Source organism: Talpa occidentalis, unplaced genomic scaffold (assembly GCF_014898055.3).
Source record: "Talpa occidentalis isolate TD23 unplaced genomic scaffold, MPIMG_talOcc4v2.1 talOcc4.3, whole genome shotgun sequence".
Taxonomy (NCBI): domain Eukaryota; kingdom Metazoa; phylum Chordata; class Mammalia; order Eulipotyphla; family Talpidae; genus Talpa; species Talpa occidentalis.
In genome coordinates, this window is record NW_023603184.1 from 35189836 (window position 1) to 35261924 (window position 72089).

The window sequence follows — 72089 nt, forward strand, 5'->3', positions numbered from 1 at the left end:
TAATAATGCGATGATGATGATGTTGAGGATGATGGTGATAAAAGTCATGGCAGCTATTGCTGACACTTCCAAAGAGTGTTTAAATGCCTTGGTCCTGTTCTCAGTACATCATATACATGAACTCCACACCATATTCCTATTCAAATTAGGGTTGGATGTATTCTTAAGAAGAAAATGTCTAACTAAAAAAGCATTTTAATAAGATTCTGACGTTTTTGTTGAAACTCCCTGGATTAAATTTATGTTTCCATTTATATGAAAATTTCTCATATTAAATGCATTTAGAGGTTAGTTCGAAGATGTACATTTGTGCTCTTTTTAAAAAATTATGTGTTACGTTGGGCAACACCACACTGATAAAGACATGGGAGTCGTGGAGCAGGCTGCACAAGGCAGGATGCTGCTGAGGGCAAGATCCTGGCTGTTTTTATTTATAGAATAATCATAGAGCATCAGCTACGTGCACTAGGAGGACAAGGAGAAAAGGATGGTTGACACTCAGGAATGTTATCTAGGGCTTGGAGCAAGCCTGCTGACCATGTTATCAGTGTGATGACCAGGTGTTGTAATCGAAACTAGACCCCAGACCCGCCCTGGCCGGCAGTCCTAATCTTATCAACAAGGCTTTCCACTGATGAGCTTCTGGGGTCCCTTGTCATACATAGGTCCTCGGCCCCCTGGGCTTTTCCGGGCATACTCCTTGATGCATACCCTTCCCGGAGTGATCAAGCTTTCTGCTCTTGTTTGATATGAAAGGCACCTTGTAAGGTTTGGCTCATATGACTGTGACTGGACAGTTCTGACCTTTGTACGGGAATGGAGACTGCAGATAACCATAATGGTGGCTGAACAGTCTAGCGGACCCACAATTATGTAAGAATACAGAAGGGAATACAAAATAATATGTGAAATTTTTTATTTTATATTGGTAGATTCTAATATTGTATCTTCTCTTGACTTTCTTAATATTCAATTGGATAATATTTGGAATATTTGCCATTATTGTAATAACAAGATCTTTGCTTGTCAGAAGCATAAATATTACATTTTTTTCAAAAGATTGCCTTTAAAAAGGATAAAGTATTTCAGAAAATGAAAAGAACACTAACTGTTGGTGATTTATATGAGAAGCCTAAAGCAAAACTAAAAGAAAATTAAAATCATATACAAGGTCGAAACACCCAAGTGAGAGATAATCATGTACTAGGTTGTAAAATAATTACTTTAATAATTAACTGAATAAATTAAATTGATCATGACATTAAATTAATACATCAATTTTCAAAAAAGAAACTTCCTGTTAGCAAACAGAATTGACTGTATTTGCTAAATAAAAATAAATTGTCCAAAATAAAGGAATGAGTAACACCATACATGGAAATTCACTCAAAATGGATTGAAGACTTGGACATAAGGCCAGAAACACCAAGTACTTAAGTGAAAATTTAGGGGCTGCATGACAAAAGCCCTACTACAAAGATATATTTGGAACTACAACCCCAGCATCAAGGGAAACAAAAAGCAAAAATAAACATGTGAGATGAAACTAAAAGCATTCATACCACAAAAGACCATCATGCAAACAAAAAGGCAACCTACAGAATGGGAAAAAGTGTTTGCATACCATAGCTCTGACAAGAGTTAATCTCCAAAACTGACAAAGCAATTCAAGTACAAAGAAACAAATGACTGGAAGAAAACAATGTGCAGAGGACCTCAATAGACACTTGTTGAAGAAGACATTCAGATGGCCTGCAGACATATGAAAAAAAGATTCAAAATCAGTAGCAAGGTAAATGAAAATGAACCACATTGAGATACCATCTGACTGCTGTGAGACAGGCTCAGTAAATGGCAAGGAGCAGGCCAGACTCAACTCCCCACAGCTGGATGTGCTAACAGGTGGGGCCTCACGGAGACACCAAGAGCCCAATGCAATGAATTTTTACTGCAACTTAAGGATTAATATGGGCTGTTCAAAAGAATTGAGAGACAGATCTCCACATAAGCAGTTGAGATGCTGTGTAATTTTTTTTTTTTAAAGATTTTTTATTTATACAAGAGCTGGGGGAGAGGCCAGAAGCGCAAGAGAGTGAGAGGAGTCACCAGAACAGGCAGACAGACCAAAAGCATTGCTGAGGGGAGCAGCGGGCACGACAGGAAAGGTCTGCTTCGCCATGTAGGAATCTCCCTGGCTGGCCAGGACCCGTGCTGCAGAGGCTGCTGACAGTTTCACAGCACTGCGCTCAACCCAGTGCGCTACTGGTGAGGCCCGAGATGCTCTGTAAAATTTGTACTCCCCAGTACCCCCCTCCCTTTAGGTGTAAATTGGGATATTGCAGCTGATTCACGGGGTTACTGTGAGGATTGAATCAGATCTGATACATACTTATCTTACAGTTTCTGGCTAATAAGAAGTACTTAGGACTCATTTGCTACTAATTTGTTAATTACTATAATTGAGATTTCAAGCTGACTATAGACATGAGGCAAACAGCAATGGAGTTGGCGGGGAGGGGTCAAAACAGGGGAGAGAAGAGCACAAGGGACTGTGGTGATGGATCCTGGCAGCCAGGGTGGTGGGAGAACTAAGGGGGCTTCACCTGAAGGGCGAACAGTGATGTAAGAAAATATAAAATAAATTAAAAAAAAATTGGCTGTCCCTTTTAATTAAGTACTTGTTCCTTCCTTTCTTTTTTATGTAACTTAAATATGATTATATTTTTGTCATATTTATTTTTTTTTAAAGATTTATTTATTGATTGATTGATTTATTGATTTATACATACATACATACAAGCATTGGGTACAGTCAGAAGCGCGGGAGGGTGAGCGAATTCACCAGAGCCAGAGCGGGGAGCAGAGCAGGCAGAAGGACCGAAGTACACTGCTGAGGGGAGCAGCGGGCGGCAGGAGGGGTCTGCGCGCCATGTGGGACCCTCCTCCGGTGGCCGGGGAGCAGCCGGGGATCGAACCGGCGCCGCAGAGGCCGCAGGCAGCTTCACAACCCAGCGCTCAACCGCTGCGCCACCGGGGAGGCCCTATTTTTGTCATATTTAAAGTAAATTCATGTAAATATCTTTAAAGTCTTCATTTTCTACTAGTGGTGATTTTACAATGAATTTTTTATGAATACAGTTTCACTTACATTTCGACAATTTTTTTGGATATTTTTCCAACTTAGATTTACTGGTAAAATAATTAGAGTACTAATGAACATTTTGATAAATGTTGTCAAATTGCTTTTTGGTGTATTTTGGCCAATTTATATTCCTACCAGCTGTTATGAGTATCAATCTCAGGATGGCATCAATGGTCAAAAGCATTTGATTTTTTATTTTAACTTACTTTTTAGTAATAGGAAATTCAATTATTACTTTAGCACCTGTTTTGATTAGTGAGATTGACAGTTATCATCCTTCTATTAGCCATTTTTCCCTAGTAGGAGAAAAAACATTATAATCCAGGTCTATAGAGAGATACAATTTCTATTATTTTCCAGCAACTTCATATCTTCCTAGAGCTAAAATTACTTGGTGGACATGTGGTTAATCAGCCCAAGAAGTCTCTGGAAGCCCAGTCTGAGCTCATGTGTCCTGAGTGCATAGACCATGGGGTTGAGTGCAGGGGGAATGACGTTGTGCAACACATTGAAGAGTACGGGGACAAGAGGGACACTTTTCTCTACTAGGTGTGACACAGACAGCACAATGACACTTGTATAGAAGAAGAGGATAAGTATGAGGTGGGAGCTACAGGTGCTTAATGCCTTGGCCATTGCTTTTACTGAGTTCAGTCGCAGCACAGAGCGAAGGATTAGCCCGTAGGAAGAAAAAACCAGAGTGACATCAAAGCCAATTACAATCCATGCTAAGATCAGTTGGTAAAATTTGTTCATAGTGATGTCATCACAAGCCAGGCTGATAACCCCTAAGTTAGAACACAGGCAGTGGTTAATTTTATTGTTGGAGCAGTAGTGTCGCTGGGCAGCCAGTACAGGCACTGGGATGACCAAAACGCCATTTCTGAGTAACATGAGTACTGTGGATTTGATCACAAAACTTCCAGTGACTATGGAAGGGTAACGAAGGGGGTGACATATGGCTATGTATCTGTCAATCGCCATGCAGAGGAAGATACCAGACTCCATGCCAAAGAAGCAGTGGATGGCATACATCTGAGCAAAGCACTCAGGGAGGCTGATGATCTTAGCATCAAACCAGAAGATAGCTAGGATCTTGGGCATGATGGTGGTGGCCAGACCCATGTCTACTACTGCCAATATGCCCAGCAAATGGTACATAGGTTCATGCAGTGTGGACTCTTGTTGGATGGTGATCATGATGAGGAGATTTGCAACAAGAGCTAAGAGGTAGAGCAGAGCCAGGGGCAGAGAGAGCCAGTGCTGCCACTCATGAATGCCTGGAAATCCCATGAAGATAAAATGGGAAATCTGGAAAGAGGAACTATTGGTAATACTGATGGAGATATCCATGGCCCAGGTTTCCTATTCTCAGTGTCTGTCCATAAAACCGAAATAGGAAGAAGGTTGTATTTGAAAGTTCAGTTGAGGTTCTAGATCAGACATTCCAGTTCCTGACCCAGTTCCTTCTATTCATGAATTGTCTTCAACTTTCTTTTGGTTCCTGGAGATATTCCACAAAGCAGGAGCAGCAACAACAAAACAAATTAGTTCAAATAGAAGGTTAGAAAAACTTTGTCCAAATATATCAGCAATAATCTTATTACTACCAGATAAATATTATTTGGTTCATGTTCTTCTATTTTTTGTTTTATATTTAAATGCTTTACATATTATTCAGAGACAATTTTGCATTTTATCTTTGCTTTTAGCAGTGTATTGTAAGGCATAAAATAGGCACTCAGCAAAAATAAATGTAACAAACTTCAGTATCATAAGAACAATGTAGAGTCTTAATTGTAATTACTGTTTTATATTTCTGTATTTTGCTGTTAGAGAGCTTACTGAACAATATTTTGCTTTTCAATTTTATTTTTTTGAGTAGAATTTCAAACGACACAAAAGTGATACATAAAAAGTGCATAGCCCTCTTAAAAATTTATTTTTGACAACATTTTGGTTTTTATTAAGTATTATACATGCACATGATAAAAATTCCCAATCTTTTTCTACCAGAGGTAGTCAGTAATACCAGTTCCAGGGAATTCTTTCAGAGACAGTTTTTCTGTGAATAAGAATATATGTATATATTTTCACACAAAAGCAAATGTTAGCAGGTTAATCAAACCCCTTATTATTTCCATTCCTTTCTTTTAAAAACTTTTTTTGGAGACTGATATCACCATGTGTATGTTAAGTTGCAAGATTTTCTACCACATGGATATCCCATAATTTAATGAGAATTTTCAAGGACTTTCAATTTGTTTCCAATATTTTGTTGCTGGAAAAAAGTATTTAACAGTGTGCTTGTTCATATGTCTCTAAGCTTATTTATGAGTTTATCCACAGATTATTGCCAAGAAATGAATTTCTGGGTGAAATAGAAAAAAAAAAAGAGATTCTGATAGCTATTACCAAATTGTCTTCAAAGAGTTTTTTCTTAATCTGTATGAAGGGTTGGACATTTTAAATCCTCTTGATATACACTGAAAATTTTCTTCATAGACACATTGTAGAACTTTACGCACTAGAATGAATTCATGAATGTGTCTATTTCATCACAACCACATCAAAATTGGGAATTTTCATTTTTATGTTTAAATTCTTTACTGATAGAATAAATGAAAATTGATATTTTAATCTTAGTTCACCTTTCACTTCATTGTTTAGTGAACTTTAACGCTTTCAAAAGTTTTTGTCATTTTCATGCTTAGCCAGGTTTCTCTTTTGCTTGATGTCCAACGTATCTTGCAGCATTAAATGAAATACTGTTTCTCTGGTGCTTAGTATGGAGTGTGGTGGCACAAGCTTTGCATTTGTATCTGTTTCTTTATTAAGGATAGTCCCTCTAACTGTTGATCTTTTTGAAAACAATTCCTCCAATTTCCTTTTCATTACATTCTATGTATCTTTTAAATGTACACCCTGCAAATGCTTAACCTTTCATGTATTTATGACAGTTGAACTTTCATGTTGTTTCATGACGCTTAAGGATTTACAATGTAAAATACAGAAATTCAATGTTTACTTTCTTTATAAAATGATTTAAAAATTAAATTTGTAACTGATTTGAAATCTGACACAGAATGACAAAATATCTAAATTCATTTCACCCACATTGAGACAAATCATTATTCCAGCACCATTCAGTAAATAAGTCTTCTCATTAATTTGTAGTAATCATGTTTTAAATCAAATATTAAACTCAAACATATCTCTGCACATTACTGCTGGACTGGACAGTTCATCATTTAAGTTCATCTCAGTGGCAGTACAATGATTGTATTTAACATATGTTAAGGAAGAATCTTCCTGATGATTTCAAATAATTTTTTTAACTAAAAAAAGACTTGTAACTGAAAAAGTGGTGGCTATTTGCCACCACTGCTTTCCAAAATTAATAGCTTTTTAGTAAATTCTCAGATTTTCTTTTTGGCAGAAAGCTATGTTTCCTACCATTAGGGCAACTGTGATATTGCAAACTTTTATTTTTATTTTTTAATTAATTTTTTTTCTGAAAGATTTATTTATTTATTTATAAAAGAACTGGGGTACAGGCCAGATGCATGGGAGGGCGAGAGGAGCCACCAGAGACAGAGCGGGGAATAGAACAGGCAGAAGGACAGAAATACACTGCTGAGGGGAGTAGTGGAACGAGACAGGAGAGGTGTGCACGCCACGTGTGACCCTCGCCAGCCGGCTGGGATCGAACTGGCGCTGCAGAGACTGCGGACAGCTTCACAGTGCTGCGCTCAACCACCTACGCCACCAGTGGAGGCCCTGCAAACTTTTATTTTTATATTTCATCTTGTTTATAATTTTCTAAACAGCATAAAAAAATATTGGCAGGCACTCTCACTTTCTAGGTCTGGACTTTGAACATAAAGCCTCTCGAGCTGTCTCCTGGGGGTGCCAGCCCATGCTGTTCTGATAGATGGTCTTTTTCACTTTCGATGGGTTGATGTCTATTTCTAGTTTTGTTTGAATCAGAAGTGGGTGAATTCAGTGGGTAGCTCTATCTGGGATTTTGAGTCTAATTTCAATGGGAGGATTTGCTGCCTCCTCGTTGGCAGCGCACCTCCTGGAGTGCCCTCTGCGAGGCAACCATTTGGTTGCTCTTTCCTCTGGCAGGGATTTCTACTTTCTCTAGCATGTCAGGAGGAGAGACAGAAAGACAAAACAATGGAAGCAAGTGAGAAAACCAAGGAGGGAAGAGAAAAGTGTGGCAGGAAAACAGAACAGAGACCTCAGGACACAGCAGGAAAACAGCCTCTTGCCCTCACCTCAGCCCCTGGTTCCTCCTGGCTGGGAGGTTCTGAAAGGATCTCCAAATGGAACCACCTTCTATAACTGCCCCTTCTGGCTACACCTTTCTTTTATGCATTTGTTGCTGTGAGCACATTGGTTCTTGTCCTCTGAGGCCTGGGCTGTTGCACAAATTACAGTCCTGAGATACCCGGGACATTCTCTGCCACTCCCTAGGTCCTCCATGAGACTCTCGCTAATCTTTTTTCCTCTGTGATTCAAGGGTCGGTATTTTTTTCATCACAGTCCCAAATGGCCTCAAAGATCTTAGAGACGCATTAAGTTCATCTCAGGGCACAGGAGGACTGAGCCCCCAGTCTTATGTGAGCACTATTAGATGAGCATCTCTGTCTTTATTTTTTTTAAGATTGATTTATTTATGCATACAAGAATTGGGGTACAGGCCAGAGGTGTGGGGGTGAGAGGACTCATGAGAGACAGAGTGGGGAACAGAACAGGCAGATTGACTGAAATACACAGCTGAGGAGAGTGGCGGGCGAGACAGGAGAGGTCTGCTGCGCCATGTGGTTATCTCCTGGGCAGGGGATCGAACTCATGCTGCAGTGGCTGCAGATAGCTTCATAGTGCTGCATCTTAACACCTTGTGCCACTAGGGAGGCCCCAATCATCTCTGTCTTGATGCAAGTTTAGGAAGTGGTGTCCCTCCCCCCTGCACATATGCTGCCCTTCAGTCTCTTCCGAGACAATTTTCCAGCAGATACATCTATGCTTTATCTTTAACCATTTTCTTTTTCATGAGTTCCTGCCCCCCCTCCCATATATATAAAATGCAGATGCCTCCTCTGCCGGATATCTGTTTGCCCTTGCAGATCTGTTTTGCACACTGCTCTGTAGCCACAGAGGTGGAAGTCTATGGCTAATAGCTTGTGGTTAGATTTGGCTAATGGGAGGAACTGGTAGGAGATAGAAGGCAGCAAGAGACAAGTTGAGAGATTTATTTTCCTGACTTATTCCTTACTAATCCACTGTTCTTCAATTCCTCTGTCCTTTCCTGAAAACCTCTGCTCCTGTCAGGTTGTTTCCCCAGTGGCTTTTGTCAATACTGCTGTTTCCTCCCATTGCCCCTCAGCCAGTGGCTTTTGAGGTTGCCAGCCCTAGTGTATGCACCATCCTTGTTTGTTTGTTCATTTGTTCTTTGCATGTCTTTTTAATATTCTCTTTATTATGAAGTTGTCTCAACATCCATGGGAGATTGGATCCATTTCACCTGTGGATTCCAGGGTCCGTGGATGGTCAAGTTCCTTGCATAAAATGACATAGTATTTGCATACTATCCCTATATCTGCCTATATTTTTTTATCATCTCTAGATTATGATCAATAACTAATACAGTGTAAATGCTATGTAAATAGTTGTACTGATTGTTGGGGGAATAATGATGAGAATAAAAAGTTTGCACATGCTCAATATGGAGCAATCACCATAGACCTAACAACATAGCATGTAGTTTTGATTCAAGGATGGTTGGGACATTAATCCCTTATCAGTTACATATTGTATAAATATTTTTTCCCTTTCAGTAGGATGTCAGTTTGTTCCTGGAATGCCAGCCTCGGTTCCCTTGGCCAATAAAAGGAAAAAGAGTTTGAGGAGAAGGAAAATAGTTTAATTTGTTGACAAATTGAGGCGGGCAGCAGACCACCATGTGCTCTTTGGCAGAGGGCAGGGGCATTTATCCAGAGTTAGAGGGGGTAGAAGAGGAAGAGGGCAAGAGTTAGCATCCTTACACATGAGCGTCTGGGAGTTTTGGTTGATGCCACCTTCCTTTCGCTATCACCTGGTGGTCAGCAATTTCAATGTGATCTTCCTAGCATTGTTCTTTCCCCTCAGAGTGTAAAAAAAGCAGTTTGCTAAACCTAGAGTGTAAATAAAGAAAGGAAATGGGAAAGTTTCTCTGGTGGGACAGAGGGAGACATATACTTTGTACCTGCATCATACTTAATCATCTTGTATTTTTGTTTGCTGTATAGAAACTTTTTAACTTGAGGTAATCTCAAGGGTGGCAGAGGACGTGCAGTGGAAAGTGGCAAAGAGTGGCAGACAGGGTGGAGAGATCAAGAGAGAACATCAGAGCAAGACCAGGGAAGAGTGAAGATTGACCTGAGGCTAGGAAGCCTGCCAGCCTCCTGGGCAGCACCTGCCCTGTACCTGGTTGCCTCACTACAAATGGTGTAGAAAGATCATTAAAAGCCTGAAAAAGCCACTGAGGGCTCCAGGACTCCTCCTGTACCCGTCTCCTGCTGCCTGCCTATACTACACGCTTCTCTTGATATTGTCCCAGAGAACTCTTACACTGTTTTCATGTATTAAAATTCTGTTTTTCTCTACCTTGTTCTTTTCTTGTGTTCTCTAGTATCAGGTTTTGAGGTTCATTATTTCTCTTCGTGCCTTCTGTTTGTCTGCTATTTAAAGCCCAACAATTGCATTTTAAAAATCAGCTATAGTGCTTCTTAACGCCATTATTTCTGAACGAAGCTGTCTCATATTTTCATTATCTTTATTCTGTTATCTTAAGTTCCACCAACATTGCCAGGACTGTTGCCTTGAATTCCTCTTCAGTCATGATCCACACCTCCACTATGTCTGGCTCCGTGCAGGGTTTTTGTTCTGGCATTTGCATTGCATGCTTCTTTCTGTCCCCTCATTTATGATTTTGTATGTGTTTAGTTAGGGTGAATTTTCAACTGCAATTTTTGTAGTTGGAGTCGTTAGGGGACTGGCAGTGGTAAAGGGTAGTAGGTTTGAAAAAGGAGCAAGGCAATTGACATCAAAGGATCGCCTCCAGTGGACACAGGAATTTGAAATTCTTATGGTAAAGTGTTCTTTGTGGAGGCAGCAAGTGTTTATAGATATCTCAGGCAGGGACAGGGATGGCAGGTATTTCTGATGTCTCAGCCTGAACTTTAGTAGTAGCAGTGTTATCTGTATGGCAGTCCAGGTGCTCTGGCTCAACTCAAGCTACAGCTGTTCTGTCTTATGAGGCTCAGCTTCAAGCCAGTAGTGCTCCTTCTGTGCCCTCACCTCTGTAACACTCCTAACCCGCACCCTCTGCCCTGGGTGCCTACTTGTCTGCCCGTCTCCAGTGCAGCTCTGGGTCTGAGGACCCATCCCCCCCCAACCCCTCATTGCTGTGTGCAGGTGTCAACCTCTGTAGGGGCTCAGCGCAGCAGCCGCTCCTTCCTTTTGTGAGTTGTACTGCACCATTATTACTTTAAACTATGCTTACTTAGAGTTTTTCCTACCCCTTTTTGTCAGCCTGATGCTCTTATTGTATACACTGGTGGTTCTTCCTCAGCAACTTCTGGCTTTGGGTTGCGTCCTTTTAGTGCGCATCTGCAAGAGGCAAGTATGGCATCTTCTCTGCGCCGCCTCTTGTGGACTCCTTCCTAGGTTCTTCTGAGTTTCATTTGAACGAGGCTAATCACACCCCAGGTCAGATTTTTTAGCAAGTTGCATTTGATTATGCCATTTAGAGAATCTTTCGGTCAGAAATTAAAAAATCTAATTCAGTCACATGGATATTTTCATTGAAGATATTTCTTTGTTAAATATTTTCTTTAATGTTAGCATTAAGCTTTTTTGTACTTGATTCCTTTTGGCAGGGCATTCATTCTTAGTCTTATTTATTAAGTAGAAAATTTTTCCAGGAAGATTTTTTTTAATGTATTATTTTTTATTTAATTATTTTTTAAAAAAGATTTATTTATTTATTTATTTATTTATACAAGCACTGGGTACAGTCAGAAGCACGCGAGGGTGAGAGAATTCACCAGAGCCAGAGTGGGGAGCAGAGCCGGCAGAAGGAGCGAGGTACACTGCTGAGGGGAGCAGCGGGCGGCAGGAGAGGTCTGCGCGCCATGTGGGACCCTCCTCCGGTGGCCTGGGAGCAGCCGGGGATCGAACTGGCGCTGCAGAGGCTGCGGGCAGCTTCGCAACCCAGCACTCAACCGCTGCACCACCGGGGAGGCCCTATTTTTTATTTATTATAGGTGATCCATTGCTCAAGAAGAACAGACATTCTTATGCTATCTTTTATTCAGAGAATAAATTTTCATTCTGAAAATTTAGGGCACAGGGTTTCTACTTTCTAGTAAAAATAATAAAGAAAGAAAGAAAAGGAAAAAAAAGCAGACATAGAGCTCAATGGAATAGAATAGAAATCCCAGAGATAAATAAACTCAGGCATTTACGGTCAATTAATTTATGAAAGAAGAGTTAATAGCACACATCGGAAAAATAAAACCTCTTCAACAGGTGGTGTTGGAAAACTGGACATCTGTAAGCAAAAGAACAACATGGGATCCACAGTATACACAAAAAACAACTTAAAACTGTTTAAAGACTTAAAAGTTAAGACATGAAACCACACGCTCTAGAAGAAAACACAAAGTGTAAGCTATTTGACATTGGTCTTGGGTAATGATTTTTTTTTTTTTTATTTGACACCCAAACAGCTAAGGCCAAAATAAACAAGTGGCTAAAGACTTGAATAGAAATTTTCCCTCCAACCAGAATGGCCTGCTGCCCTGACTGGGACTGCCTTTGCCTCTTCCCTCTGTCTCCACTGCTGAGCACCCATCCCAGGGCAAAACCCCCCCAGTAAAGTCTCCATCTCTGTCATGGAAACTGAATCTTCCTCTGAGCAAATTGTATTCTGTTTTTCTTTTCCTTTTAGTTGTGCTTATGGGAGAGGTTAATCCAAACCTCCCTACTGTCCCACGTCATGGGTGGAGTTTGTCATTTGCATCACTAGGTATCACTTTTTTAAAAAAGCCCTTTCGGATTTCCCAAGTCTTGTTTAGATGTCAGTTCCTGTGCGCAGCCCCAACACTACACACCTCTTTTCATCATCTTTCTTTTACCCATTACTTACGTTCTGAAAATTTAGAGTTTCTGCTTTTCTAGTAGATGGCTCTGTATGACAGGGAGAGCTAATCTGTATCTGCTTCTTCAGTGACTAGAGGATCCCTGGGGTGGGGAGTTCTGTCGCTCCTAGGGGTGCCTTTCGCTGGTGCTGGCTTGGCTGGTGCCTGTATCTGCACTGCTGGCCATTTTCTCTGAGACTCAGAGCTGCATCTCTGTTGTTTAAAGACTGGACACCTTGTGCAACTCATTGTGCTCCAACTCAGGCTCAATATCTCTGCTCAGTCCTGTATCCACCTACATCTGCCAGCCCCTGGGGGGACTGGGTGGATTAGGCCACACCTTTCTGAGCTTCCCCCCATCTCTCTGGGCCACTCCCTTCTGCTTGGTTCTCTGCAGCACTCACACCCATCTTCTCCGTGCTAGATCCTCAACACTCAGCTTTGCCTTCTCTGGGTACAGATATGAAGTGGGGTTTCCACCCTGACTGACAGTCTCCTCTCCCTCCACACACCCTTTGTTCTCTTAAGATAAACTTTCTTTGTGTCCTTTGGGTCAATGCACTCAGTGTTTGCTGCTGGGGATTGTGAGGTGCTCTGGATTTGCCGCCCTTTGTGGGGTCCGCTGGATTCAGTGCCTATCTGGACTTCTTGGTTTATTCTCTAGAGCTAAGCAGAGACTTGACTCTGACACTATTTTCCCTGGGGAAAAAAAAAAAAAAGGAGACTCCCTATTTTGTAAAAGTTTGGTTAGAATTATAATTCTTTCTTTCTTAAATGTTTGATAGTATTTGCCAGTAAAGATCTTTCTCCAATTTTCTCTTTTTTTATGTCATTAATACTGCTTTTTTCTAGAATTTCATTCTTTCCCACTTTAATAGCACACCTTTCTTAGAATACTAATGTCCTATTAATGTCAATACCCTGCTCAAACAACCTCTTTGTCTAGAGAGCTGTCTTCCTTGACCTCTTTATTATCATGTTGTGCTGTTACAGTTTGGGTTCAACCTTCTTCTAAACCATCTTCCCTCTCCTGCTTCTTCAACATTTATCTCTTGAAGTTCATCAATAATTTCATGCTTTGTGAGTTTGGGAGTCCAACGCTAGTGAGTTACTCTGCAATATTCTACTCTCACTTTTCAACTTTTCTCTCTAATGTTGCCTCATTTGTGAAGCCTGCTCTGAGCCCCACAGGCATAATTAGATGCTCGCTCTCCAAGGTGTTCCCATCTCTCAGAGGTGTGGTTGCAGAATTCTGCTTGTATCGCTGCTGTGCATGTATGATGCTTTACTTTAGTTTGATGTGTATCTTCCATCTGACCTGTTTATTTTTTTAAAATAAATTTTATTTTTATATTCCCCATACAATTCCCCATACAATCCCCTTATTTTGACCCCAATCCCTCCCCTCCCCGCCCCCTACCACCCATGGAGTGTCTCAGGTTCATAGTTGTTTGTTGATTTTGATTTTCACTTTCTTATAGTTATTCATTTTCCTGGTCACTTATTTAAATTTTCTAGATTCCTGCTATGAGTGAGACCATCCGGTATTTTTCTTTTTCTTTCTGACTTATTTCACTGAGCATAATCCCTTCCAGCGCTATCCATGTTGCTGCAAATTGCATGTGTTTATCTTTTTTGAATGCTGAGTAATATTCCATGGTGTATATGTACCACATCTTCTTCATCCAGTCATCTATTTTTGGGCATTTGGGTTGTTTCCAAAGCTTAGCTATTATAAACAGTGCTGCTATAAACATGGGGGTGCAGGTGCTCTTTGGAATGGATGTTTCTGTGTCCTTTGGGCAAATATCTAGGAGTGGAATTGCTGGATCATATGGAAGCTCTATGTTCAGTAGGTCCAGAAATCTCCACACAGCTCTTCATAGTGGTTGGACCAGTTTGCACTCCCACCAACAGTGCAGAAGAGTTCCTTTTTCTCCACATCCTCGCCAACATTTCTTGTTGCTAGTTTTTTTAATATGTGCCATTCTCACTGGTGTAAGATGGTATCTCATGGTAGTTTTGATTTGCATTTCCCTGATTACAAGTGATGTTGAACATTTTTTCATATGCCTGTTGGCCATTTGCATTTCCTCTTCAGAGAAGTTTCTTTTTAGCTCTTCTGCCCATTTTTTGACTGGATTATTTTCTTTGTTGTTGAGTCTCATCAGCTCTTTGCAGATTTTTGTGATCAATCCTTTATCATTAGTGTTGTGTGCAAAAATGTTCTCCCAGTCGGTGGAGTTTCTCTTTGTTTTTGTTATTGTCTCTTTTGCTGTGCAGAAGCTCTTTAATTTGATGTAGTCCCAGCTGTTGATCTTTGCCTTCACTATCACTACTTTGGGTGATGTGTCTGTAAAGATGTCTTTGATGTGCATATCACGTAGTGTTTAGCCTATATTTCCTTCTATGTATTTTATGGTTTCAGGTCTTATGTCTAGTTCTTTAATCCATTTTGACTTGGTTTTTGTGTATGGTGTGAGGTAGTGGTCAAGCTTCATTCTTTTGCATGTAGCAACCCAGTTTTCCCAGCACCATTTATTGAACAAACTTTCTTTGCTCCAATGCATAGTCTTTGCTCCTTTGTCAAAGATTAGTTGACCATAAATCTGTGGGTTTATTTCTGGATTTTCTATTCAATTCCATTGGTCTGTGTGTCTGTTCTTGTTCCAATACCATGCTGTTTTGATGATTATGGCTTTGTAGTATAGTTTGAAGTCTGGGAGTGTGATGCCTCCATTCCCTTCTTTTTTTTTCAGGAGAGCTTTGGCTATTTGGGGTTTTTGGTGATTCCATATGAATTTCATCAATAATTGTTCTATTTCTTTGAAGAATGACATTGAAATTTTGATTGGAATAACACTGAATCTGTATATTGCTTTTGGTAGTATGGCCATTTTGATAATGTTTATTCTTCCAATCCATGAGCAGGGGATGTCTTTCCATTTCTTTGTGTCTTCTTCTATTTCTTTTAACAGTGTTTTTATATTTTCTTGTATAGGTCCTTTACCTCTTTTGTTAGATTTATTCCCAAGTATTTGATTTTTTTGTTTCAATAATAAAAGGGATGTTTTTTTTTATTTCTTCTTCAGATTTATTGTTTGTGTATAGGAAGGCTACTGACTTTTGCATGTTGATTTTGTATCCTGCCACTTTACTGAACTGATTGAAGAGTTGAATTAGTTTTTCTGTGGAGTTTTTAGGGTTCTCTATGTATATTATCATATCATCTGCAAATAGTGATAGTTTGACTTCTTCTTTTCCTATTTGGATTCCTTGTATGTCTTTCTCTTGTCTTTTGCTCTGGCTAGGACTTCCAGTATTATATTGAAAAGCAGGGGTGACAGTGAACATCCTTGTCTTGTTCCAGATCTTAATGGAAATGCTTTCAACTTTTCACCATTGAGAATGATACTGGCTGTTGGCTTGTCATAGATGGCCTTTATGATGTTGAGGTATGTTCCTTGTATCCCAAGAATTTCAACGGCTTTTATCATGAATGGGTGTTGCACTTTGTCGAAAGCTTTCTCAGCATCTATTGATATTATCATATGGTTTTTATATTTCTTTTTGTTGATGTGTTGGATAACATTGATTGATTTTCGCATGTTGAACCATCTTTGTGTCCCTGGCACGAATCCTACTTGGTCGTGGTGAATTATCTTATGGATACATTGTTGGATTCTGATAGCTAAAATTTTATTGAGGATTTTTGCGTCAGTGTTCATTAGGGAGATTGGCCTGTAGTTTTCCTTTTTTGCGTTGTCCTTGTTCGGTTTTGGTATTAGTGTAATGTTGGCTTCATAGAACGTGTTTGGTACTGTCCCTTCCTTCTCAATTTTTTGGAAGAGTTTGTGAAGGATAGGCACTAATTCGTCTGAATGTTTGGTAGAATTCATTTGTAAATCCATCAGGTCCTGGGATTTTGTTTTTGGGGAGGTTTTTGATTATCATTTCAATTTCACTGCTTGTAATTGGTCTGTTTAGGTGTTCTATTTCTTCTTTATCTAGCTTTGGGTGATTGTAAAGTTGTAGGAATTTGCCCATCTCCTCTAGATTGTTGAACTTGTTTCCATATAACTGTTCATAGTAGTTACTGATTATTCTTTTGATTTCTGCTGTGTCCGTTGTGATTTCTCCTCTTTCATTGATGATCCTGTTTATTTGTGCTTTCTCCCCTTTTTCCTTTGTGAGCCTGGCTAGGGGTTTGTTTATTTTATTGATTTTTTCGAAGAACCAGCTCTGGGTTTCATTGATCTTTTGGATTGTTTTTTTTGTTTCAATTTCATTTATTTCTGCCTTGGTTTTTATTATTTCTTTTCTTCTACTGGTTTTGGGGTTTTTTGTTGTTCTATTTCTAGATCTTTGAGCTTCGAGATTAGGTTGTTTCTTTGAGTTCTTTCTTGTTTCTTAGTGTGAGCCTCTATTGCTATATATGTTCCTCTTATTGCTGCTTTTGCTGCATCCCATACATTTAGGAAATTGGTGTCCTCCTTGTCATTCAATTCAAAGAATTTTTTAATTTCTTCTTTGATCTCCTCATTAGTCCAGTGGTCTTCCAGTAGTGTGGTTTTCAATCTCCATGAGGTAGGAGAGTTCCTTACCTTCTTTTTATGGTTTATTTCTAGTTTGATGCCTTCATGGTCAGAAAAGATGGTTGGTATGATTTCAATCTTGGTGTATCTGTTGATGTTTGTCTTGTGTCCCAGTATGTGATCGATCCTGGAGAATGATCCATGTGCGCTTGAGAAAAATGTGTACTCCGTTTTTTTTGGGTTTAGTGTTCAATAGATGTCTGTTAAGCGCAAGCGCTCTAGGTCCTTATTTAGAACTTTCATGTCTTTACTTATTTTTTGTCTCATTGATCTATCCATTGTTATTAGTGGTGTGTTGAAGTCTCCCACTACGTATGTGTTTTCTCTGATGTCTGTTTTCAGAGATGTCAATAGTTGTCTGATATATTTTGGTGCTCCTTCGTTTGGTGAATATATGTTAATGAGTGTTATTTCTTCTTGAAGTGTTGTCCCCTTGATCATAATGTAGTGACCATTGGGGTCTCTTTTTACCTTTTTGAGTTTGAAATCTGTTTTATCTGATATAAGTATAGCTGTTCCTGCTTTCTTTTTTGGTTCATTTGCTTGTAGGATTGTTTTCCATCCTTTAACTTTGAGTCTATTTTTATCTTTTGTAGCTAAATGTGTTTCCTGGAGATAGCAAAAGGTTGGGTTTTGTTTCTTAATCCAGCCTGCGACTCTGTGTCTTTTTATTGAAGAGTTTAGTCCATTTACATTTAGGATTAATAGTGATATGTTAGCATTTGTATTTGCCATTGTGTTTGTCTTTCCTTTGATTTTATTTATTTATTCTTTTAATAACTTTTTTTTTTGGCCTTCTTTCATTGTTATTCGTCCCTCTGAGGTTCTGGCTTTAGGACTTCTTGTAGTATTTTTTGGAGTGGGGGTTTATTTGTAATGAAATTCCAGAGTTTCTGTTTGTCTGGGAAGGTCCTTATTCTTTCTTCATAGAGGAAGGAGAGCTTTGTGGGATAGAGTATTCTTGGTTGGCATCTGTTTTCTTGGAGTCTGTTGACTATGTCCCTCCACTCTCTCCTTGCCCGTAGTGTTTCTTCGGAGAAGTCTGATGTCAGCCTGATTGGTTTTCCTTTGAATGTTATCTGTTTCTTCCCTCTTATCAGCTTCATTATTTTTTCCTTGTCCTGGATTCTTGGGAGCTTTACTATTATGTGTCTTGCTGTATTTTTCCTTTCGTCAGGGAAGTTTGGTGTTCTTCTTGCTTCTTGTATATCAATTTTCATTTCCTTCTTCACGTTTGGGAAGTTCTCTTCAATTATCTCCTTGAATATTTTCTCTGTTCATACATCTCTCTCCTCTCCTTCTGGTATTCCTATAACTCTTATATTTCCTTTCCTCATGGAGTCAGATAATTCCTGAAGTCTTTCTTTGGTCTTTTTCCTTTGTACTTCTCTTTCCTTTTCTGTTTTGGTTCTTTCTATTTCTGTGTCTTCAAGAGTGCTTATTCTTTCTTCCATTTCATCTATTCTGCTTTCATTGCTTTTCCCAGAGTTCTTTAGTGCCTCCATTAATTCTTTGATCTCCTGCATTTCCTTTACTTCCCTCTTTAGGGACTCAATTTCATTCTTCTGATCGTTGATTATTTTTGTTATCATTGTTTTCCTTTATGAGTTCTGTCATTTTTTTAATCATGACAATTTGAAGTTCTCTTTCTGGAAGGCTCAGAAGTTCTTCCAAGTTATTGTCTTTGCACTCTGGGGGATGGTTTTCTTTTTGTGATGTACTTTTTTCCTGAGGAGTTTCTAGGATGCGTGTGGTTCTTCTACTCCTACTGTCTGTTTTCTAATTTGCCATATGCATTTGGACACTGTGTTGCTTGGACTGGCCGGCATCTTGGGTGAACTTCTCTGCTCCCCTCTAGGTCCTCTGAGAGCCATCTGTCGGTTTCAAGCAGTCTTTACTGAAGAAAGGTCCCTGTTCTAAAATGGCGATGTGGGGACACACTCCCTGCGTGCCTGGTCTGCCCCGGCGGTGGGTTCCCGCTCCCCCTCTGGGCTCGGACTGCAGGCCAGAAAGGGCCTGGTGTGGGCGAAATTCCTGGCTCCTCTGGGAGCCTTCTGCTGGTTTCAGGCAGTTTTTACTGGAGAAATGTCCCTGTTCTAAAATGGCGATACGGGACGCACTCCCCACACGCCCGGTCTTGGGCACACTCTTCTGCGTGCCTGGTTTGCCCCGTCCTTGGGTGCCCGCTCCTCCTCTGGGCTTGGACTGCTGGTCAGAAGGGGCCTGGCGTGGGCGAACTTTCCAACTCACTACTGGCTCCTCCGGGAGCCTTCTGCCAGTTTCAAGCAGTCTTTTCTGAAGAAAGGTCCCTGTTCTATGGGGTGTTGGCGATTTTTGTTCTGGTCACTAGGTTGCGCCAGAGATCTCTCCTAATGTCCTTGGGGAGCTGTTTTTTTCACCCCGTGGGACAGGGAACAGAGTGGGAGTGGTGGGAAAAGCCTCAACGGCTTTGGGGTGCTGTGTCTGCCTTGTGCCCCACCGTTGTGGGGAGCCCACGCCCTGAATTTCATGCCCCGGGTCTCAGTTCCAAAGCCCTCAGGTCCAGGACGCGGGCTGTAGCCCAGTTCAGTGTCCGCAGAAATGGCTCCTTTTGCGCCCCGCTCCCATGTCCGGGCGCATGGTTTCTGATTACTCAGTGAGGGCCCCCGCGTGTCTCCCTGCAAGCCTAGGTCACAGGCGCAGGGACCTGGACAGCCGCGATCCGCGTTTGCTTTTCCAGCACACCGCTTCTCTGCGCAAGCTTACCGGCTGGCCCGGGGCTGTGTGCAGGTCTCCAGAGTCTTTGTTGTTCTCTAATGGTGCCCGGAGCCGTTCGCTCACCTCCGCGGCGAATCCTGCAGGGTTCTCCACAGCTCCAGTTCATGGGGTGTGGTGGCTGAAATAGTTCCTTTCCACTCACAGTCCCGCTTGATGCGTCGTTTGTTCTTGTTGGTTGTTTTAGTTTGTTTTTTCCCCCTTTCTGTTGGTCGGAGCATGCCGACATTGTGGGTGGGGGAGGGTAGCAGGGTTCTGAGCTTTTCTCCCTTCTAGTCCTCTTTTATTGCAACTTTCTTCTTCGGGTAGTTTGCTGGAGTCGTCCGTTTATCTTCCGTGTCCCAGTTCTCACTGGGACCTGCCGCTTTTCCTCCCTTTTAACTTTTTTTTTTTAATGGGAGATCTTACTCGCAGCGTTTCCTCGCCGCCATGTTGATCCCACAAAATAGTTTTTCACCTGACCTGTTTAAATCTGTATTTCTTCCTACAATCTTTAGAGGTATGCAGGAAATATTTATTTATTTGTTTGTTTGTTTATTTATTTATTTGTTTGTACATACAAGCACTGGGTACAGTCAGAAGCCCAGGAGGGTGAGAGAATTCACCAGCGCCAGAGTGGGGAGCAGAGCAGGCAGAAGGACCGAAGCATACTGCTGGGGGGAGCAGCGGGCGGCAGGAGAGGTTTGCGCGCCATGTGGGACCCTCCTCAGGTGGCCGGGGAGCAGCCGGGGATCGAACCAGCCCTGCAGAGGCTACGTGCAGCTTCACAACCCAGCGCTCAACCGCTGCACCACTGGGGAGGCCCAGGAAATATTTTTTGAGCTAAATTATTGATCCAAAGCTTATTAATTATGTTTGGAGCTTCAGTTTTATTCCAATATCTTTATATTTTACACAATTTCTAATTTTAAGTGAGGATTTGGGAGTTATGGCCAGGTGGCCCTTATTCATACTATTCTAATATTCTAAAACATTCTTTTCTGGGTTCAAGTTTCTTTTTTGGTTATCTGTAAGTCCTCTTAGTTCCTCTTGGATTGCCCTCTATGTTGCTCTCATGACTAAGTCCCGCCTACTCCTTCCTTCTCTAATGGTGTTCTAGGCTGGTATTTTATTTTTAAAGTTTTATTTTTAAGGTAACAATGGCTTATAGCACTATATGTGATTCAGGGGAATAAATTCACACGTCCTCAGATGTCCCTCTCTGAACCACACCCACCATCAAGACATTCAGATTCCTTTACGGTATACCACTGGGCTTCCTCTCCCCTCCATTCCTACCCCTCCATCCTGTAGTAGCCTCAGTTATGCAGCTGTATTTCTAGTCTTTGCTTTGGCTCAGTTTAGTCAGCTCTTTTGTTTGTTTCTCTGTATGAGTGAAATCAATAAGTATTTGTCTTCCTCTCTCTGGCTTATTTCACTTAACATAATCTCTTCCAGCTTCATCCATGTTGCAAATGGCAAGAATTCGTCTTTTTTATAGCTTAATAGTATTCCAACATGTATATGCACTGCTTCTCCCTAATCTTGTCTTCTGTCATTTGACATTTAGGTTGTCTCTATAGCTTGATTATTGTAAATAGCACCACAATGAACATGGACTCCACATGTCACTTAAAATTAGTGCTTTTGCACTCTTTGTATAAATACCAAGGAGTGGAATTGCTGGATAGTTTATTTTCTGTTTTATAATAAGTATCTCCTGCTGTTTTAGATATCATCAGTCCTAAATTCACTGTGTCCAAACTTGGTTTCTTTGTCAGAAAACTGAGTGCTTCATCTTGGGGTTGTTAATCGTTTCTCTACCTGAAATGATATCTGTTAAATCTTCTTCTTCCCTCTGGAATTGGGTCAGTATGCTTAGGAAATGTCTCTCCTAAATGGATAACCAACCATTTGCAGTAAATCTTGTGCTATTCCCTTGCAATATAGCCCATTTAAACTTCTGCCTTTGTGATATGGGATTATCATTTTGAAGCCACAAAAGTCTGCCTGAGTGTTGAGCTATAAATTTGCATGTGTTTGGTCTTACTTTTTTCATAAAATAAGATTTTTTAATATTGTTTCATTATAAAACAATTTTTTTTTCTCATGGGGAGTTTATTTTTGGATTTGAAAAATTCATGAAGAATCATGCATGCCGCTACAAGTGTTCTCTGTAAACTGTACACAGTTTCTCCAATCCCTTTCAATCCAAGGTAATGTTCATATCCTTCATATAGTTGAATATCCTCTGACATATTCACCTGGCATCATCTTCAGGAATGATTCTGGTGACTGAAATAAGAGTCAAATGTAAATAAAATAAAAAGGACAAAGTTATAAATTTTTAAAAAAAATTATTTATTTATGCATACAAGAGCTGGGGTACAGGCCAGAGGTGTGGGGAGTGAGAGGATTCACCAGAGACAGAGCAGGGAACAGAGCAGGCAGACTGACTGAAATACACTGCTGAGGGGAGCAGCGGGTGAGTCAGGAGAGGTTTGCTGTGCCATGTGGGTTTCTCCCTGGCTGGCCAGGGATCGAACTCATGCTGCAGAGGCTGTGGATTGCTTCATAGTGCGGTGTTTAACCCCTGCACCACCAGGGAGGCCCCAAAGTTATAAATTATTTAACGAAGGTGAGATTTCATATGGATGGTGGTACCTATAAAACTTGGCTTACCCTTGAACTTGCCATTTTGAGTTTGGACACAGGAAGACATTTGACATTTTCTCCAGCTTTATCACTGGGCATGTTTTGCCTTTTTATAAAGACTCCCACTTATTAATCTATTTCCTTTCATAGTTCCACTTAAGTTGCAGAAGGTCATCTAGGTAATGGATGTTGGTCTGGTGTTACCCTTCCCATCTTGTTTGGTCATCAAATAGCTAGTTCCATTTTCCATGGTTCTCCTTGTTTCTAGCTTTAGGGGCCTGGCCCCATCTTGACAAGGCACCCTGGAGTTTACCGTTCAAAATATTCCCTGCTGGGCCTGTTCCCTGAGGCCCCAATAAGAGGAAGAAATCTTGTTAGACCTTTGTTTGAAGAAGAAGCAAAAGTGCTAATTGGTGTCTGGGTGGTGGGACTTTCATTTTGGATCCCTACAGGCAATATCTGAAAAGGTGTCCATTAAATACTCTGTTCATGGGGCCTGACTGGTAGCTTAACTTCTCATCCCCAATAGATTGACCAAATGCATCTTTTCTGGTGAGTAATGGCTAAGACTCAAGGAATAGAGATATGTATAGGTTCCATACACAAATTAATTTTCCCCCAACCTTTCCATATCTGGATAATCTGATGGGGTCTTGTGGCAGAAATGCATGGATTTGATCTAACTAGAAAAATTGGAACTACTGACAATCCTGTTTATGCCGTGGGAGATCTATGTGGACCTTTTTGCCATATGGACATAAGCAAAGGATAAATTTGGTATGTGGGAGCGCCTTCCCACATATGCATCCATATCTCTAGATTGGGTTCAACAGTAAGTTATTTGTAAATCTGTTCTTCTTTGAAACCCTCAGAGTGCGTCACAAGGAAACATTTATGGAAGCCCCTAAAATTGTGTCCTAGATTCCTTACCTCCTTCACCTCCTCCCCTGATGGAGGGAGAGGGACTGAACTTACTTCTTTGTAGACCTCAGTTTTCTAATGCACATAATGATGGTATTGGGCATAGTAACTGCTGTGAATCTTAAGTTTTCTACACATTTTGTGATTGCATGAAAAATGGAACTGGAGGGATAATCTACTCATTTTCTCTCATGTTCTAAATAATGTGTCTGTAAAATAATTTTTTTTTTTTACTTTCACATGTTGTTATTACCAAAAGCTTCTGTTTATTCTAGGTCACCTAGAAGGAAAGAGACAGACAGGAGGTGGTAAAATCAGATTATCTATTGAGATACTGGGAACAGATCTACGTTTGCGTATGTATATTCACAAAGGTATTCATTTGTGAATAAATTGGGAGAATAGTCCAAGGAAGATCTGACCAATATTGAAATCATCAGGGAATTTGTTCTGCAACCAAGTAATGAAAAAAAGCCTGAAAGAGAGGGATATCTCCAAATTAAAAGATTTTCCAGATGTTAAAATTCTGGGTAGTTTCAGATGAAGGTTGTTGGTATGAGATGAAGGACCACGTAAGGCCAATTGTCACTACATCACCAGCATTTAGAACTTGGAAACATGAGCATGATGGGAAGGATTATACTTAACAAGAGTTCCTGGGCAACTACTTAAATGTGGTTATCTAAATTGCCTCAGGTCGCATGTATACCAGGATATCTAACTCTGGGATCTGGTTTCTGAAATTCTCATCCAAAACATCTCCCCCTGAACCAAACTGACTTACCTCTTCTGTGCTTGGAGATCTTGCAGAAATATTGATTAAAGTGAAATTGTTTTGGGCTGTTTTCTGAGACTATGGGGGAATAGTGATAGTAATGTCGTATTAGATTTCAATCCCCACATCATTGCATTTACCCTGCGTGCCTTTCTTTGCAGTGGCCCTTTGCTCTTGCCAATGAGATGAGCACGATGATTCTTTCCAATAATTCTCATCTCTTCCCACATACTTTCTTCTTGGCTGGCATTCCAGGACTGACTGCAGCCCACATTTGGATCTCAGTTCCTTTTTGCTTCATGTTCTTCCTGGCAGTGACTGGGAACAGTGTCCTGATTTTCCTCATCCAGACAGAACGCAGCCTTCACCAGCCTATGTTTTTATTTCTTGCCATGCTCTCCTTTGTTGATCTGATCCTCTCTCTCTCCACTCTGCCCAAGATGTTGGCCATCTTCTGGTTTGGAGATACAGCCATCAGCTCCCAGTCCTGTCTTTCCCAGATGTTCTTCATCCATGCATTCTCTGCCATGGAGTCAGGAGTGCTGGTAGCCATGGCCTTGGACCGCTTTGTGGCCATCTGCAACCCTCTGCGTTATGCAACCATTCTTACCCCAGCTGTGGTTGCTAAGATTGGAGGCCTGGTGGTGCTGCGAGGAGTGGGATTGACTATCTCCTTTCCAAGCCTGGCCCATAGGCTTTCATACTGTGATTCCCACATGATTGCTTATACCTACTGTGAGCACATGGCAGTAGTGAAGCTGGCCTGTGGGACTACCACTGTGGATAACCTCTATGCCTTTGCTGTGGCAATATTTCTTGGTGTGGGAGATATGGCTTTTATTGCATACTCCTATGGGCAGATTGTGAAGACAGTGATTCATTTTCCTTCACCTGAGGCACGCGCTAAAGCAGCCAGCACATGTACTGCTCACGTCTGTGTCATCATCTTCTTCTACGGACCAGGTTTTCTTTCTGTGGTCATGCAGCGCTTTGGGCCACCCACCGCCTCTGCCGCCAAGGTCATCCTTGCTAATCTCTACTTGCTCTTTCCCCCTGCACTGGATCCCATTGTCTATGGGGTCAAGACAAAGCAGATCAGGGACCAGCTGTTCAAAATTCTAAACCCCAAGAGGATTGATCCCACCTGAGTGTCATTATGATCAGCTGGACTGTAGGGGCCAAGAGGACCCTCCTCTGTGGGGTGGGAGCCCCACAATCCAGGTCACTTACCTGGTTAGGACGGTGGAGACAGACACAGTGAAGCTATCCTGAGTGTTTGGAAGTTGGAAAATATCTTCTGAGTCCTATGATTTCAAATATGGGGGTGGAAACAGGAGAAGGACTGGGTTATCTCAAGGGATCAATCAGCAAGGAATTTTTTTGATACCTTTTTCCTTTTCAAAGTTTATGATTTACTTGTGTTGACAAGATAAAGTAATTGAGTAATTAAGAAACAATTAACAATTTGGCAGATACAGATCAAATGATTTAGGATAGTAGTTCAGGGAGAGACTGGGTGCCTATTGTGAAGATCTGAAAACACAGGCTACTTCCCCCCATGATATGGACACGTAGCCAGGCTTTGTTACATCAGTAAAATGTGGCATCACAGAACAGGGGTGGAAAACTATGGAGAAATTTAGAATTTCAAGTTTATGAGAGGAACTCTTTAAAATATTCTTATTCCATTTGACTCCAGAAATTACAGGTAAGCTTGGTTTCTTCACTTCTATATTTTTTCACTGTTTTTGAAGTGAAAGACCCTCTATGACTCCTGTAGTATTATGTATTTTAACCTGTGAGAGCAATGATAAATTTTTTTATTTCATTTTTAGTCTTAGTTGTAGAGACTTGAGTTTGTTGCATACAGTAATTCTTGTTCTAATTCTTATTTTGTTTATTTTCTGTCTTCATTCCTAATCTTCTTGGCCATTTGCCTCCAGTTCCAACCATTGGTACCCTAGTGTTTTAGTTGTAAGTGCTAAAGTATTTGCATATCCATGTAATAGATGTAGTACTGATTAAGTGTTATGTATTCCAAATTTATATAAATAGCCTTCTTTAGTGGCTCAAATGTCCATGCTTCCTCTAGCCATGATTTACTGGCTTCTTCCTAATGGGACTGCATTTCCCTTTATCCTTGCCATTCATACTAATCTTGAATTTCAATTCAAACCTCAAGTCCTTGAAAAATAATTTTTTGCTGGATGGGTCACTCATTTTCTGAACTGAGAGCTCTGTGTACATTTCTTTCATTATCCATCATAATTTATAATTATATATAATGATGTGTTGAATGATCTCTGCCCCTCTCCCTTTTAAATGATACATTGAATTGTACTCTTAGCATAGTACCAAGCACTATGGTTCTAAATAAATGTTTATAATAGGTTCTAAATAAATGTTTGCTCAATAATTAAATCTCATTATTTTAAAGGATTGTCATTGCTAGCATATTTCTTTATCACTTAGATTAATATGAGTGTTTTTAAATAAATACATACATAAACCTCTGTAAGTGTCATAGTTGGCAATCAGTATTGGAGTCTGACTCTTTCTCTTAAGTAGCTTCTGCTCTAAGATCCCTTTTTTCCCTCTGTTAAATATTAATATTCAGTGTTGTTATTAAGATGATAAATCTTCAAAAAAGGACAAACATTAGAAACCACTCCTCTTCTTTTATCTCTGCTCCATGGTTGGGAATGCAAGAAAGATGTGATGGAGAGGTTGCAGAGGAAGATTCCTTAGTAGGTGAAGGTTTGAGCAATATTTGCCGCCAATAAACTTAGACATCCCTAAGGGTTTTGGTTAAACTCGTTTTGAACAATCTTAGTCTGAACATGATCTATTAGTATAAAATCTTGATAATAGCAGCAGTTCCTGTGTTCAGCTATTACTCCAGGGTAACCTAAATTCTTGAGAAAAAGAAAAAAAAAACTTTGTACATAAACATTCACATTTAATATGTGCAAAACTGATGTTTTCTTTTCTGAAAACAAGCCCTATACTTCTTATTAAGTGGGGACCATTCATTTCCTCATATCTCGTCTACCTCTGGTTTGGTCATGAGTTCACTCTTCATGTATTCAATTTTCAGTTCTTTACTGTAAAACCAACCTAACAAACACAAGAATAGCTGGTACCTTTGAGGTTTGTGTCATTCATGCACTGTTTACCAGTCCTCGTTACGGGTATCTCTCTTGGTTATACTCCTTTGTTAAATGATGACTTGGTCAACATTTTCTCGTTTTTTTTTTGTTTTGTTTTGTTTTGTTTTTTTTGGTCACCTTTAATCCTGGGAGACTTCAGTATTCAAGTGAATGAAGCATTGAACATTCTGGACTTTCATATTCTTGATTGCTTTTTCCCCAAAGACCCTTACCTCAATTATGCATTCCCATGGCATATCCCTGAAAGAGATCACTCTTTGTTTTCAACATATATACAAACACTTATACTTCCCTTCCTATCTTATCTCCTAGCATGATATTTGATAATGAGGTTATGATTGTGTCCCAAGCTTTTGCTTAAAATCATCATGACTTTCCACTGCCCTTATCATCATCTAATGTGCACGCTACAGTTCCTGCTTCCATGCTAGTTCTTGAGTACACCTCTCCAAATATCATGATTCTTTCAGTCTTTGAAAATATCAACATCTTCCCCTCCTGCCTCAGGAATTTTGTTTCCAGGAAAAAGACAATATAAATGATCAGTGAAACAAAGACCTAGTTCTTTGAAAATGTAAACAAAATTGTTAAATTTTTAGTTAGATTCACTTGGAAAAAAAGGCAAAGGACAAATAAAGTTATAAAGGAAGGGGAAGTTATAACAGACATCATAGAAGCAAAGGAAAACAAAAGACTATTATGAATATCTATATGACAATAGATTGGGCAATCGAGAATATGCAGATAAATTCTTAGAATTGCACAACTTTTAGCATTGAATCATGAAGAAGCAAAATCTGAGCAGATCAGCCACTAGTAAGCATTTCAACTAGTATGAAATAGTAGTCAAAAGCTTCTTTAAAAGTACAGAACCAGAGGACTTCTCTGATGATTTCTCCCAAACATTCAAAACTTTAATATTTATTCTTATTAAACCCTTACAAAAATTAAAGGGAAGGGAATGCTTCCTCATTCATTTTAAAAGACAAGCGCTAGCTTGATTTAAAAATAAGACAAGGATGTTACAAAAGGAAAAAAAATATAAACAAGTATATCTAGTGAACAGAAATGCAGCAATCTTCTCAAATTATCAGCAAATTGAATTCAACAATGCATTAAAAGGATCATGTATCACAATCAAGAAGGATTTATTCCAGGATGGTTCAGCGTACACAAATCAATTGACATGAAACATCATACCAACAAAATGAATGATAAAAATCATATGGTCATCTCAATATGCACAAAAAGCATTTGACAAGATTTAACATACATTTATGACAAAAATCTCAATAAAACATGTATAGAAGTTATATACTTCAACGTGAAAGGACACATGACAAATCCATAACTAACATTGTACTCGATACAAATCAAAACCCTTTCCTCTAAGATGAGAAACAAGACAAGGATGTTATGTTCATTCTCACAATATTATTCAACATAGTATTGGAAATCTAAAGAGAACAATTAGTCAATAAAAAGAAATAAGAAGTACTTAAATTGGAATGGGAAAGATAAAATTGTCACCAATTGCAGGTGACATGATATTAAGCTTAGAACACATAGACTCCACTAAATATTAGAAATAATGAACAAATATGGATGTTTCAGGCTAAAAAATCAGTATACAAAAATCTATTGCAATCTTACACAGAGTGAACTAGCAGAAAGAAATTAAGAAAACAATTTGTTATTGCATCATAAGGAATAAAATACAAAGGAATAAATTTATCTAAGGAGGCAAAAGACATCTACCCTGAAAACTATAATCATTGTTTAAAGAAACAAAAAACATAAAGAAATGGAAAGATGTTCTGTGCTCATGGCTGGGAAGGATTATCACCATCAAAATGACCCTTTTACATAAAACAATTTACAGTTTCAATGCAATACCTAGGAAATCAAATGTGAAATGCTTCACAATCCCCCAAATTTGTAGGAACCACAAGACCCCAAACTGAAAAAGTAATTCTGAAAAAAGAGCAAAAATGGAGATGTCATGTTTCTTGACTTCAAGTTATACTGAAAAGCAATAGTAATCAAAACAGCCTGGTATTAGATGAAAACGAACAGATCAATGCAACAGAATTGAGAGTCTAGAAATAAATCCAAAAACACAATGACAATTAATTTATGATCCAGGAACCAGGTAAATACAAGGGGGAAAGAAAAGTCTTTAAAAAAAAAAGTCTTGATAAAACTGGAAAACTTCATACAAAAGGAGACCAGACCATTACCTTAAATTATTATATAGGTTAAATTATCATATAAATTATCAGTTAAAATGTATTAAAAATTTGAATTCAAAAACAAAATATATAGAAAACATAGGAAGTAAGCAAACTGACATGACCTTTGTGATGTCTTTGTGGATTTGACTCCAATGACGAGAAACCAAAATAAACTAATGGGGCTACATAAAACTGAAAAGTTTCTTCACAGTGAAAAGAAACATCATTTAATGTTCTTCACAGTGAAAGAAAACATTCAAATGAAAAGGCTTCCTACTGAGTGGGAGAGGATATATTGCAAAGCATACATCCAACATGGGGTTCATATCTAAAATATATAAAGAACCCACTCAACAACAACAAAATTTGATTAAAAATGGGCATATGATCTGAATAGACATACAGAAGGCAACACACATATGAAAAGATAATCAACACTTACAAGGAAATGCAAATCAAATCCACAATCAGATATGACCTCACAGCTGTTTGATATTTATTATCAAAAAGGCAGGAAACAAGTGTTAGCAAGAATGTGGAGAAAAGGAAACCCTCTACACTGTTGGTAGGAGTGTAAATTGGTGTAGACATTATGAAAAACAATATAAAGGTTTCTAAAGACATTAAGAATATGAATAGCATGTGGTCCAGCTATTCAACTTTTAAGTATTTATCTGAAAAATATAGATTAATTTTGTGTATTGCTAAAGCAAAGGGATATATACATTACTGTGCTAAATAATTTGCAATAGCTAAGATATGGAAAGAACCTACATGCTCATGGATGGACCAATGGATAAAGGAGATGTCATATGTGTATACACACACACACACTTAATGGAATACTACTTAGCAACAAAATGAGATGAACTCTTGCCATTTGCAACAACAAATGGTTTGTTTTGTATCTGCTTTTGTTTTGTTTCAGTATATTCCACATATGGGTGAAATCATATGGCATTTGTCTGAAATATTTGGTGATCATAGTCCCTTCCAGTACCATCCAATGCGGGGGAGAGAATGGACCAAGTTTGGATACCCAATGAAACAAAAGGTGGGGTTGGGATAAAGTGTCAAGTGGAATGGGTTTAAGATTTGAGGTGAGCTATTGAAAAACTACTGGATGATTTTAGTGGGAAGTGGGTCAATGGGATGTGCCAAGCACATTGAATTATTCTATACTGAAAATGTTTTTGTCTGTGATTAGGCCATCTGTGTTTGCTAATTGGCACCCAGGAAAATTAGGCTCTTGTCTTCCACAAAGATTGGGAGATAGGTGCAATCTCCTTTGACTTGAAGAGCTAGTTTCCAGGTTCTTGAGAAAGACATTTCCTGGGTTGTAAAACTGGCAGAGTGGGAGATATATATGCACTGCAGAGGTGTAGAAAAGGAATCTATACTCATGGTCTGAAACAAACCTGCAAGAAAACAAAGACCAGAGGCCCATGTTCAGGAATGAACCTGTCAAAAGATTAGACCAAGCCATCTTGCTCATTGGTTGATTGTTCTTTCTAATGTGCAACCTCAGACTGCTGCTGTATTTGCTCAATGTAACCTATGGTAGGAGATTTTTAGGGTGTGCTAGTAGCTCAATTTAAGATAGAGCATGTTCCCCATGCCTTATAGCCACAGTGGGTTCACTGCACTAATGTCCAATATTCTGGACTATATGCCCTTGTTCCTTGACTTTTGGCACACTCCTTGGTCCAAGAGTCTATGTGTAGAAGACCTGCTTGACTACTCTTTAAAAAAAAAAAGATTTATTTTATTTATGCATACAAAAACTGGGGTGTAGGCCAGAGGTGTTGGTGGGTGAGAGGATTCACCAGGGACAGAGTGGGGAGTAGAACAGGTGGATCTACTGAAATACACTGCAGAGGGAAGCATGTGGGTGAGCTCCTTAGCTGGGGATTGAATTCATGCTACAGTGGCTGCTGATAGCTTGATAGCACTAAGACTTTAACCCCTGCACCACCAAAGAGGCCCCTGCTTGACTAGTCTTACTGTGTTACCCATTAGTCACCAAGTTGTTTTTCTCATGGCCTTTTACTTCTGTGAGTATCAGATACATCTTGTTTTTAAAATTATAGATCTTTCATCCAATATATTGAAGTAGTTTTTTGTTTTAATAGATTTTTTAATACTCTTGATTCCTGAATTACGCTTTTTTTTTTCCTTCTGAATTATGCTTTGTTCTGGAAGTCTTATATTTAGAATTTACCAACTTATATTTTTATTTATCATGTTAATTGCACTGAATCTCATGTGACACTAAGAAATGCATGTTTTTGCCTCTTTCTTAGAATATATTTTATTATGTTGTGTAGGCATCCCTTATGATTGGAAAATTCCCTCCTTAAAATTCCCTCCTTAAAAGTGTGTCATGTGATCATAGAGCACAGCCAAGTATTTCTTGTTTCCTGATTCTAGATCTTTGTCTCCACAATAGTGAAGAGACTGAGAGGAGGTACTAAAGGTTAAGAAAAAAAAAAAAAGCAAACATTGTTTAAAAATGACCAATGATGTGAAAATAAATAAATAACTGAATACACAAACACACACAGAATCAAGCAAGGAAAGTCAAACAAGGTAGCCAAAGATAAGGCATAGAATCAGATTCAGAGATCAGACTAGAATCACAGAATGTGAGAAGCCATCTCCACTTCTCAGATAGCAGCTCATAGACTGGCTTACTTACTGCGCAGGAGGGGCTGTGAAGAGACCTTCGGCTGTGATGCCTTTTGTAGCTGCTTCTGCTCTTCTGCTCTTAGCTGCCTGTGTGCAGTCTTTTGTTGCTCCCAGCATAACCCTGACCTTTCTTGACATTTAGGGTTTTAGAATAAATTAAATTCCTGAGGTTCCTTTTATTCCCCATTCCATCCCAAGCATCCTCCAGGGAGTAATCCTTTTTACATTGAAATGGAAGAATACGTTTAATGCTCATAGGGGTTACTCAAGTAATTTCTGGGGACAGAAATTCAATCCTAATCCCAGGGGCATCCTGCCAGATGGACAGTTTTCTACTCCAGACTCCCCAGGGTTGAAGTCACACTTCTCTGGAGAATCTTATCTTTCATCATAGGATAGTTATGAAGTATCCTATCTCAAAGTATATTTTTATTTCCTGCCCCTTCCACAGATTGGCCCTGTTTTCCTTTCATGAATTTGTGAGTAAAACCTGAAATTTACTTTCTTTTCATCATTTCTTATATATTTGTTATTTTACTTACAGTTAGGCTTTTGTTTAAATACCAGAGATTGTTGAAGCCAATGCTCTCAAAAATAATGGATATGTTTTAGAATTTAATCTCACCTGAACACTGTCCAGTATTTGCGTGGATCGATTTTTTTCCCTAGAAAATGTTGCCTCTCTTGCTTTCATCACATCACATTGTTAGTGTTAATTAAGCAAGAATAAAAGAGTGATATTGAATTTGTATTCAGATAAAATGTTCCTAATGAGAGATACAGTTACTAATAATTCTATCCAAAATACAAGTTTTAAAATCTGTCATTTTCTGCTTTATCATCATTACATGTCACATTATAAAGCTATTTGTTTGTCATTTTGATTTGTAAAATTATTCCCTTATTCTGTAAGTTGTCTCCTTACTTCATGTACACTTTTTTTTATAATAAATTTTATTTTTATATTCCCCATACAATTTCAACCCCCCCCCCCCATTTATACAAGCACTGGGTACAGTCAGAAGCGCGGGAGGGTGAGAGAATTCACCAGAGCCAGAGTGGGGAGCAGAGCAGGCAGAAGGACCGAAGTACACTGCTGAGGGGAGCAGCAGGTGGCAGGAGAGGTCTGCCCGCCATATGGGACCCTCCTCCAGTGGCTGGGGAGCAGCCGGGTATCGAACCGGCGCTGCAAAGGCTGCGGGCAGCTTTGCAACCCAGCGCTCAACCGCTGCGCCACCGGGAAGGCCCTTCATGTACACTTTGAAGTAAAAATGTTTCTAGTTTTGATGAAAGCACAATGTCTACTTCCTCACCTTTGTCTTATGCTTTAGTATCATAACTAAGAATAATTTGTCTAATTTAAGGCCATGAAGGTTTATTTGCACATTTTATTCCAAGAGATTTGCAGTTTTAGCTTTAATATTTAAGTCTATGACTCAAAAAATAAATTTTTGTATATAGTTGAGGTAGGTAGGGTTCAACTTTTTCTTTTCTTTATTTTTTTTTTTGCACGTGAATATTCAGTGATCCTGGCATCATCTGTTGAAAAGACTATTCTATTCTCATTGAATAATATTTGGCACCTTTGTTAAAAATCAGTTGACTATAGATATAGGAACTTATTTCTGGAATCTTGAGTCTATTCCATTCAACTATTTGTTTATCTTTATGTCAGCAGCACATTGTTCCAACTTCGTTCTTTGCCAAGATTGTTTTGATTCCGGGTCCCTTGCAATTCCATATGGATCAGCTTTTCCATTTCTGCAAAATAAAAAAGAAGTTAGTATTTGCTAAAAATTGCATTGAACCTGTAGATCCGTTTGAGAAGTCTTGCCATATGAATCATATTAAGACTTTCACTCATGGACACAGTTGTCTCTCCATTATTTAGGTTTACTTTAATTTCTTTTAGAAATATCCTGCAGTTTTCATTGTATAAGTCTTGTACCTCCTTGGTTAAAAGTATTCTAAAATTTTTAATACTTTATACCATAATACTTACAGAATTATTTCTTGATTCTGTTTTTTAAATTATTCTTTGCTAAAGTGAAAAAATACAATTGATTTATTGTTACTTTATCTTGCAGTATTGTTGAATTTATTTTGTACTTTTTTTTGGTGTGGATGCATTCTTTAGGATTTTTTATATATAAGATCATGTCAGCTATGAACAGATATAGTTTTACTTCCTTTTTTGATTTTTAAAATTTTATTGAGGTAGCATTCGTTTATAATACTATAGATTTTATCTATACAGCTTCTTACCTCAACAACTGTGTATTTCACACAATACCCACTACCAAATGTCAAATCACCATTCACTGCTGAGCTATCCCCTCCACTTCCTTTCCCTCTGGTACTCATCATTTTGTTGTCAGAGGCTAAGGGTTTGCACAACTCAACAAAAAGAAAACAAATAACCGAATTAGCAAATGGGCAAAAGAGCTAATTAAGCACTTTTTCAAAGAACACTTCCAGATGGCCAACAGGCACATGAAAAACAGTTCAACATCACTTATTGTCAGGGAAATGCAAATCAAAACTACAATGAGATGCCATCTCATATCTGTGAGAATGGTTCATATCAAAAAGATCAGAAAAACAAAGTTTGGTGAGGGGAATGTGTAGAAAAGGAGCCTTATTATACTTTTGGTGGGAATATAGACTGGTCTATCTCCTATAGCAAACAACACGGATGTTTCTCAAAATATTAAATGTACCTACCATATTATCCAGCACTTCCACTCCTAGGTTTCTACCTGAAGAATCTAAAAACAATAAATCAAAGGGAAACATGCACTGCCATATCCATTGCAGCACTATTTATATAGCCAAGCTATGGAAATAACCTAAGTGCTCAAATACAATGAGTGAATTAGGTAAATGCAAACAGTAACCAAAAAACATCTATAATATATGATATTAGCACGTGTGTATACTAACAAGCTTATATGGTCTCTATCCTCCCCTTACTTATGCATACAATAAGTTGGTGATTTTTCAATGTGTTTAGTTTTTCACTTGTATTAGGTTGGAGTGGTGAATTCCAAGTTCCTCACACACAGGAAGGGAAGATAGATGTTCCTATAATGTATTTTTTATGACTTTTGTTCCTGCATTTAGACAAATTCTTTTGGCTAGTTTTCTAAAAATGGAATTATTGGATAAAATAATTTAAACATTTAGAATTATTTTGATACATTTTGCCTATTGTTTGGGTCACCTTTGGGTCAATTTGCCAGCCTTGCATCATTGTAAAAACACTTCATTTTTCAACTTCTATTTCTTCTTTAGATAACTTATTTAATTATAATTTAATTATAATTTTAGTATGCCTACGTTGATTCCTGTAGCTGAGAGTTTTCATAATTTTTCAGCCATTTTTTCCTAGTTATAGATAAAGTTAGGTTACAACCCAGGTCCGTTAGAATTAAAACCTGTCCTTTCCTACACTTAATGGATTTTTATTATCCATTGTAATTTGTAGTGACACATATAATTATGGTTGAATGGCCTGTTGCCCATCTCTATTGTATGATGAGTTCTATTGTTTTCTTAACTTAATAGCTGACACATTACAGTCTCAATGAGTAAATCTCATTGTTTAATAAACTGTCATTACTAACATATTTCCTCATCAGTGACATTGACATAGTATGTGTTTTTGAATAAATGAATAGGTAGATCTCCAAAGTATGACACCGTAGACACACAATAAATTTTCATTGAAGGAATGAAATAAGTTGTCATAAATCTACCATTGCAGTCACAATCACTATAAACACTCTTGCATTTACTGCCATCATTATGATTAACACCGAAAGTAATTCAAAGGTTGGTATTTGCATATTGTGGTGTCTCCCCAGAGGATGTGGTCATTCTTAGAAGGCAGTTCCACCGCTGTGCAAAGCATAGAACAAATAGACAAACCAATATTTGTCCTCTTTCTTCTCTTTATTTGCTTTCTTTTTAAACTTTATTTTTTCACTCTTGTCTTTCTCATTCTGAGTATTTACAGGCTCTTAGTGCAATAGTGACATGAACTTCAAAATATAGAAATTCTAATAGAATGTCACAGTGCTATGGCAAAGATCAGGTCCATAGAGGACTATCCTTAGTGGGACGTGAGAGGTCATAATGGTACATGGGTTGGGTGGGGTTAAAGGAATTCTATAAATGTCCAGAGCTTAGAAACTATGGGCCTGAGTGATTGGGTGGGTATGTAGAGGGTCAGGTTAAACTGAGGTTCTCAGAGAGAAATATCCTTGAATTTTCTCCTACATGGCTTCTGCTTAATCCCATGGTCTATGATCCAAGTTTACCTTTGTTAAATGTTAGTCTCCAATATTTTTATTTTATTTACCTTTTTAAAGATTTATTTATTTATGCATACAAAAACTGGGGTACAGGTCAGAGGTGTGGGGGGCAGTGAGAAGATTCACCAGAGACAGAGCGGGGAACAGAACAGGCAGATTGACTGAAATACACTGCTGAGGGGAGCAGCAGGTGAGTCAGAAGAGGTCTGCTGCACCATGTGGGTAGCTCCCTGGTTGGGGATTGAAATTGTGCTGCCATGGCTGCAGATAGTTTCATAGGTTGCGTCTTAACCCCTTGCACCACCAGGGAGGCCTTCTCCAATATTTTTAGATAAGAAGATGGTTTTAAAGGAAAGGGCAAAATGTGAAGGCTTCCCCTAACCTTGGCCGGCCTTCATGCGTGGAGTGGAACAAAGACCTGCAGGAAAGGGACAGTTGCCCCCAGGATGGCAAAGAAAGAGCCCTTAGTGGAGGTTTGAATGTTTACCACCAACAGGTTTAAGGGTCTATTAGTGTTTTGGTCAAATTAGCTTTAAGCAATCTTAGTCTAAATACGTTGCATTTAGTAATTGCTTCTCGGCCTTTTGGCCAAGATAAAGTGTAAATACATTGCATTAGTGTAAAATTTTCATATGATAAGTTCCTTTTGTTGAGCTCATACTCTATTGTACCTGGAGCCATGGAGAAAAGCTTTTACATAAAATCTCATTTAGATACCCACAAAATACATATGAAGTAGATGTTCTCATTATTCCCATTTTTTTCTCGATAAGAATATTATGCTTTCTACTAAGTGGGAGCTGTTCATTTTGTTACATTTTGTTTCACCTCTTCTTCCTCTGGTTTGGTAGTGAGTTCACTATTCTCATTCCTAAATGCAATTTTTAGCTTTTTTCCTAAGAAAACAGACTGGCAAGCAAACAAGCAAGCCACAGAGTGGTGCATTTGAGGTTTATGTCAGTCATGGACATCATCTTTTACCACTACCAGGTCCTGGTATCTGTCCTGGTTGTGCTGGTTCATTAAGTGATGATGAGGCCATATCCTCTATTTTTTGGTCACCCTTAACTCCTTCTGGGAGTTTTCAATATTCATGTGAAAGACCCATTGGACACTGAGTCTTCATATTCTGATCCTTCATCCCACATCTATCTCATAAACCTGGCATCCCTTTGATTATCTGCAGAGATCACTCTTTCCAACAGATCTTCTAGCATCTATACCTTATCCCTTCCTATCTGTTTTTGTAGCTTCATATTTGATAATGAGATTCTCAATCTTCTTCTTAGTCTTTATGACCTTCCCCTCCCTAAAATGTGTGTACCCAGCTGGCCCTGACACACCAGACTGGCCCTGAGTGCTGCAGCCCCAAATTCCGTGATTTCTTTAGATTTTTGATAATATCAATTTTCTTTCCCTCCTGATTTGTGGACTTTGTGTCCTCACCCTACCCTCACATCTATCTTTATATTTAATCAGTTCTTCTGGCCACTAATTTGAATTAGCTAATGCAGTTTTGAACTTCTCCGGCCGAGAAGTTTCTCCTATTATATACTTTTAACACAATTTAGTCGTAAGTTATAACATTTATAACTATTATTATGTATCTGTGATCATATCCTTAATATATGTCATCCTGTTACTGTGAACCATGATGACAAGGTTATATTTTCATATCTTTTGACATAATCCAGAGTACTTGGATTTCTAGATAATTAATAATTATTGAAGAGATGATTGAGGCTTCCCATAGGCTGTGAATGAAATACTTGCTGACTGATGAATACAAGATGGTGCAATTGGATCATTTTTTTTTCCCAAATAGACAATGTAGCCACTGGGAAGGACTGGTACCTCCTTTATGAGATGGAACCAATGGGAGGGTCTGCTTGGTACTGGGGAGTTAGATTTAGAGGAAATCTTAGTCCATCTCACTGAGGATTTGCTGAATGAGACTGTAAGAATCTATGTTTATTTCATATGCCATGGTGCTGGAAATGATGTCTGTGAACTTGTTACACTTCCCCAGAAGAGAAACAGTGCTCAATTTACCTGAAGCAGATGGCATTTGCTTTAGATTGGGTTCTCAGAGGTATATTCAGGTGGATACTTACATACAGGAATCTTTTGTGAAGTATACTTGACAACAATGTCTGTTAGGGAGTGAAGGAAATCTTATGAAGAAAGGAAAAAGTTCAACTATGATCCAGTAGCTGCAGATGCCTGGAATGATTCCATGGAAAGCTCTCGAGGGGGATGGCCCTTCAGCATTGTTTCAAATTGAAGAAAGGGTAGGTTTTTGTATTCTTGTATAGAGCAATCATTGTGCAGTGAGAGCTGCACTCAGGAAGGAAAAGTAATCTGGGTTAAATCAGTTTTTTTGCCCAAGGGAGAGTTACTCAGTTATGAGATTTTAGTTGTCAAAACTAATAACAGATGAAGGAATGAACTCATTTAACTACAGAATCTGAAAGAAATTATTTGGTCTGAATCTGATTGATGAAAAAGAGAAGTATGAGCTTGCAGAGCAACGTGAGCGTTCCTAGCTCCCAGAGCAAGGGGCTTCCTATCAAATAATTAGGATGCACAGGTTTAGGTGTGATGACCAACACTGGCCAGATGTGGGCAGAAGAGGAAACATTTGTCTTTTCTCTGTCTCTTTGCCCAACCAGCTATCCCTGGGGCAGTACACTTAGCTCTGTGTGCCTCCAAGCAGTCTGGAGACTAACTTTGACTCTGTCCAGGTGTGTCTGTGTGTCCTCTGGGACTTCCCAAGTAGTAATAATGTCTTCCCTGCCCAGTCCCTTGTTCACAAACAGCAACCCTGCCTTGAGGAAGTAAAAAATGGACTCATCTTTCAGGGTGAAAATTGCAGAAACAGACACAAATTCATGCATGAGATTTCAGGTATGGAAAATGAGTTCTGTGTTGAGGCTTATGTTTTGGGGGAGACTATTGACATCTGACTTCTGCCTTTCCCATAGCTCTGTTATAGAAGTTATTTCTTGGCTTGGCTGCTGTGAGTCTTCTAATATTTCTGCCCTGACACCTCTTAGCAGTGTTAAGTTTATTTTTCCTTGTCTCAGAATAGCTGTTCTTCCTGGGTCTGACTCTTCAAAATTAACCCTCTCTGTGTCATTCCCTTTAGCTTCTGCCCTTCTGATCTCATGGAGTTAACTTGTGAGCTTGTAGATAATTACCGGTCCCATTAAAACTTCAGGGCCAGCTGAGGCATTCACAGGGCCCTTTAGCATGCTCCTAGATCTAAGGTACATGGAGATATAGTTGATTTACCTCTTTTACCCAAATCTTGCCAGAACCAGTACTCTTGGAAAACTTTAACTGCACAGGGTCTCCCCGATGGCGTAGGGGTTAAGTCTCAATGCTATCACATTATTACCATTGCGGCCTGAGCTTGATCCCCAGTCAGGGAGCTAACCAACATATGGCACCTCCCCTGTCACCTGCTGCTCCTCTCAGCAGTGTATTGCAGTAAATCCACCTGGTCTGCTCCCTATTCTGTCTGGTGAATCCTCTCACACATAACCCCCCTCTGGCCTACACCCCGTACCTCTGGCCTATTATTTAGATAAATCTTTAAATTAAAAAAAGAAAATTTTAGCTGCACAGACCTCAAGTGAAATATTTTATCTTTGGCATTTAGAGATTTCTGTGTGGCCCTTCTGAGCACAAAGTCCTTTTCATTGTTATATTCCTAAACTAGGACAGAAGGTCATCTTGGTGACTGAACTGGATACTTGCGGTGTTTCTGCAAACTGAGCAGAGAGACCCATAGTGTAACCTTCCTGATCCTGGTAACTTTCTCCTTTTCCTAAGTTCTCTCCATGTTGCTGAGTGTCCCTTGACCTATGACTTTAAAGCATGCAGCCCTAAAGAGTAGAGACAGGAAGATGAAACATTTGCACTGAGAATATTTTACCGATGGCTTTTCTGTCTCAGGTTTGACACCTGACTCTGCCACTGAGTGTCTGATGCTGTTTCTCCCTCTCCTAATAGGTTATTACCTTGAACCCACTATTTCTGTGCTCTGCCCAAATCTCTGCCTGCCTGTATCTTTGTATCTTCCTTTTTTCACTATAAGTAGTGATCACAGAGTCTTTCACTTTGGACACACATCTAGAATTCTGTCAAGGCATTTATGGCAGATATTTAACATGGTTTCTTTTACCATCCAGAATATCCTTCATTTGAGGAAAATTGAGGCTTAGTCCATCCTTCTATCACCCCACTGTCTGCCACACCATTCCTAGCAGACAAGTGAGTGTCTTGTCAAGGTCCTGAAAGTCTTGTTTATACACTCATCTATTTATTTAAAAAATCAATCATATATGTTTATTTATTCATCAATATCAATTGGACACCTCTGAGAATTGTCCTGGGACTGCTACTGTAAGCTAGACATGATTTCTACTTTTCAAAGATGGGCATGCTGGTGGGTTTTCCATTGCAAGGTAATCTGAACAATGATAGCCCTGGTAAAGGGGTTCTATAGGAAAGACAAAGTCTTTTTTTTTTAAAAGATTTAACGCAGGAGGGTGAGAGGATTCACCAGAGACAGAGCGGGGAACAGAACAGGCAGACTGACAAAATACACTGCTGAGGGGAACAGCGAGTGAGACAGGAGAGGTCTGCCGCCCCATGTGAGATCCTCGCCCGCCTGTCGGGATCGAACCGGCACTGCAGAGGCTGCTAACAGCTTTACAGCGCTGCCCTCAACTGCCTGTACCACCAGGGGAGGCCTGAAAAACAAAGTCTTTACAGAATTTGAAGGCAGTGCCGTAGAAAACAGTTGGATTGAACTGGATTTATACGCACATAAGCTCTTTACAATTTAACTGCTTTGGTCAGGGAGTTAAGTGTATCTTCATGTTTAGGTTCCAGGAATAAAGTCCCTTCTGCTTTTCCCCTAAGAATCACTGAGAGCCATCTTGCTCACGTTAGTCATTGATGCTTAAGAAGCAGCGTTTCCTTTTAGACTCTCCAACCATGCAGCAAGCAGAACAGCTGGTTGGTCTCAGGTTGGCCTCTGCTTCTCTCCTTCACCCAGTTTGTCTCTATCCTCCTCTGCGCCACTGAAACTCCTACCAAAGTGATAACTAGCCTTTCACAAATGCACAGCTGTCCTCTGACTTCTCAGCTAAAAAAATGAGAAATGGGCTGAAATTTGTAGAAGAGGAGAGTAGGTAAGGAAGAGAATTAACTTTCTCACTATGTAGAATGTTAAGTGTCAGAATGTGAATTTTTGTATTTTTAATGAAATTCTCATGGAGGTTGCAATAAGAAATATGCTACTGTTACTTGAAGTTATCAGTGGATTTGAATCTAGAAGGACCACAAAAATTGGGAGATAGATGGCCAGCAGGTATTTCAGATTTTGTTTTTAAGATTTATTTATTTATGCATACAAGCACTGGGGCACAGGCCAGAGATGCAGGGGGTGAGAAGATTCACCAAAGACAGAGCAGGGAACAGAACAGGCAGATTGACTGAAATACACTGCTGAGGGGAGCAGCGGGTGAGACAGGAGAGGTCTGCTGCGCCATGTGGGTAGCTCCCTGGCTGGTTGGGGATGAACTCAGTGCTGCAGAGGCTGCAGAGAGCTTCATAGTGCTGTGCTTAACCCCTTGTGCCACCAGAGAGGCCCAGGTATATCAGATTTTGTAGCTGCGTTTGTTCAGAGTTTTGGGCAATGTCGTAGTCATTATTGAATTATGAAAAAGACACTTGGAATGATCTATTGATGCATAATTCACCAAAATGGAGTCATCCCTGAATTTTAAAATATTTATGTATACATTTACATAAATGTGCATAATGTACACATTACATATATGTGTAGCCCTCCCTTATGCATAAAAATAAGATTATTTCAGACTGTCTCTCTTTTAAGAGAAACAAAGACACAAACATATCCAGATTCATGTTTTTCTTTCAGTGCTCAAGAGGTGAATCACATTGGTCGTCTATTTAATGGGTACTTCTTGGTAACATGGGGTGTCAGAACCACTGAGTCAACATCCCATCACCATGGGAGACAGACACAGCAATGGTGAGAAAGAGCAAAGCAAACTTAAGGAGTCAAAGCAAGAAAGAGGCCAGTGCTCATCTATTATTGATGCTAATAGCAATGATGACTATTATTGAAATAAGGCAATCTTTGAAATTCTTGAATGCTACTCATAAAAAATGTATGAATTTATATCATTGATTAAATTCACTAAAGGATTTTAACCTCAGAAATGATATAATATCTCTTTAGGAAATTTCTTGAGAGCAAGGTAGAGAGTGGTTTGAGAAGGGCATGGTAGCAAAGGCAGAGAGAGCTAAGGAAACATGCAGGTGAGAGAAAATAGGAGTGTGACCTAACATTGGGGGTCAAGGAAAATATGTGGATAGAAGATTAAAAATAAAGTCAACAGGGACTTCTGGATAGGTAACAGACAAAAGACAAGAAGGAATAGGAATAGGAATAGTTTCTAAGTTTCTATATTGCTTTGGGAGGGTAACTAGTATATACTTCATGAACTATATGGCCAAAAAGAGGTAGAGCAGATTTGGGAAGGCTAGGTAAGTTCATTCAATTTTGAATATGATGAGTTTGCAGTATAGATAATTGGGAATGCAAATACACTTCAGAAAGATATTTGACTTAGAAACAGACCTGGAAGAAATTGAAGTATATAAATAGCTAAAACCATATGAATGGATAAACCCAAAGAAAATGTACAGAATAGGGAAGAGAGGAGAAGATGGAAAACCTGGAATCAACAACATACGAGTAGGACTGGGCACAACTGCAGTGCCATGTTATGGAAGCTGAAGGAGACTAAATGAACAGAACAGCATATTGGTTATAAGCGTTCAGTAATGGCAAGGGGTGGGAAAGAGAACCCTTTGAAATGGATAGTCCCAAATGATAAGTAATTGAATAGTAGAGTTTAAACATCTTCCTAAGAACAGCATAGCCTACCTCTTATATTTAAACGAAACTATACCAATCCTTAATTCACACACGTGGATGTCTTACCTTTTAAAAATTACCTGGATAGATTTTTTTTCTCCTGCATCTAACTTTATTCCCTTGTGTGGCAATTTAAGCCTCTTTCTTCCTCTGATGAAGAAAAACCACATCTGAACAATGCGATGACACAACAGGAATGAAGAAATTATGATTTTGGTTTCTCTTCTTCTGTCTCTGATCCATCGATGATGGTGCTGAGTAATTCCAGCTGGAGGCTACTCCAGCCTTCTTTTTTCCTGGTCGGCATCCCAGGTCTGGAGGAAAGCCAGCACTGGATAGCGTTGCCATTGTGTGTCCTCTACCTCCTCGCTGTTGTGGGCAATATCACTATCCTCTTCATCATCTGGACAGACTCATCCTTGCACCAGCCGATGTACCTTTTCCTGGCCATGCTAGCTGGCATTGACCTGGTCCTGGCCTCCTCCACTGGCCCCAAAACCCTGGCAGTACTCCTGGTTCATGACCACGAGATCGGGTACACTGTCTGCCTCATCCAGATGTTCTTCATCCACGCATTCTCATCCATGGAGTCAGGTATACTTGTGGCCATGGCTCTGGATCGCTACGTAGCCATATGTTATCCTCTGCACCATTCCACAATCCTGTATCCAGGACTCATCGGGCGCATTGGAATCGCAGTGCTGGTGCGGGGATTACTCCTTCTATTCCCCTTCCCCATCCTGTTGCAGAGACTTACCTTCTGCCGGACCACGGTCATAGGCCATGCCTATTGTGAACATATGGCTGTGGTAAAACTTGCCTGCTCAGATACCACAGTGAACCGAGCTTATGGGCTGGCGGTGGCAGTATTTGTGGTTGGGTTGGATGTCCTGGCCATTAGCATTTCCTATGCCCTCATCCTCCAGGCAGTGCTGAAGGTCCCAGGGGGTGAGGCCCGTCTTAAAGCCTTTAGCACTTGTGGGTCTCATATTTGTGTCATCCTGATCTTCTATGTTCCTGGAATGTTCTCCTTCCTCACTCATCGCTTTGGCCGCCATGTGCCTCATCACATCCATGTTCTTCTGGCCACGCTGTACCTCCTTGTGCCACCTTCTCTTAACCCTCTTGTCTATGGGGTGAAAACTCGCCAGATCCGCGAACAAGTGCTCAGGGTATTCTACACAAAAAGATAGAGCTGCACACATCCCCAGTTTTTTTCTTCAGAGTGTCCCCTAACCACATAGCCAGGAGCCCATGGCTGGACGAGGCTGTGAGGACAGAGGCCGCTCCCCAGTGAGAAGTTCTTGTCCTGCTAGTCTTCTGGCATAGAGTATGCCTGGGCACTTTCTGGTCTCCCAGAAAGTGGGATTGAGTGGGATGTACTGGGAAGTGGGATTTGAGACTATTTTCTTCATCCTGCCTTTTGCTTCTGACCCCAAGATTTCTCTACTCCTTGCTTCAGAGGAACCTGGGGGCAGGATAAACTGATGGTGGCTCTGGATATTCCGTGTTTTTGGTTTTTGCCACCGATTGGCCATGCAACAGCATCTGGGGCGGGAATGGGAGATCCAACCCATGCTTGGTTACAGTTTTGGAGTCTTCAAATCCTGCAAGTTGGTGCTGTGAGCTCTTGGTCACTTAGCTCCTGTGTAGCAACAGAGTCTGTCCCAAAGCAGCTTAAACTATAAAGTGAGAAAACACCTTTAGTTGTAATGTATTACCCATGGCTTAAAAAAAAAAAAAAAAAAGAAGTGGGGGGTGCGCTTAACAGGTTCTTGATATAATAAAACTATTTTTATTTTTTAACCTTTTTTTTGAAAAACCATATTTTAAATCTATATGTGATGTTGGCTATTAAATAAACTTACTGGGATAATCATTTATACATACATATGCAGACACGTATATCTACATATATATGCATCTACAAACATGTGTACATACCTATATGCGCACATTATAAGTATCATACTGTATACCTTAAACTTAAACAATGCTATTTGTCAATTATATCTGAATAAAACTGAAAGGAAAAAGTAGGGAATTTAGTGTCGTACAGGTGTATTTTCAGTTTAACAAAAAATCTGTGAAAAGGGTCACAGGCTATGTTCCAGTGGTTTCGGGAAGGGAGTGCATTAACAACGGAGTGGGGGGACTGGGGGGCTTATGACAGCCACTGATGTGCTCCCTAGTGTGTAGGTTAGTCTCATTGACACGAGGAACGCAGAACCTTTAGAGAATGAATACCTGAAGCCACTGAACACTGCTATTCAGGAACAGTGCAGATTTAAATCAAGACCCAGGGGCAAGAGAGAGCAAGTCCCTTGGAATTAAATTATCTGGAGGAAAAGGGCATCTATGTTGGTGGCCAGGAGTCAAAACAAAAATCTAAATACTGTTGAGGAAAGAAAACTCCATTCTTCACACATCATGAAGTGGGCCTGGGAGCCTCTTACTACATAGTTGTCTTGATTCTTTATTGTGCTTCACATATATTTTAAACACATGGGTGTTAAAAATGAGAGCTGGGACCTCAGAAGCCCAGAGTGGGATATCAAGCTTATGTGCCAGGAAGTCTGAATAGCATTAACACCCCAGCTGGGGGTAAATCAACTCCTCATTGTCATCCAGCCAACAGCGCCTCACTGTGGCCATCAGTGGGAATGGCAACACTGCGTGAATTCCTCTTCTCAGTCTCTGGTCTTAGGTGTTTGAAGGAGGAACTGACAAAACTGTATGGGGAGAACTTCTGGAATCTCCACCTGCCTTGGGGAGGAGTGGTGGGTAGCTTCAAGAAGATACTTATTTCCTGCTCATAAGTCACATGGGGGTTGGACGATTCATTCAAAGAATAAAAGGACATGACAATTTATATACAGATTTTCTTTTCTTCAGTAACCTTTAAGAATCAGTATCAAATAATGACATGATTTAGGTATTGACAAGGACAGAGTGCCTCTTGGTATTTAATAAAATGTAACATCAGTAGTATTTGGCTAAAGACTATATAATATTCATTTCATCATCTACTCTACTAAAAATTAGTTATTGTGTACTTTGTGTATCATTCACATAGTAGTGATTAGCATAGATGATTAGCAAGAGGCAAGTTACGTTTGCAGAGATTATGGTCAAAATAACCCATGAATTATCAATATTCCAATTTTGGCAGATTATATTGCTACCAAAAATAAATTATTAATGGCCATTCAATTGACTCAAGTCAGAAAATAGACTAGTTTGCTACTTGTGGTGGTGTAAGTTAAGGATAAGGCCAGAGGCACCTGGGTAAAAGAATTCACCAAGGACAGAACAGAGAATAGGAAAGACAGATATATTGAAATACCCTGCAAGGGAATAGCGGACAAGAAGGGAGGTATCTGTGCAGAAAGAAGGATTTGAGGCTCACTTTTATACTCTGTTTCTAATTTGGGGGCGATAGTTTGCACCAGTTATCTGCTGGGATGTCTGATCTGGGGCACTGGCCTTTGACACAGAGTGTGTCCTGGCCCTGCTTCTGCATTCCTGGAGCTGGGCTGGTTTTCCTGGACATAGTAGTCTGTCTTATGGCCTGGTTCCCATAACAACCTTATCCAGTCTGCTATCAATTCAACCCCCCAAACCTGCCTGGAAGGCAAGGAGTGGGGGCTTAGCTTTTAACCTTATGAAAAATATCCTGACAGACTTAAAGACATTTTTTTCCCAAAGAGCTCACACAACTCAACAAAAACAAAGCAAGGTTATTTTTACTTTATAACTGATTATTGAAATAACATTTCTTTTACAATACTGTATGTGATTCCGAGATACAGAATCACACCTCTTCACCATAGTCCATTGCGTTCTGGTTTCTCTCCTTCCCCAGCCTCAGTTTCACAGTCAGCTTTGTAGGATTTGCTTTTGATTTGATTTTGTCTGATTTTTTGTTTTGTTTCTCTATATTCCACAGATGCATGAAACCATCCAGCATTTGTCTTTCTCCTTCCTCCTAAATCTTTGCCATAACCACTTGAAAGTTCTTTTTAGTCCAAGATTTGGATCTTAAGCATACATAAATTTTCTCCAACTATTTTATACCTCCTTACCTTACTTTTGTTGAATAACAATAAGCACATTTTTATTTGTGGTGTTGGTTTTACTCCCAAGTTGCAGACATAGCATATTTTGAATTATTACTGGATAGTTCTACGTATGTATTTTGTAGCTATCTCCTGCATAATCCTTAAAATATAAATTCCTCTTTTTAGTCTCAAAACCCCAATCTTTATTCCCATTCTTCTTTCTAATTTCTCAGTAAATAGTTGGTTCTTTCTGTCTTGCAAGCTCAAGAATTTAATGTCACTTCTAACACTATGACTTGGGGTCCAAGACCCTGTTACATTTAGTTTGTTACACATCATCTTGCCTGATTGTCAGGAGTAAGTACATATCAGCAGGGTTGCATAATGAATCCTCAAATGTCTTTCCATATGCATAATTCTACCTGATTTTTATTTTTGAAATGTCTGTCTAATCCATTTCTTCCTGTTCATCCTGAAATCAAGGAGTGGCTCCTGGTATTAAAGAGAGGTCACTACCTGTGGGTCAGGTGGCAGGGGTCGGGGTGGAGGGACTTGGCGTAGTTTCAGATACACTACAATTGTAAAACAAATGTAGTCTAGGGTTCGGAAACTTACAACAGAATTCTTTCTCTGTTGTCTGCTAAATGTACATACATTTCTGTGTATTCTCCTTTGAGGAGATGCTGGGTTTTTCTTCCAGTTCTTTCCCTGTTTTCATCACCTGTCTTTTCCGAGGTACCTGGTACCACAGTGAGATTTGACACATTGGTGGGAGACTTACTAGCTGACTAGGTTCTTGAGGGGAGGGTACTTGCTGGAAGATGCGAAGGGCAGGTAGTCTTTCCCTGACAAGAAAGCACAGAGCTTTCCCTCCAGACACAGAAATCATCCGCCCAATGCTCCAGGTGCAGGGACACAGTCCAAAGCCCTGTGAGGGCCCTTCCCAAGGGACTGGATTTCATGTATAACTCTTGGGTGTTGAGACTCAACTCACGCGGGCTGCAGTCTGTGGCATCCGGTACCTCACGATTTCTCAGATGCCAGGCAGAGGTAGGTGAGTCTGCTTCTGGTCATGTTGGAAGAGGGTCCACAGTGACAGTACCTATCATGGATAACAGCTGCCCAGAGTGATGACCTGTGTAGACAATAATTCTTGTCAATGAGCATAAACTTATTAAACAGGAGTATTCTGAACTTGTAATATGTTTGGAATACTAAGGTACCTTTTAGAGTTTCCCTACAAAGACTGTGAAAAGTGAAAGGATTACTGCGATAGTAGAAACCTGTGTGAAATGAAGAAACAAAGTACTGGCAGTTCTAGAATTTAAACTCTCAGAAGGTGTGACTTAGATTCAAACCCAGCTACAGGTCTTCATTTGGGTCAGTACCTGGCAGAGAGTTGGCATGATGTAAATATTTTTCAAGTGAATTAAAACATGACTGTTACTGGCAGAGCAGCAGTGTTGGGAGTGGTGTGGGCTGAGAAAGATGACTTAAAGTCCTCGTGGAGACGTGAGATGCCTAGAGGGACTACCCTGTGTGTAATGTGCCGCCCCCACCCAAAGGTGGTCTTGTATTTATTAGCATAAAGTACAAAGGTGAGGAAAGGCTGAATAGAGTATACATGCTTGGGGAATATGTTATCAGGAATGTGAGCTAGGGTAGAGTGACTAGGGACTATATTGCCTGGGGGGCTCCATTGTTCCCACTAGTAAAAACATATCATCTAGGGCCTCCCCGGTGGCGCAGCGGTTGAGCGCTGGGTTGCGAAGCTGCCCGCAGCCTCTGCAGCGCCGGTTCGATCCCCGGCTGCTCCCCGGCCACCACTGGAGGAGGGTCCCACATGGCACGCAGACCTCTCCTGCCGCCCGCTGCTCCCCTCAGCAGTGTACTTCGGTCCTTCTGCCTGCTCTGCCCCCCGCTCTGGCTCTGGTAAATTCTCTCACCCTCCCGCGCTTCTGATTGTACCCAGTGCATGTATAAACAAACAAACAAACAAATAAATAAATAAAACATGCCTCTATTAAAAAAAAAACAAAACATATCTATTCTAACATCTGCCTGCTGTGTTCAACAGATACTGGTTTCCCAGTATGTTCCTCATGCCAGGGCTTTTGCCCTTGGTGAGAGGCCCCCTTGCATGGCCCAACATCTGGCTGACAAGCAGGAACTCTGGGCTGTGAGACAGTAGCTCCAAGAACAAGGGGCTGGGGACCCCACACATGAATACCTAGGAGCTTGTATGATATAACAGATGAGGGCAGAGTGGTAGGTTTGCAGATGATCCTAGATTCAGAAGCAGTATATGGCCATAGCTCCCTGAACACACCCGATCTTATCCAACACTCTTTAGATACAACAAACACAATCACCATTATATCCCAGAGCCTGCCACAGGACACACTCAGTAGCAGCAGAATTCCTAATGGTGGCCCACTCTACTTTGCACACAACCAAGCACCCAGGGGCTCCATCATGTCAGTTTGCATGATTGGCACTGGGCTAGCTGCAGCCCAGATTCAGCCTCAGGGCACACACAGATTCTGTGGTTAGGTGCATGAGCCTATGGACAATTTAAGCACAAACTCATCTATTGCTATCTCAGGTAAGCTCACTCTAACTTCGATGCAAACTATTCTGTAACCAAATTGATGTGAGTGTCTGACCTTGGGGTTGCTCTAGCTTTAAAAGAGATGAAGATATTTTGCTGCCTCTATTCACATGTTACAAAGGGATTGTCCATTAATATAATGCAGTATGATGGCAGAAAATAAGGTCATAAATCACAAAAAGCTCCTCAATATATCTGGGAACCTTGAGTGTTAATCTGTTTAGGAAAGGAATGAAGAGACTTTGTAGTTCTAGGAGGGAGTGTTATTTTGCTGGAAATTTATGATAATCTTCCAATGTGTTTAAATTCCTTAGTTCAGATCCAAATACCTACTATTCAATCCTCGTCCTTTGCTGGATTTTCCCCACATAAAATAGGTCTAGTTTTTCAAGCCCACTTTGCAAGAATGTGTCATTCCTTTGAAGCATCAGAGTGATTATTCACCATTTACCCCTTGATCTCAGTTCAGTGATATTTCACACACAAACACACAATCACACACACAAATAAACACACACTTAACATACCACCTTGTTTATGTCTTACATCCTGATTAACAGCTATAATTAACAATGAATATTTGCTAATGTCATATGCAGTTTCTTCCATAGAGACTGAAAGGAAAGAAAGACACAAGTGCAGGACTGCAGTGTCTGGAAATTCTGCATGGTTTTCTATGTGGATGAGGCAAATACTTTGAAATGAGAGTGGCTCTTTAACTGAACCTCACATCCCCTCTCTACATTTCCTCTGCTATATTATGGAATTAAAGAGTGGATTTTCTATTTCTCCAGAAAAGAAAAGAGGCTAGAATCTCCAATGGAAGCAAGAAAGCTCGTGCAAGAAATGTGTCTGTAACCAGTTGCCATCAAAATGCTTCCTCCCAACAGTACAGAGTTCCACCCTCCTTTCTTCCTTCTGATGGGGATTCCAGGGCTGGAAGCCGTGCACATGTGGATGGGCTTCCCCTTCTTTGTGGTCTATGTAGTAGCCCTCCTGGGGAACATCACCATCCTCTTTGTGATCTACACTGAGCGTGGCCTCCACCAACCCATGTTTTACTTCCTGGCCATGTTGGCCATCACAGACCTTGGCCTGTCCACAGCCACCATCCCCAAGATGCTGGGCATTTTCTGGTTCAATCTCAGAGAGATTGTGTTTGGTGCTTGCGTCGCACAGATGTTCATTATCCACACATGCACTAGCCTGGAGTCCGCGGTGCTGACTGTCATGGCCATAGATCGCTATATTGCCATCTGCAAACCACTGAGATACAGCATGATCCTCACCAATAAGGTGGTAGCCCTGCTGGGTGTACTCATCATAGTCAGGACTTTGATGTTTATGACTCCGCTCATATTCCTCATCCTGAGACTGCCTTTCTGTGGTGTCCGGATTCTTCCCCACACCTATTGTGAACACATGGGTTTGGCAAAGTTAGCATGTGCCAGTATTCAGGTCAATGTCATCTACGGCTTGGTTGCCTTCTCAGTGGGCTACATCGACCTTTCTGTGATTGGGTTTTCCTATGTCCAAATCCTCCACGCTGTCTTCCGCCTGCCATCCTGGGATGCCCGGCTCAAGGCGCTCAGCACCTGTGGCTCCCACGTCTGCGTCATGGTGGCTTTCTACGTGCCAGCCTTCTTCTCCTTCCTGACACACCGCTTTGGCCACAACATCCCTCATTATATCCACATCCTTGTGGCCAATCTGTATGTGGTTGTTCCCCCTGCCCTTAATCCTGTTATTTATGGGGTCAGGACAAAACAGATAAGAGAGCATGTACTAAGGATGCTTAACCCTAAATCTATTAATTGATATTTAGCCCGCAAAGTTCTTCAAGGTAGTTCAGTGGAACAATAAGGTTAAAATAGAGGCAAACATTGGAAATATTTTCTCTGAACTCCTGATATTCCCACACAAACACATCACATTACTTCCCCCAATTCCTCGTAATTAGCACACCCCATTGGGTTGTATAGCACAAAGATTCCAAATAATTCTTTCTTGTTGCCATAAGAAAAGCTAAAAAACATGTCCATATTCAAATGTCACTGATAGTGCAAAAATGGTTAAAGGGGAAAAAATGTTTGCAAAAGTTGTGATCCCCAACTAACTGTCTTGAATAATTTCCTCCCACATGGAGATTGTCTCCATTCATATATTGGAACCTGACATTTATATCTGTAAAGATATGAGGTGAGGTTTTGTGAAAACCAAGCAGAATACAGAGACAAGAGATATTGTAACAGGGTGATCCTCAGGGAAAGAGGAGGTTCCAGGTTTCCTGCTCCACCTAAGGAAGAGTGAAGCTAAGCAGGGAGGGGAGGAAGCTGGAGAGGAGACAGGGGAAGGAAAGAAGAAAGTTGGGGTGCAAGAAGGAGACCTGAAGGAGGCACATGGAGCAGAGAGATGTGAAGAAACTGCGTTGGCTTCTTGGTCCTGGACTGGTTGAAACAGTTGTGAGTGAGAGACCCAGGGGGAGGTCAACAATGGCAGCTTTTGTCTTGATTTTGTTTTTGCTCTTTCCCTTGCAGACTTGTCTGACCCATCTGCCCCTTTCTTTGGGGTCCCCCCCCCCAGAATGTGCCTTAGACTTGTGGTAGTTTTTTGGGCCTCAGTGGCCCTGCTTTGGGTTAGCCCTGTTGGCATTTACCCATGAGGGGATGGGTAACTTTGAGTGCTTGGCTTGGAAACTTTATTCATTGTCTTTTCTGTATTGCACACAAATTGTATGAAAGTTCCTTTTCATTAAAGTTCTTACACACTAGAGTATCTTGATGTGGCAGATGGCAAAATCTATTTAGAGTGGCTAGGTTTGGAGGTCCTGGGGTGCTCTTCTCCATGCCCTGTAATAAAATTAATTAGGAGTCATAAGATCCAGATTTAAATGCAAGTTCTGGGCACTATTGGAGAACACTTGAGAACTGCACTTAGAGCTCTTTGAGCTTCAGTACACCTGCAAATAAAATATTGTAAAAGAATATTCATTGGGCACTGTGAACTAGAAAGGCTGCTGTGATAATTTTTGTACTTGTAAAACATTAAAAAATGGAAACAAATTTACAAAATATATTTCTGGTGTGGTTGTTGGTTCTCACCTAGATAGATACGGCTTATTAAATCCAATTCTAAATCCAATTCAGTGTATTGTCACTGGTCTCCAATACCAGAAGGCCCTAGCACTTGGGGTCCTCAGATACTCTCAGTCCTTGGTCAGAGAGTGTTTCAGTCAGATGACAAAACTGAGGAGTTAACAGGGCATTATCTGGACTTGAGGACTCAGAACTCCCCTCCCCCGGCCCGGTTCTTGATAGGGTGAGTTGCAGGGCAGACTGTAATGGCGTGGCTGCAGATATCATATCAAGTCATTCAAATTAGAATATGGAACTACATAGCACAGTTGATGTCTTTGGTATTCTAGGAGGTACCAAAGCATGAAGTTGACTTCTAATTGGAAATGGAATCACATTGAAGGTCAATATAGGGTGAGCAAGCAATATGCAGAGAATAGGGATAAGTGCCTATAATAATAAAACTAAAGCTAACTGAGGAAAGGATACTTTGTATAAGTATAGAAAGAGAGAATAATCAGGTGATCATTTCCTGAATAGAAATGAAAGGGACACAAACAAGATTTAGAGAAACTAGATATATCAAAATAGTGTATGAAGAATACAAAATAATTATTTTACATTTTCTTACAAATAAGATGCCAGGCCACAGTAGTGTTTCATAGTTCCCATGTTACAACAGTTATTTCACATTTCAAAAAATTTTCAAAGTCTTGAAGATTATTTTTGAAAACTAACATTATCCTGTAAAGTCAGCAGTTATACATAAATTTGACAATTTAACTTGGTAAAATATTTTAAAAAGAATAAAAATGCAAATAAAACTTGTATTACCTTAATTTTAAAAGTAATCCTAAAAGCTAGATACTAGTAGTAATGTCATTTTACATAAGTGAAAATTAAGACTTCAAAATGATAAATTTTCTTACTTCTATGTAGCTGCTAAGCATCTCTCTAATTTCAAATTCTGAATTCTAGACCTCTGTTATTCATTTTCTATATGGAATAATTAGAGAAGAATAATGTTTAAATATTAGAAAATATATGTTATATCCACTAAATAAGTTAATGTATAAATGTTGTATGGTAAATCTGATAAAATTTGAAGATAGTGAAAAAGTTTAAAATATTGAATTATTGTTTAAAATATGAAGAAAGAAATATGAAGAAATATGGGAAAAATATGAAGAAAGAAATGGGAGAAAAATATGGAGAAAGAAATGGGAGAAAAGTTCTTCCTAAGTATATAAATTCCTACTAAAATTAGAAATAAATATTAAATTTTCCTATTCAGCTCCTTGTATGAAATTACATTTCTTACCTATAGACAGTTCTATAAAACTCAAAGAATAAATAATCATTTATACAAGTTAAAATTCCTCATTTGCAGGTAATACAAGTTTATTCCTAAAATTTTGAAATAATTGTTAGGAGAGTGGATGCTCGTGTGTCTGGGTGTGTGCAACCTGTTGAAGAATAAGAACCACCACACCGAACGTGAGGGCAAGCAAGTGTGGACTTATTGAAGCAAGAGAAAAGAGCTCCTGACAGCAGGAGGGGTCCCAGCGAGGATGCCTGTGCACTCCAGCCTGTCTGTGACTGTATACAGTCAGACTTCCTGTTGCCCAGTGTGCCAGACTATGGATTAGGCATTAGGTGGTCGGGAGGTCTCCTGGTGGTTGATTTTCTGTTCCCTGATTATGCTGTAACCAGATCTTGCTCTAGGTGGTGGCAAGCTCAGCAATATTTCAGTAAAACACTTCTATTTTCCTGAGAGCTGTTTTGTTCCTTCTGTTCCTATATTGTTTAAAATCACTGCCCTGTGTCTCAGCCTTTCCTTTTCCCCAAGTTCTCCTGGTCTCATTTACTCTCATAATCATCTCAAAAATTGCTAATAATAAACTCTTCAGTGTTGTCAACTGAAACATATGTAAAAACCCAGATATATCTATCCTATGTGGCAAGGAAAGCCAGCTAAAGAGAAGATATAATGCCAAAAATGACAGAATCGACAATTGTAAGAATGCAATGTGTGTTGATTGGGTTATTGCTTTTCATTGTTGAGCTTTGAGTGTTTAGTATATTGTGTGTATGTTCTTATTGGCCCCAGGAAAGTGATGGCTCCCCGCCCCCCCCCCATAATATCAGGAATGTAAATAAAACCACATTATTCCTTTCCTTGATTGTTAATAGATGACATTAGCTAGATGACAAGGAATGGTAAGATTTTAAATTATTTTAAAAAGTGAAAAAGTTACTGCTGCACTTCCCACAATTGTCACGGACTAGGTTCAGAACATGTAGAGAGAGAAATTTAAAAGGCTATGTAGAAGAGAGGTGATGGTGTGGAAGACATACATTGCACAAATACAACCTCCAGAAATAAAAAATATCTACACTCAATTCTAAAATGTCAAACACAGGCTAGGGAAGTCACTGGAAACAGCACTGTTTACAAGTGTATTGAAAATGAGTTGGAGCAGTAGTTGCAGACTCAGAAATACAGGGTTTCTCTGGAAGAAAGAAATAACTGGAAGAAAGAGGTGCCTCCTTAGAGATGCAGTGACCCAAAGAATGAAATGAGTGTGGAAATTCAACATCCTGGAAAAAAAGGAAAACCCCAAGACAGCGACCTGCTCCTGCAGTGTTATTAAATAAACTGATATCCATGATACTGACAGGAGGGGGTGCTGTTGGATTAAGAACACTATCAAAATAAATGAGACCCTGGAAAAATCAGTTCAAATCTAAAAAATACTACAGTAAGAAGTAAATGGAATTATACTATAAACAAAAATTAATTTGAGACATATCAAAAGCCCACATGTGGGCCCTCCTGGTGGTGCAAGGGGTTAAGTCTCAGCACGACGAAGCTATCCACAGCCACTGCAGCACAAGTTTGATCCTGGGCCAGGGAACTGACCCACGTGTTGCAGCAGATCTCTGCTGTCTTGCCCACTGCTCCCCTCAGCAGTGTATTTCAATCTGCTTGTTCTGTTCCCCACTCTGTCTCTGATGAATCCTTTCACCCTCTGCACCTCTGGCCCATACCCCAGTTCTGGTATGCATAAATGAATAAGTCTCTGAAAAAAAAAAGGCCACATCTAGCAGCTATAAAATTCATAACTGTTACAAGCTATGAAACTCTTAGGAAAAAACATAAAAGTAAGTGTTGCTGACCTTCAAATAAGCAATGGTTTCTCATAATAATAATAATGATGATAATAATGATAATGTGTTATAATAATATCATAAGGAGAAACAACAGAAGATAAAATAAATTGGACTTCCCCAAATTAAAAGTATAAGTTAAATAAAAAATGTCCAATGACAGTATCAAGAAAGTAAAGAGATAACCCACAGAATGGGAGAAATATTATTTGTAACTCATACATGCCTGATAAGGCAACACAGAAGCTCCTTTTTTTCAGTCCTCAAGGCCTTGGGCTCCCCACAGGACAAATGCATCTGGGAAGGGTAAAGTGTCACTATGAGTTCTTACTCCTCGGTATAAATGATCACTTCACAAAGCCCACAGAAAGAAGACCCTTTTAAGATGGGAGAGCTACTAAAATTGTTGGTAAGTTTGCTCTCAGCTGGATAATGAAGGACTCTGGTAGAAGCCAAAGGCAAAGAAATCAAGACTGAGGAAGAGACGACAGAAAGAATAAGATGACTTAGAAGTGTTCATTATAAGTCCTCAAAAGAAGAATAAAGGAAAGAGCTTTGCTATTGCAATATGGATTTTAATTTCTAGGCTTTGATAAATGTCATGTAGCCCAGAAAATGAATGATCCTGACAGAAATGAGTAACAAAATGATGTCAGTAAGACGGTAATTTCCAAATAGCATAGGAGAAAGCATATAAGAAAAAAACCCTACTCAGAATGCATATTCCAGAGCCTGTCCATAAGAGTAGGCCAAGAAAGTACAGGATGTGCCAACAGACTTTCACAAAAAGGCAAAATTGCTTAGGAATTTTATCAGTCTTCAGAGCTTTTGACAAAATAGATTTGCACAAAGCCATCAACAGTGTAAGACTCATAAGTATAGCTCTGCCCCTTATGCTGTGTTAATCACTGGGTATTGGCCAACTTGGCTGAGACTCATGTCTGTGAAGCATTAAAAGGCTGCAGCCAATCTAAAAGGACTCCACTTGGCTATCATTTCTAAATGTAGGACAACTGAAAGCTGGGTCTTTGCACATGATCACCTTTTTTTTTTTTTTTTTTTTGGTTAGCTAATTATTTTCATCAGGGGTAACTCTGATGCTCACTAAGCATTTGTGTGGGAATAAGATTCTCAACATCATCTGAGAACACATTAAACAAGCAGAATCCACATTCCCTCACCTGCATTCTTCGGCACAAGAATACCTAGATATGGACTAACACATGAGGTTCCCTTTCTGTGTTATATGATTAAGCACCACTTCCCCATCTAGGTGACTTGTTATACTTGGAGTTAGTTTCCATCAAGCAACTCCCAAGTCTTGCTTCTCTGAGGGCCGCTATACCCTGTTATTTTTAGAGATTTCTAGTCTAACCTTGAAATTCATTGAATTATTTGACTCTCAGATACCAGAGAGTATCTGTGAGATACTGTAAAAGATTTCTTAAAGTTAATTTTGATTTTCTAAAAGTAAGAAAATTAAAACAACTATTGATATTTATAGATAGCAAATAAACACAACCATTAGTGATTTTGATCACTGTAATACATCAGCATATCATCATCATCAAAAAGCCCTATATTTGCAGGGAAGCTGCTTTCTCATTCAATTACTGTAAGCAAAATTTTAAGTTCCATAGAAGCAACTTTGTCTTGTTTAATGTTTTCATGCAAGTGTTTAGTGCTGTTTCTCACATGGTTGGTATGCTTTAAATATCAGTTTAAATAAATGAAAGGGAAAAATAAATCTCAGTATAATTACATTTTGCTTTAACATACAAAACAAAGCATTTAAACTTGTCAGAATTAGATCCCCTAGAATTGGATTATTAGTGATGAACTTATAGTATACACAGATGTTGATTTCCATCATTCCTAGAACTGTAGCAAAATATCAAGTTAGGGATGCATCTTAGAAAAACAAGATGTAAGAATCTGGTGAGTTCTTTATTTGGGAACTTTCTAAATCCTTTACTTTCTGCTCCAGAGTCTTCCATTGACAATTAATTGTGTGTCTTTCCAGGACTCGAGAAAATGGCATAAATGGGATTAAAGTTTAACATGTTAAGGAAAAATTGGCCAGCAACCATGAAGATGTCCTACCACAACACCACCCAATTCCATCCTTCCTCTTTTTTCCTTTTGGGGATTCCAGGCCTAGAAAATTTTCACATCTGGATTGGGTTCCCCTTTTGTGCTGTATATCTGATTGTCCTCCTAGGGAATAATACAATCCTCTTCATCATTCAGGCTGAGCCTAGTCCATGTATTATCAGCCCATGTTTTATTTCCTGGCTATGTCAGTCTTCACTGACCTAAGTCTGTCCACTGCCACTATCCCCCAAGATGCTGGGCATCTTCTGGTTCAATCTCAGGGAACTACTTTTTGGTGCCTGTCTTGCACAGATGTTTATGACTCACCTGTGCACAGGCCTAGAGTCTAGAATACTGATGGTCATGGCCATCAATCGCTACGTTGCCATCTGTAATCCCCTGAGATATGCCATGAGCCTCACAAACAAGGTGGTGGTCATGCTAGGTCTAGTCATGATTGTTATATCTTCAACCTTTGTTATTCCTTTCATGTTTCTCATCTTGCTGCTATCATTTTGTGGTGCCCGAATCATTCCCCATACCTACTGTGAGCACATGGGCAGTGCTCGCCTTTCCTGTGTCAGTATCAGGGCCGATAACTTGTTTGGGGTGGTTGCCTTTTCTGTGGGATTTATTGACCTCATCATAATTGGCTTCTCCTATGTGAAGATACTCTACACAGTGTTTTGTTTGCCATCATATAATGCCTGGCTGAAGGCTCTCAACACCTGTGGCTCCCATGTCTGTGTTGTGCTCACCTTCTACATCCCAGCATGATAGTAAGTTTGATTCAGCTAGAAGGAGAAATCAAGCCCAGTGCAGAGTCTGGATTGTAAAGGCTCCCAGCCACGAAACCATGATTACATCGTATCTGTGTCTTAGCCCCTTTGTCTGACCAGCAGCACGAAACGTCAACAGGGACATTCTCATTATCCTTCTGATCTCACCACAGATCCACAGTTCATGGCTCCACCATACAACTCTTGTGTGTAGGTGATTCAATGTTACTTTTCACAACTGGGTAAACATACCAAAGCTTTCATAGATTGGCTTAATTTAACTGCTTTAGTTGTTTCATTGAATTCTGTAACACCATTTTGCTAGGGAAATTGAAAGTTCAATAGAAATTTTAATGCTAGGAGATTGCCACTTCTAATAAACCATATTATGTGATATACATGTGTATGTATGTATATATACACATATACATTTATACACACATGTATGTATATATAGGCAATTTTCCATAGAGGTAAATTAAGAAGTTCTGTGCAACTTTCTCTAAGAAAATAACTAGAAAAGTAACCTCATTCCCCAGTAGAAATGTCTTTTTTTTTTAAGGTTTATTTATATTTATGCATACAAGAGCTGAGGTTCAGGCCACAGGTGCTGGTAGTGGGGGTGAGAGGATTCACCACAGACAGAGTGGGAAACATGACAGGCAGACTGACTAAAATACACTGCTGAGGGAAGCAGCAGGCGAGACAGCCTTCAACATCTGGCAACACCTAGAAAACAGCTCATGGATCAAATCAGAATACCCAAGGGTATTAACTGTTGCCTCCAAAATCTAAAGAGTCCTCTTCCTAAGTGGTAGGATGTTTAAGGTACAAAAACTTGTCTTCCACATGGGGGTGATGTTGGAGCAGGCTCCTGAACACTGGAAATGTATAGACATCCTTCGAATGGCAAGCCCCTGAATCCGTGGTATGCATCTCTGGGCCTGTCTTAATAGAGAATCCAGGGTACATGACGTTTTCTGCTTAACCATTCTGACTCATGATAGAATCCAGGTGTTTTCTCCATGTGATGTGATATGGAATGTCACAATGATCCAGGTTCTCTCAGTGTGTACGGTGACAAAGAGCAAAAAGATAACCAGTCAATGAAAATATATATGCACTGCTGCCTACTTTGGCTCAATAAAAACTGCTCTGGTCTATTTTTTTTTTTTTAAATCAGAGATTAACTAAAAAGAACTCACCAGCAAAAGCAATATCACCATAGTAAAGTTTGTGTTTTCCTAACATGATCACATTCCTTACAGCAAATATACAAATTGGGAATATGAGACATAATTTTAAAAAGTTGTGAAGTAATAGATTGTTAGTTGAATTTTGTTGTTTAACTTCTAGCCCTGAACCCTTTTTTAAAAATATTTTTATTTATTTATACATACAGGAGCTGGGGTATAGGCCAGAGGTGTGGGGGGATGGTAAGAGGATTCACCAGAGACAGAGTGGGGAACAGAACAGGTGGATTGACTGAAATACACTGCTGAGGGGAGCAGTGGGCGAGACAGGAGAGGTCTGTCATGTCATGTAGGTAGCTCCCTGGCCAGGGATCGAACTCGTGCTACAGTGGCTGTGGAGACCCCCTGAACCCTTGTCTACAAGGACAGGAAATAGAAAAAAGTCATTGCCACAAGGTCAACCACACGTTTACTCTGCCAAGCACTAATGGAGTATATTGTGAAGTAAACAGATAAAAGCAATCATCTTGGATTTTTATATTAAAAGTGTCAGAAAAAAGGGCTTTATGAAAACATTTCACTCAATTAGAACTAGGTGGTCATAGATTTTTTTTAAAAATTAGGGAGCATATTTGAGTGTGTTATAGTTATTCTAAACTATCAGTTATTCTAAACATGGTTGGTTTTTTATAAATTATGAATACTTTTTATCAGTTTGTTTCTGGACAGTCAGAACCTGGTACCAATTGGCATTTGGCCTTAAATCCCCTTGTTCTAAGGTTCTGCTTTTATAATTAATCATATTTTTGTTTCTTAAGTGTCACACTCTACCCATTCAAATGGTGCAGCATGATTAACTCTGAACTGTCCCTATGCCTTCAGAGGCAATAATACTGCTTAGGGACCACAGAATGTGGAGAGATGAGAGGGAAGCTTTCTCCCTGAGGGATAAAAAAATACAGGACTCTTGAGTCTCTGGTCCTTTCAGAGACAGACAGCAAGGTTCTCTTCCCCTGGGAAGAAAGGAAGTCAGAGTGCAAGCATAAACACTCCTTTCTGGGAGCCAGAGTGTAGAAGATTCAGGCAGACAGAGCCAGAAATATCCCTCCCTGGCAGACATCAGTCTCCACTCAGTAAGTCTGGCTCCAGCACACAATGAAAGCACTGAGTCACCGCTATGATATCAGACACCTGGCTAGTGCAGTGATTGTGGTGGGAAAAATCTGGACTTGCCACTGGAAAAGCTGTAGGCTAGAAAGTTGAAGACAGGTGCTTGAAGGGAAGCAGATGTGAGAAAAGACTGGGCCGGAGAGCAATGACCCCCCAAGCTGCCCCTGGACTTCCGCGGTCCTTGGGGAGAGAGGTTTGTTTCAGATGGAGAGTCAGGGGGCTGAAGATCCCGTGGGAGAGATCTCAAAAAATTTTCATTGAACTTTTAAGGGAACATGAGGGAGAATGTAGATGTGGAAGGCCAAGAAAGTTCCCAGTCACGTCCTTGATGGTCACTACTTAGAACTCTTCACTAATCTGTCTTTCACTGCCTTTCTCATTTCCTAAAAGAACCAACTCCTCATCTGCTTTTCCCCTTATTTCTCTTTGCTTCCTTTGCCCCCTCTATTCTCAGCACAATCTCTTCTTTTTCATTTCAATTATCTTTTTTTCATTTTGTGAGATTTCTTTACCATCAACTGGAAGTGACTGATGGCTTTATTAAACTCAGTGCAATATTGGATTTTCATTACAAATTTTCATTGTCATGAGTAATAATATTTTCCATAATGCAGTACTGTTCATTTATCATCTAGCTATCATTTTTGAGGTATTGTTTCATTCACATTTTAAAATGAGTAAGTTTAAAGAAGGTCTTCTGTGATGAGACATTTCTCATACTTTAATAACCTTTTAGAACTTTACAGAAACATGTCATTCCATTTCAATACTGGCAGGTATTGAATACTGGAATATCATTTTGGAAATAGTTTTGACACAACAATAAAGGGTACTTCTGCTTTCCCATTTATTCTTTGTTAGATTTGATGTTAGACTTTTTGTTAGTAATGGTGAGTTTGACACAGAAGCTAACATTCATGGTATGGAGAGAAAAAGATTACCAGAATGTTAGTACTAGGACTAACTAGAGTGTATACAAGTAGGGCAGGAATGTCTTCATCTTGAAAAGGTACAGGCTGATATCAAACCAGCTTAATAGGAGCTGGAGCAAGAGAGAGGGGTAGGGAGTGATACACAATGAAGGGAGCAAAGAAAATCATTGGGTAGAAAGTGGTGCTCGAAGCTTGCTTCTTCCAAGCATCTGTTAGTCTGGGGAAGCTGTGGACACTGGCATGAGTCCCGGTTCAATGGGTAGAAGATTGGAATGGAGAGAGTGGGGAGAGCAGAAGCACACCTGCCCAGAAAATAGATGATGGAGAGAAGATGGAAAAAGATAATTGAACAGGATGCTGTCACTTACATACAGAATGCAGAAACAAAATAAAGGATCAGACAAAGACGAGCATTAAAACCAACCTTTGAAAGGTGATCATAGCTCTGAGGCATCCAGATGGGGAGGAGAGGATGCAGCAGGGAGGAGAGCAATGACAGAGGACTATGTGTGCTTGGTGATGGGAGAGCTATGGTGATGACACCCGAGGGGAGAAATCCTATACTGTCAAAATAGTAGCAAGGATGTAAAACAGTGGAACTTCATTAAAAAAAATAGTTCAGGGCCTCCCCTGGTGGCACAGCGGTTGAGCGCTGGGCTGTGAGGCTGCCAGCAGCCTCTGCAGCTCAGGTTCGTTCCCCAGCCGCCGGCGAGGGTCCCACCAAAAAAAAAAAAAAAAAGTTCAGAAAAATAAATGACAAAATAAAATAAAATGCTCTGACTGAGAAAAGTCTGCACAGGTATGGTTCCTCTAGACACCAAGAATAGAAATCTTATAACTCAGGCCACTGAGAAGAGTTATTTGCACAATAACCCCTAGCGGCCATGATTGTAACCCCAGGAAGCCTGTCGAAGGATGCTCAGAACAATACAGTGGGCAATGAGCCCTTGTTACCAGGACAAAGAAATGAGGGCAAATAATATAAATACAGGGGTCAGGAGGAAATCGTTGTGGGGACTGTGAAAGTAATGATACGCTTCAAAATGAGGTCAAGTACCCTGTGCAAATGTGCAGCTCCTACCCTGGGATTCTGTCCATGACCAGGCACACTGTATCCTCTGACTGCAATAGTCACGCTGATCTTTAAGATTTTCTCTTTGTCTTTGAAGTTGGACCTGATACCATGTATCAGGTCTTTGAATCTGAAGTCTTTGTCTTTGAATCTGAAGTTGGACCATGATACCATGGGGTACATTTATTTTCCGTCTCTCTCTCTGGATTTATTGGAAATCTTGGATTTGCTGTGGATCTGTTTCCTCTCCCTAAAAGTTTGCAAGTATCTGCTACTTTGTAGACCCTCCTCAATCTGGAATTCTGATTTTATGTACGTTTGATAATTCTCATTCGATTCTCTATTTCTCCTATACTTTCTTCAGTATTTCCATCTGTTTTTAATTTCTCTCCATCTTCATTCTGACTGTATTCTTCTGACCTTCCTACCTCCTCAACAGAGATAGTTCAACATCTCTATAGCTGTCTTTAACCTATGGTGAGTTCTCCAGTAGTTCTTACTGTTAATATTGTATTTCTCAAATATACCTGTTTTTTTTTTTTTTTACAGCTGCTCTGTTAATTTTTATAGCTTCCAGTACTCTGAACAAAATATAAATTCTGAATGTCATCTTCTTAATTCTGGTTAGACAAAAGTAGACAGAGTTACTACGTCTAACCAGAATTCTATGTCCTTGCTCTTGGCTACACTTTGCTTTTTTCTATGTGTCCACTGGCATTTTATTCTAAAGTGTCCTTAGACCTATCTTCCAGCTCACTAGTTACCTTTTAAATTGTAGTTAATACATGACTAAACCTATCTCTTAAAATTTTAATTATATTTTTTTCATTTCTAGGAGCAAGGACTAAATCTTTGAAGTATGCTTATCTTTTGTTCATATTTTCAGCTTGTATTTTATTTCTTAAAACCCAGTAAAGGAATATGTGCAACATTCTTTCACAAGTAACTCCCACATCTCAAGTTTTAATGGGTTGGCTATTCTATTCTTTGTTTTTGTGGGCTCTTATTCATGATATTTTAAAATAATTTCTTCAAAAGTTTCTGTGTTGAAGTTGAGACCCGAGATAAAAGTCCTCAAGAAAGGACTTGAGCTTGCTTCTGTCATTTTCTGGAGTCACTACCATTTTAGGGTGACTTTAAATACCTTTTTGAGCCAGATGATGTGAACTCATGAGGAAGACCCTATGGTTCAGAATTTACAGAAATAATTCTCTCTTTATACCTTTCTTATATAATAGCTTTGAGGGAGTAATTTTTCTCTGAAATTGCAGGTTGGAGTGAGGGTATGGATGAAGGAATTGGCTTATTTCTAGTGCACACCTTCATTGAGGATGTAGTGCTACAAGTCCAGTCTATGTAGCTAATAGATTCCTCACCTGCTTGAGCCTGAATTTTATCTTCTGTCCCTGAGGTGCTTCAAGTAATGAAAACTGTTCTTTTGTGTATGTAGTGCCACAGATTTCCTTAGGCTGATAGCCAATATCAACAGTTGATTTTGATGTTTATACTTCACTCAATCTGTAGCCTGTGTATTATTTCTTATCTGCTCATAGATGTATTCAAGGTATTCAAATAATGTAAGCATAGAATAGGTGTGAGCATAAGTGTGGATATGAGGATGGGTATCCCACAGAGATAACGATTGACACAGACAACCATAGATGATTTGTATTCCTTTTCTTTATTTTTTTTAAAAGATTTATTTATTTTTATACAAGACCTGGGGTATAGGCCAGAGGCATGGGAGGTTGAGAGGATTCACCAGAGACAGAGTGGGCAACAGAACAGGCAGACTGACTGAAATACACTGATGAGGGGAACAGCAGGGAGACAGAGAGGTCTGCCATGCCATGTGGGAATATCCCCGACTGGCCGGGAATGGAACCCACACTGCAGAGGCTGCAGACAGCTTCTCAGCGCTGCACACAACCCACTTTGCCACCGGGGAGGCCCCCTGTATTCATTTTCATTAGAAGATTTAATTACCTAGATACGCTCATCACTCACTCCATCAAAAATCTGATACTGGGTGTCATTTAGTTTTGAGAATTTTTGATGTACATTTTAAAGTTTAAACTGAAACGTTTTCTCAGGTTATGATTTAACATTTCATTTAAATAACACTTGATGCTTAAATAATTAGATTCATTCATTATAAACCAAGAAAACAAATTGAAGACACATTCACACAAGAGAAAACATAAATTGAAACAGACGAACGTACAAAGATGGGAGACTTTATTTTATGTATCAACAGATAGTTATCCATTAGTCTGTGTCAAAAATGTGCCAGGCAAAAGAGATGAGGGGTGGATGAGGTGGGTTGCCTACTTATCCTCTTGGATCTTATAAGTTGTGTACCTAGTCATCAGAGTTTATGGTAGAATTAACTCTCTCTCTCTTCTTCAGCTGCTTAGGGACATCTGCCGCGCTGAAGCCTCTGTCAATGCTGCTTTATAGCAACATCTCCCTGTCTGTTGAAGCCCCTGAGTTCCTCCTGAATTGTTTTGTTAGGTCCCCCATTTGGCAGCGCTGGCTGTCCCTGCCCCTCAGCATCCTATTCCTCCTGGCCATGGGGGCCAACGCCACCCTCCTGATCACCATCTGGCTGGAGGCCTCTCTGCATGAGCCCCTCTACTATCTTCTCAGCCTCCTCTCTCTGCTGGATATTGTGCTCTGCCTCACTGTCATCCCCAAGGTCCTGGCCATCTTCTGGTTTGATCTCAGGCCCATAAGCCACTCTGCCTGCTTCCTCCAGATGTTCATCATGAATTGCTTCCTGGGCATGGAGTCCTGCACCTTCCTGGTCATGGCCTATGACCGCTACGTGGCCATCTGCAAGCCTCTGCGCTACCCATCCATCATCACTGACCGGTTTGTGGCAAAGGCTGTCGTCTTCATCCTGGCCCGGAACACAATTCTCACTGCCCCTGTTCCTATCCTCTCTGCCCGGCTCCATTATTGTGGAAAAAATATGATTGAGAACTGTATCTGTGCCAACCTCCCTGTGTCCAAACTCTCCTGTGATAACATTACCCTTAACAAAATCTACCATTTAATTGTGGCCTGGACGCTCCTGGGTTCCGATCTTGTTCTCATCTTCCTCTCCTATACTTTCATCCTCCGAGCTGTTCTCAGACTCAAGGCGAAAGGGGCAGCAGCCAAAGCGCTGAGCACGTGCGGCTCTCACTTCATTCTCATCCTTTTTTTTAGTACCATCCTGCTGGTTTTAATTTTTACCCATATGGCCAAGCAAAAAGTTCCTCCTGAAATCCCTGTCTTACTAAATGTCCTACACCATGTGATTCCTGCAGCTTTCAATCCCATTGTCTATGGGGTAAGAACCAAGGAGATAAAACAAGGGATTTGGAAATTACTAAGGAGTGGTGGGTGACAGAAGAAAGTGATTGTGTCCTTGCTGTGCGTTCCTCAATCAAGAATCTTCACAGTCACCATGAGGAGGCAGAGACTAAGAGATAAAATATACAACCCTAATTTATTCTCTATATTTATTCACTGAGTTCTCCTTTGCAGTCCATGGTTTTCTGATAGAGACTGGAAGGGTATAGATGCATAATCTCTCACTACGCTGCCCAGACCTGTGGTTATGTGTCTTGATGGGACAAGCATTGACTCTAGTTGTCTGCTCCTGATAAAATCCCAGAGGAGATGGAAAAATCAACACTCACTTTAAGATTCGTGAACAATGGGAAATATAAGTACTTAGAGATGGTGCGTTGACTTTGGAAAAATAAATAAATACAAAATTTTAAAGTAACTGTTAAAAAACATTTTAAGTAACCATCATGATTTAACATTTTCCTTCAGGCATTCAAAAATATTTATTGAAAGTTATTTTATACTCAGCATAGTACTAGAAAGTGGGACGGTAACATAAATCAATCTTGTTATCATTACTCAGTAAGCCCTAGTAGAAAAAGCAAAAATATATTATAAAATCAATGTAACAGTACATAGATATTTTGGTAGCACAGGAGAAAAAGAAATTTATCTTTCTAGCTGGAACTAGAAAGCTACATACAGACCACGGGATGTAGAAGGATAGGATAATAATAGAACTATGTATTTGGGGCCTCCCTGGTGGTGCAGGCGGTTGAGCATAGCACTGTGAAGCTGTCTGCAGCCTCTGCAGTGCCGGTTCGAGCCCCGTCGGCCTTGGAGCAACCCACATGGTGAGCAGACCTCTCCTGTCTTGCCCACTGCTTCCCTCAGCAGTGTATTTCATCAGTCTGCCTATTGTGTTCCCTGCTCTGTCTCTGGTGAATCCTCTCACCCTCCCGCACATCTGGCCTGTACCCCGGTTCTTGTATGAATAAAAATAAATCTTTTTTAAAAAATCTTTTAAAAAAAAGAAATATGTATTTGGAAATTGGATCATCATGGGTCAGAGCCTACAAACGTGTTAATTTCCTCATTCAACTAGGGAATATAGTGTAATTCTCTGTGGCTTCCCTATCCCAGTTAATGTCAATTACATACTTTCAAGTCAAAAACCTCAAAGCCTTCCTTGTTTCCCTCTTTCTCTCAAAACCAACACCTCATCCATCAGCAAATCCTATCAGCTTTAGAATCCCACCATTTCACCCCATCGGACGTACCCACATCTAAGCCATTTTGTCTCCATTCTGGATTGTTGGAATGATAAGTCTCTAAGGCAAAGGAGGGATTTCCTTGCTTCAGCTCTTGTTTCCCATAACTTAGATCAAAATACCACAGCCAGAGCGACCATTTTAAAATACAAGTCAGGCCATCATTAACTCTTATACATAAAAGTACTGCACAGCTTCATTACTCACTCAGAAAAAGTGAGTATATAGAGTTTATAAGGCCCTACAAAATCTGACCCTTATTTATCTATCTGACCTTTTCCCTCATTTCATTCAGTCTAACCTGCATCCCTAGTCGTTTCTCACAAACAGTCACCATATCCTTGCCTCTGACTTTTTACTTCTTCTTCTGTCCACAGAGCTCCTTCTCAGGTCTGCTTTTTCCTGAGCACAGTGTTTAAAATAGTAGCCAATAAAATTCCCCCCAAACACAATTTCCTTACATTTTTACATTGCACTGTTACATGTGGTATCTGTCACTAATGACCATAAATTTTGCTAATTGATTTACTTGGTCTCCATATATACATTAAAATTTGAGCAACATGAAGGCAGTAAAAATTGTGTTAGCTTTACTGCTACATCTACAGTGCCCATAGTCATGCTTGGCACTTGGTAGAGATAAATGTTTCCTGTGTGCAAGCATTATGTGCAGGAAGCCCAGGAGCACTCCCCTGTGAGCTTATTGGATTCAAGAGAGCTGCTGTGTAGGCTGCCCAATAGCTCGCTCATGGGAGCGGGCAGGGGAGACCCCTGAGCCCAGGAGACAGAGGACCTGCCGACAGAACACAAAGTCAAAGTGGGGCTGAATTGCCAGAGGTCTTTTTTCCAAGAGAATGATCATTTGCGTCTCCCATCTGCTTATCCCTCTGTCCCAGGTTGGCCTTTTGGACCCATGGAGGCAGGAATAGAGGAGTTCCCCGAAGACAGTGTCCCTTAGGCTCTAGAGTTATAACTACCCCAGACATGTCAGGAAGTAACCAGAAGAGAGGAGTCAGACCCCACACTTCACATCCCCTGTAAGTGCGTCTGGATAGAAAGAGCCTGAGAGGGTGACCCCAAGATTAGTCAGGACAGGAGAGAGCTATCTGCCAGGCCACATCTGGGCTCCTTTCCAATTCTGAGTCAGAGCGTGAGGCAGTTTGAGATGAGGCAGCAGAGACCACATCCCAAGTCAGGGTAGCAGTCACAAGTGAGTCTGTGCTCAGGGACTTCTCTCCTTGCCCCACCCTTGCTCTGCCTTGTTTGGCGTTTTACTTGGTGATGATAAAGAGGCACAGAAGCTGGAGTTTGTCTGTAGGAGATTAATGGGTGCTGAAGAGTTGGTAAGTGCATCATTTGGAACCCAGTTAAGAACATTTGGGCTTTTCAGCTATGAATGTGGAAATTTAGAGACTTCAGGGCAAATAATCTGTCTACAAATGCTTGAATCTTGGGCTAGGAATGAAATGTATTCTATACTGTGACTAGAAAACACGTTTGAGGGTCAGTCAGTATCAGCAAATAATTCTTTGAATTTTAGCAACCTAAAGAATTTCGGAAAGTTACTGCCACTGCCCAAACCAGAAATTATGCTCAGAAGCACTGTCACTTGGTACATTCAATAACATCTGAAACTCCACAGCAGAGAGATGCCTCACAGGTCTGTTTGAGTTTTATGAAGTGAGGTGATCCTGAACAACCTTAACTTGTTAAAATGGGACTTCCATTGTGCTATATAGTGGGCCTGCCCTGCAAGTTGAGGAAAAACTTGAACTGCAGGATTTCTCTAGTATTTGACCTTCAACTCTCCTTGCTCCTTCATCCCATCCTTGCCTGGAGCCAGCAGTCATTAGCTCTAGGTCCTCAGCCTTAGTGCTGCCATGGCTAACACTGACTGTAAACCAAAATTGGAAAAAAAAAGAGGGGAAAAAAGCAAATACTTCTTTGCTTTTAGGGCTGAGCAAGTTGCTCAATGTTTGCTGAATGAATTATGGATTGAAGAACATGTAGAGAAAAGAGAAAAAGAGTCAGTGAGTGGGAAATGAAATAAAACAATCTTTCTTCATCCTCAGAAATTTCATCCTAGTGCTAGAAATAATTATCCCGAATGCTCTTCAAAACAAAAATCATGCTTCTTCCTTTAGGCCCCCCATGGACACTCATGTCTAATTGACCAATTGTTCTAATTGACTCTACCCTCCAAAGGTCATTTCCAGATTTCCCTGCTTCCATGCAGGAAACCCTTAATTCTGTCATGAAGTACTTTGAAATTCCTGGAGTGGAAACTCTTCTTGCATTAGTGAGATTTTAAATTGTGGCTTGGAAGAGTTAAACATTAAAAATTTTGCAGAGTAGGATCAGAGGGTGAGCTAAGCAAAGAGAAAATGATAAAACCTGAATGATACAGGTGGTGTTGAGTAGGAATATTTAAAATGTTTTTATTACAGTAATATTGATTTAGGAGGTTATGCATGCTTCAGGTGTACACACTTTTAAATCAATCTCTGTATATACTACGTTGAGCCCACCACCAGAATTCTAGTTTCCCCCCATCAAGATACGGCTGACCCCTTTTACTTAATTTACTCATCCTTTTGCCCCCTTCCAGAACTGACTTTCTTTTATAGTCTGGTAGTTTGTCTTTGTTTTATTGAGTTCTATCATTTTTTTTCTTTATGTACCACATATGAGTGAAATCATGCAGAATTTGCCAGGCTGAAACTGTAGATGCTGTGGCACAAGCAAAACCATCAGTTGGGTCACGATAACACGTCTGGTCTTAGCAGGTGCGATTAGTTTATGGTCAGACTTACAAGGAATGTATTCGAAGAGAGAAGAGGGAAAAGCAGACCTAAATGTGTCCAGGACATGGAAAAGGCCCTTAACTCACGAAATCAAGGCTAGATGTTACTTTTATATATTTTTTTTTTACCTTAATGACATCCTGCCCTTCCTTGTGTGTCACTTCACCAAGACTAAGTACAGAACTGGTAGGTAAGCTAAACGTCATTAGAGAGTGGAAGATATGGAATTATGTCATCAAAAAATAAATCATTGGATATGTCTATAGAAATTGTTTTACACTCTTTATCAAACATTTGGAGGCGTCCATTTAGAGACAAACCCAGGAGAACAGTAATAAGAGAGACAATCTAAAAGTGGGCCTTTATACTGAGTAGTGGGAAGCAGGATTCAGAATTGCAAGCAGAAAAAGACTGAGGGTTCCAGACTGCTGGAGAATTTCTGTTAGGATTGTGTGTGCATGTGGGAGTGGGTGGAAAGCCCCAAAACATGTAACATTAAATGCCAAATAAGATACCCATTTCTACATAATCATGGTCACACAGGACACCACTCTATTTATGTATTTGCTGACTTTGAACCTTTTATTGATTCCACCATGTAATAGTACCAGTTAAACTTGGAAAAGTCATATCATATTCTAGATCTCAATTAGCTCTTCTGAAAAGTTAAATTGGTAAAATAATCTACTTACCCCACCTACTTCCGAATATTATAAATTGCAAAGGAGAAAATATGATTAAAATTCATTCCCAAACTGCCAAAGTCACTACCAATGAATTCTATTTGTGAACTTACAGAAGTAGAAGATGATCTAAATCTCTTCTAGAGCTCAGCTGTGTAGGCCAGGCCTGGCCAACACAGCTCGACAGAACTCTTTGAGGAAGCAAAAGACCACGAGGAATGAAGAGATGAGGTGGGAGGGCAAACCCTCTGTCTCTGAGAGCAAGTCCTGGTGAATCACAGGGTCACTGATGAGGACAACCTGTGAAGAGCTGGCCCAGCAGGCCTGGAACTGTGTTTGGGAAATAGAAAATTACAACTGGAAAGAAAAAGACAATTTCAACCAAGAAAGTATGTTTGTAACATTACAAAAATATTCTTTTCTGAGTTCAGTA

The 72089-nt window shown here is 40.0% G+C and overlaps 5 protein-coding genes and 1 pseudogene across 5 annotated transcripts; 5 read left to right on the plus strand and 1 right to left on the minus strand.

Annotated features, from left to right (window-relative positions):
- Positions 1 to 3529: 3529 nt before the first annotated feature.
- LOC119255562 (olfactory receptor 56B4-like) lies at positions 3530 to 4495 on the minus strand. The gene has a single exon (XM_037522804.1). The coding sequence runs from the start codon at positions 4493 to 4495 to the stop codon at positions 3530 to 3532; it is 966 nt and encodes a 321-aa protein (XP_037378701.1).
- A 19711-nt stretch (positions 4496 to 24206) lies between these two features.
- LOC119254705 (olfactory receptor 52K1-like) lies at positions 24207 to 25160 on the plus strand. The gene has a single exon (XM_037521801.1). The coding sequence runs from the start codon at positions 24207 to 24209 to the stop codon at positions 25158 to 25160; it is 954 nt and encodes a 317-aa protein (XP_037377698.1).
- An 18478-nt stretch (positions 25161 to 43638) lies between these two features.
- On the plus strand, positions 43639 to 44595 carry LOC119254970 (olfactory receptor 52L1-like). Its single transcript, XM_037521993.1, has one exon. It carries the CDS (start codon positions 43648 to 43650, stop codon positions 44593 to 44595), a length of 948 nt encoding a protein of 315 aa, XP_037377890.1. The 5' UTR covers positions 43639 to 43647.
- Positions 44596 to 50941: 6346 nt separating this feature from the next.
- Positions 50942 to 51892, plus strand: LOC119254971 (olfactory receptor 52E5-like). The gene has a single exon (XM_037521994.1). The coding sequence runs from the start codon at positions 50948 to 50950 to the stop codon at positions 51890 to 51892; it is 945 nt and encodes a 314-aa protein (XP_037377891.1). The 5' UTR covers positions 50942 to 50947.
- A 6521-nt stretch (positions 51893 to 58413) lies between these two features.
- Positions 58414 to 59190, plus strand: LOC119254617 (olfactory receptor 52E5-like; annotated as a pseudogene).
- Positions 59191 to 66005: 6815 nt separating this feature from the next.
- On the plus strand, positions 66006 to 66953 carry LOC119254972 (olfactory receptor 56A3-like). Its single transcript, XM_037521996.1, has one exon. The coding sequence runs from the start codon at positions 66006 to 66008 to the stop codon at positions 66951 to 66953; it is 948 nt and encodes a 315-aa protein (XP_037377893.1).
- Positions 66954 to 72089: the final 5136 nt, after the last annotated feature.

Coding starts and splice junctions, on each gene's coding strand:
- LOC119254971 (XM_037521994.1), top strand. CDS start 50,948: ATGCTTCCTCCCAACAGTACAGAGTTCCACCCTCCTTTCTTCCTTCTG.
- LOC119254972 (XM_037521996.1), top strand. CDS start 66,006: ATGCTGCTTTATAGCAACATCTCCCTGTCTGTTGAAGCCCCTGAGTTC.
- LOC119254970 (XM_037521993.1), top strand. CDS start 43,648: ATGATGGTGCTGAGTAATTCCAGCTGGAGGCTACTCCAGCCTTCTTTT.
- LOC119254705 (XM_037521801.1), top strand. CDS start 24,207: ATGATTCTTTCCAATAATTCTCATCTCTTCCCACATACTTTCTTCTTG.
- LOC119255562 (XM_037522804.1), bottom strand. CDS start 4,495: ATGGATATCTCCATCAGTATTACCAATAGTTCCTCTTTCCAGATTTCC.